The following is a 70,060-nucleotide window of genomic DNA, read 5'->3' as shown; positions in this document are numbered from 1 at the left end:
AAACCTATATGGCATTGGTATATCATTAACCTTGATAGTCAAACATATGGACTATTATTAACTTTTAATTCACAAGCAGCAATCAAGCCGCTGCACCACAATACTAGATGAGGCTTAAATCATATTCTAACCAAATGATAACTTTTCCAATGCAGACCACTGCAATTTATAAAGTGCGGACTGACCCCTTTACGACGATGTAAAATTGGCACTTGAAAACGACTCAATAAGCAAACTTAAAAAGCCAGAATTTGAACTTGAGCAATTTCTTCAAATGTCCTGATCTTCTGTTGTTTGAGTTTCTGACAACTGATCAGCAGCCATTCGAAACCCTTGTGTTAGGTCTGAGAGATTCGCTCTTCCCAGAGCCTTGAATGCTTCATCGGTCAGGGCTTTGACAAGAACATTTTCATATTTGGTGCCTGCAAACAGATACATATATTAAACCTATCCCCATCATCTGAAAGAAACTGTTTCACATTCAATAAAACTTTTACCGTCTTTGGCGGCCAGGTTTCTGCTCGAAGTACAACAAACCTGATACAGAGTTAATTAATTCAACGAATTTAATTAATTAATTTCCGTTGAATAAACATAAAACTCACCGGCTGAATACTGGTATTAACCAACTTACAAGATAATTGACAAAAACAAATGAGACAAAGTGGAAACAAATAAACAATGGGATATTGGGAAAGTATAAAGGAGAGGCTACTTGACACTGGAAGAGAGACTAGAGCCAAACCGCAACATGATGGCTTGGTTTGTGATTTTTTCTTGGGCAGAGGAATTGATCAGAACAGAGTCTTACTAAGAGCCATTTGTTTTGTTTCTGTTTTGATTTTATTTTTGTTTTTGTTTGGAGCTGTGTGGGGATGTAAATTACGTTAAACTAACTTAGCCGGAGCCTTTTTGTTTTTGTTCGTGGTACGGATGCCGTCAGGTGGTTAGGTCATTTAGAAAGTACAGTTAAAAGAGCTTTGGTTAGAAGAAGGTGCATGCGATCCTTCAGGGCTTTAACTCGAGTCGACTTGAAAAGTTGGTATAGAAATGTGCAAGGGTAAAATTATAATTTTAACAGCGACTGAAAGTACAGATCATCAAGAAGCAAACTCAAACCACATGAACGGTGCTAAAATTCAAGAGTATTGAAAAGGATTAAAAGTTTTTATTGACTTCCCTTCTTAAGGAACAAGATCGGGTATTTACACACGAGTAGAGGAACTATATATGGAAGAAATATTTTACAGAAATTATGGGATTAATTCTAAACTTAGTCGTTGACTAGCCGTTGGCTAAGATATGAAGAGAATATGGACTTGAATAATGGCTAGCCATCTTTCTTTGGTGAGTGTGCATGTCACGGGATTGTGTGAGATGATTGTTGCAAGCCTTTGGCAAGAGCAATATAGATTGCCATATTTGTTTCCAACGGTTTGCAACTTGCCTTGTTAATGTGGGATTGAGTTAGTGTGTTGATTTTTTCCATGTTGGTGCGTGACTCATGTGGCTGCATGTGGTTCATGTGTTGTGACTGTTCGAATTCCACATTTGGTGGGCAATGTATCTTAACAACCCCCCTCAAGGTCGATCGGGTCATAGAGTGAACGCCAAGCTTGTGTCGAAAGAGAAATAAAAGATCTTTGCCCAATGGTTTGGTAAGGATATCTGCAGCTTGCTGCAAGGAGGGAACATGTGTGGCTTTAAGGAGGCCTTGAGATACTTTTTCACGAACAAAATGGACGTCAATTTCGATATGCTTGCTGCGCGCATGAAACACGGGGTTGCGAGTCATGTAGATGGCGCTCGTGTTATCGCAAAGAAGGTGACGAATGTGTGATGGTGAGACTCCAATGTCCTGCAATAAAAAAAGAATCCAAGTTAGTTCAGCAGTAGTGGAAGATAAAGCCCGATATTCTGCTTCAGCAGTGGAGTGTGCAACAGTGCTTTGTTTCTTGCTACACCATGAGATTAAGTTTGCCCCAAGGTAAACACAAAAGCCAGTCGTGCTACGTCTTGTTTCAAGGCAACCAGCCCAATCGGAGTCCGAAAAGGCATACAGTTGATTGGAGCTTTGTTCAAGGAATCGAAGTCCAAAGTTGAGAGTGCCTTTAAGATAACGCAAAATTCTTGTAACAGCCTTGAGGTCTTGTTTAATAGGGCTCTGAAAGTGTTGACAAACTTTATTAACAGCATGAGTGATGTCTGGTCTGGTGAATGTGAGATATTGTAGACTGCCGACAAGGGAACGATAGTGAGTGGTGTGTATGGGTTCTTGATCGTCATCATATGGTTGGGTTTTGACAGCCATTGGGGTCTGATTAGGGGTGCAATCTAGTAAAGCAGCCTTGGTTAATAAGTCACGACTGTATTTGGCTTGTGACAAAAAAATGCCTCCTGGAAAGCGCTGAATCTCGATCCCTAAAAGATAGCTCAATAAGCCTAAGTCTTTTAATGCAAACCAAGTGCTGAGATGATTGATGATGGATTGAATTCTATCGGGATTATTTCCTGTAATAATTACATCATCTACATACATCAACAACAAAATAAGAATATCGTTAGCATGAAAAATAAAGAGGGAAGGATCGGCTTTGCAGCTTGTAAAACCAAGCTCTAGAAGTGCTAATGATAAACATTAAAACCAGGCACGTGGTGCTTGTTTGAGTCCATATAAGGACTTGTAAAGTAAGCAAACAGGGTCAGGAAGATTTTGATCCGTAAAGCCAGGTGGTTGCTCCATGTAGGCAATTTCTTTTAGTTGACCATGAAGGAAGGCATTTCGGACATCCAGCTGTTTGATAAGCCATTTAGAACTAGTTGCAAGTACTAAGACCAGCCTTATGGTAGTTGGCTTAATGACGGGGCTGAAAGTCTCATCGAAGTCAATGCCAGGAACTTGTGTGTACCCCTTCGCAACTAAACGGGCTTTTAACCGATCTATTGTACCATCTTCTCTATACTTGGTTTTATAAACCCACTTCGAACCAATTACATTGGCATCATGAGGTCGAGGAACTAAGGTCCATGTCTTATTTTGATGGAGGGCAGCAAGTTCTTCGGCCATTGCTTGTAGCCATAGAGGATGCTTAAGAGCAGATTTTAATATTTTTGGTTCGGTCATTGTGGTAGGATTTTGTTTGAGCTTGTTGCGTGTCAGCATAGGATGCGTATTTAGAGATTCTGTTGTTTTGACAGGAGAGATTTTTAGTTCAACGAACAACTTTCCTGAGAGATCGTTTAAGGCAGATAGAGCACGGTTATCACTATCTAAGGTTTGTTCGGGGGTCGTGTGGATATGTGTATTATCGGCAGAAGCAGCAGTCTTGTTATTGGATGAGGGGCTCTTTTGAGGTGAATTTGTAGAGGGACTTTCGGGTAAAAAAGTGGGTGGTTCATGAATGTCTTCAATTATCACAACTTTGTTTGGAGTGGGAGACAATGGTTCATTCGTATTTGGAGATGTGGCAATGTAGTTTGGATTAGCAACTTTAGTGTGCCCAAGAGAAGTGTTGTTGAAGGACTCTTTCCAAGTTGTTGGGAGCCATTGTGACACATTTGGAGTAGTGGGAATGCTACAAGCATCCTGCACAGGAGAAGAATCTTTTAGATTTTGATAAGGAAAACATAATTCATCAAATGTTACATGACGAGAAATATAAATTTGATTGTTTGTGGAAAAAGACAGCGGTATCCCTTGTGAGTGGGGCTGTAACCAACAAAAATACAAGGGAGAGTTTTTTTTGTCAAACTTCGTTTTATTGTAATCCCTCAGAGAGGGAAAACAACGGCAACCAAAAACTTTAATTTCATTGTAACTAGGAGTTTCCTTAAAAAGTAACTCATGAGGTGTGTGCATCTTAATAATTGTTTGTGGCAATCTATTAATGAGATATACAGCTGTTAAAACAGCCTCCACCCAATATTTTAATGGTAACGAAGATTCAAATAACATAGTAAGGGCAGTCTCCATTATATGTCTATGTTTCCTTTCGGCAACTCCATTTTGTTGAGGAGTATAAGGGCATGAAGTTTGTTTGATGATTCCAGACTGTTGAAGATGTTGTTGGAAAAAGATAGAGCTAAATTCTCCTCCGCCATCACTTTGAAAAATTTTGATCTTTCGTTCCATCTGATTTTCCACCTGTTTTTGGAATTTAAGAAAACACTCAAAAAAATCAGATTTTGATTTTAAGGGAAATAACCAACAATAACGTGTACAATCATCCACAAACAATACATAGTAACGAAAACCTTGATTAGAAGCAATTGGAGCAGGACCCCATAAATCACAATGAATTTTATCAAGAGGAAAATCAGAAATTTTATTTGATAAACTGAATGGGAGTTTACAGTTTTTGCCTAATTGGCATGAAACACAAATACTAGTGTTCTTAGTCCAATCAGTTATACTGATAGACCCATTAGCGCGCAAGACTTTTAATATTTTAGGACTTGGATGGCCAAGTCTCTTATGCCACAAGTCTTGGTTTTCTGAGTTTCTTCTTATTTTTTGAAAAGCTAAGTTTCCTTCTTCATTGAGCACGTACAATTCCCCTTGCCTAGTTCCCTGAGCCAGTGCCTGATTCTCCTTGCTCTTTACAACAAAACCAAGAGAGTTAAATTCCACAGAACAATTTATATCATCCACAAGTTTGCTTACTGACAGGAGGTTCTTTTTAAGTTTGGGAACAACCAAAATATCTTTCAAGTTTAATTTCCCATGTGTGGCATCACCGATATGAGAAATATGTAAGCTTTGGCCATTCCCTACAAAAATCTTATCAGAACCTCCATAGGGTATAAATTTCTTTAACTTACCAGTGCTATTTACCATGTGGGCAGTAGCACCTGAATCAACATAAAGTTGTGGGTCATTCTCGTCTTGCAGATTCATGGCTGCGAGGGCTTGCGGTGCTTCCTCTTCAGGGGTAAAGTAGTCATACCTGTGCCTACAAACTGCAGCACTGTGGTTAGTTTTACCACAAATTTGACAGATTATACCTGATTTGGAATTGTGTTTTCGCTGATCAACATGTTCTGTACTGTAGTGTTTTGGTGCAGGTGGCGGATTTAGGCCATTATTGTTGAACCTTGGTTGCGGTAGAGAGTTGTTAGAGGGTGATTGATTCATATTGAAAGATTGATTCATATTGTTGTGCCCATTGTTAGAGGGATAATTTCCTCTTCCACGAAAGTTGTTGTTAAAGCCGCTTCCTTGTCCTGGGAAAAGTGGAAGATTGTTGTTGAAGCCGCGTCCTTGTCCTTGAAAACTTTTCCCACATCCACGTTGCCCAAAGAAGGATTGCTGTGGATCCGCTTCTTTGCCATCATTCTTCTTTGCCATCATTCTTTTGAGCAATCACAGTCTGCTCATTATTCTGCAAGGCTGGCAGGAATAGTTTCAAACTTGGATAAGGTGGCTTGGTTAGCATAGCCGTTTTGAAGTCGGCATACTTGGGTTCTAGTGCCCGTGCCAATTGAAAGACTTTGTCATCGTCCGTCAAGGGCTTTCCAATGGCAGCTAGACTGTCACACAGTCCTCTAAATTTGTTCAAGAAGTCATCAAGCTTCAGGGAGCCTTTCTTTAAGGAGAAGAGATTGTCTTTAAGCCAAGACTCTCGCTCCTTGGTGGCTGGAAGCATATTTTCCTCAATGGAGAGCCAAACTTCTTTCACTGTTTGTCCTCCAACTACCAGTGTAAGGACGTCTTCCATCATCATTCCCCGTAACTAGGTAAGAAGCAACCCATCATTGTGTGCCCAAATTGAAAAGTCAGGGTTGGCAATAGACTTTCCATTACTGGAAATTGTTTGGGGTGGTGAGTCATCAGAGATGTGATTGTTGAGTCCTAGGTTACTGATCAGGGGAAGGACTTGGGACCTCCATAAGAGATAGTTGTTGCTGGAGAGTTTAATAGATATTAGATTGGCACATTGGTGGATAGTTTACAGGGAGAGTTTGGCCTTGGTTTGGATATTGGATGAATAAGCCATAAGCTCTCATACCATGCTCAAATTCAAGAGTATTGAAAAGGATTAAAAGTTTTTATTGACTTCCCTTCTTAAGGAACAAGATCGGATATTTACACACGAGTAGAGGAACTATATATGGAAGAAACATTTTACAGAAATTATGGGATTAATTCTAAACTTAGTCGTTGACTAGCCGTTGGCTAAGATATGAAGAGAATATGGACTTGAATAATGGCTGGCCATCTTTCTTTGGTGAGTGTGCATGTCATGGGATTGTGTGAGATGATTGTTGCAAGCCTTTGGCAAGAGCAATACAGGTTGCCATATTTGTTTCCAACGGTTTGCAACTTGCCTTGTTAATGTGGGATTGAGTTGGTGTGCTGATTTTTTCCATGTTGGTGCGTGACTCATGTGGCTGCATGTGGTTCATGTGTTGTGACTGTTCGAATTCCACATTTGGTGGGCAATGTATCTTAACAAACGGCTTCTATATGAAGCTATATTAAGGTAAGTGATAAGTTAAAAAAAATATACATATTCTCTAATAATATATTTTGTTCTAAAATATATTAAAAAATATATTTTTTTAATCTTTTAATTTATTTCTTATTTTAATATAGTTAGAGATTTCTAATTGCAAACTCACTTACTCAAACCAATTCTTTTCTCCTCGTAAAATTTGATTAAGAGGCCTACTACTTTAAGAAAAATAACTGCAACAAATGTCCATCATTCTTCAGTAGAAGAAACCTTCAAAATCAACCCCAAAAGCTAATAGAATATTCAAATAATTTTAGTATCTTTAATAAAACTATGTTAATTGTATGAGACCATTGAACAAGACCATAGATCCCTATATTAGATGATTTATAATTGAACAAAATTTACTTGGGGCATATGATTTATATACATGCTAAATGACTATGTCATCGTGATTTAACATTCATTTAAGCGGTAAGATTAATTATCACATTATTACAAGAGATGATAAAGTATACTAAGGGAGAAAGTCTATGGTACATCAAAAGCAATGCAATTAACTACTCTATGTATGACTTATATAATTGAATTTAATATAACTATCACTCGCATGTTGATTTTTTATTATAAATGAACACATGACATAATATTATTTGCTGATTGTATGGTTGACATAGTACCTTAATGTATTCTAAACTTTCTCCCAGTGAGGGTAATCATAATCCCATCCCATTTATCGATTTTTTTTGTTGCATTGACATTTCATCCTTGAGCAACTTTTTCATTCCTTTTATAATTTTAGTCTATAGTAAATTGGCATCCGCCAATGGCATTTATTTCATCCATAAAATCAATTACATATGGCACTTGAAACCTAAAGAACATTGAAAGTTTTGGTTGGCACTTGGTGACAATAAGTTTCTCCCAATGTACGGTGACCTACACAAAGAACACCATCGGGGGCTAAATTATTTCAAGTTTTCAACTCGATTAAAAATGTTGTCTAAATAACCAATCTTGTTCCTAAACTCAATTTCTCCAATTCCAATTTACTACAAATCTACCGTTTTTTCAAACTTTCTTTGCAGATCTCACTAATTAAATTATTCATATGATTTCTTGTGTTACAGTAGTTTCATGACATTCTCTCCTTCAGGCGTTAGAGTTCTAGGAACTTGGGAAGCTTTCTTGCATACTACGATTTTGACGATGTGGAAATGTAAAAGTTTGGTAAAAAAAAATAAATGAAGTTTCTGAATAATGAAAATTGTATTAAAAAAGTTAAAATTAACAAATTTAGGGTTTTGGAACCTTTTATATAATGACCTTAAAAATAGACAAATTTAAAATATTATTTTATAATAAAATTCTCCTATCCTAAATAAGGAGAACAAAATGAATGGCACCTAAATTCAATATCTAAAAAAGAGATAAAAATCAAGAAATAGGAAAAATAAGAAAATATCTTAAAACTAAAAATTGACCAAGAAAGAAACATAAATTTCTGCCTGACCACATGGCATAACGATTTAAGTGTTTTGAGTTTGGTTTGTCTAGTAACAAGTTTCGAAACAGTCTATTATACGCCCAAAACGACACATGCACCCAAGTTATGGCCCCTGGAAGATACCTTACTTGTCCCAAGCAACCATCCTACATTAGGCCCCTTCACTTGGAAGAGAATTTGTCCTCGAGTTAGGCTCATGCAACTCTTCATCATCTGGATGATATTCAAATAGACCAGCCACATTGAAAGTGTGAAAAATATTCTAATTTTCTGGTTGCTGGAGAACATAAGTATTACCATTAATCTTCCTTGCCACTTGAAAGGGACTATACTTCCACTTTTCCAATTTAGTTCATATGCCAGGAAAATGACTATATTGCAGATGCGCCATCACCAAATCACTTTCTTGAAACCCTTTCTTTCGTCGGTGCGTGCCTGCTAGCATTGGTATTCTCCAAGTTAGCTTGCACTTCGACCTGAATCTACAGAGCCTTTTCTACCACATTATCCATTACTTTGCTTCTTCTAACTATGGTTGTTATAACCGCCGAATCATAAACATGGCATAGGGAACAAGCGCGGAAAATCTCCAAAGGGGCCTTGCTCATAGATAGATTCACTATGTTGTTTTAAGTAAACTCGACCTGAGGCAAGACAACTTCCCAATTCTATTACTTGTGACCACAAACATAGTGCAACATGTTGCCCAAGTTTGATTAATCACCTTTATTTGACCATCTGTCTTCCGTGCTCTACTATTTAAATTTTTGACACCTAATCAGCAGCCATTCAAAACCCTTGTGGTAGTCCGAGAGATTTACTCTTCCCAGAGCCATGAATGTTTCATTAGTTAGGGCTTTGCGAAGAACATTTTCATATTTGGTACCTACAAATAGATACACATATTAAACCCATCCCCCATCTTCTAAAAGAAATTGTTTTACATTCAATAAATCTTTACTGTCTTTAGTGGCTAGGTTTTTACTCTAAGTACAACAAACCTAATACATAATTAATTAATTCAACGAATTTAAATAATTAACTTCCGTTGAATAAATACAAAAACATACAAACAAACAAACAAACAAATAACTTACTGATTGGATACTGGTATGAATCAGCCGACAAGATAATTGACAATAACAATTGAGACTAAATGGAAATAAATAATGGGATATTGAAGAAGTATAAAGGAAAAAGAACCTGACTTTGGAAGCGAGAGTATAGTTAAATCGCAACGTGATTTTTTGGTTTGTGATTTTTTCTTGGGCAAAGGAATTGGTCAGAGCAAAGACTTATTAAGAACCATTTGTTTTGTATTTGATTGTGGGACAGATGCCGTCAATTAGTTAGGTCATTTAGAAAGTACAGTTCAGAAGTTTCAATTAGAAAAAGGTACATACAATCTTTTTACTTGAGTTGACTTGAAGAGTTAGTGTAGAAAAGTGCAAGGGCAGAATCATAATTTTGACATCTAGTGAAAGTAGTGATCACCAAGTCGAGAAGCACGCTCAAAACCAATTATTTTCTCCCCATAAAATTTGAAGGACTACTACTTCAAGTAAACTAACCAATAACCACAGCAAATATCCGTCATTTTTTAATAGAAGAAACCTCCAAAGTCACTGCCAAAAGCCAATAAAATGTTAAGATAATTTTAGTATCTTTAATAAAACTATGTTAATTGTATGAAACCATTTAACAATACCATGGATCTATATATAAGATGATTTATAATTTAACAACATTACTTGGGATATATTATTTGTATATCTTAAATACGTGGTATTGTGATTTAATATTCATTTTTAGTGGTAAGAGTGATTATCACATTATAACAAGAGATGATAAAGTCTACCGAGGGTGATGATATTCCTGTCCATTTTTTGCGTACTAACACCCTACTTATGTTTTTTTTGCTGCATTTATAATTTTATCCTCAAACATTTGCTTCATTTAGTTTAAGGCAATTATCTACAGACTGCCTATTTGTTCGAGCTTTTTCAAAAATATACAAATACGTTTTTCAACGCACCACCTGAAGTAAACGTAAATTAAATTACTATTTTACCTTAAATAAATGTCAAAAAATTGTAATTGTAATTTCTAATGGGGTTGCAATTTTTTAATTAAAGATATTACAACTTTAGAAGACGAGGCATAATTTAAGGTAATTTATACAGATTTTAACCATTATTTATTTATTTATTTATTTTAAAAAGTCACAAACTAAGGAAAAATATTATAGGGAAAAAAAAGAGGCAATATCAGCAACGACACAATGGGAGCCTCACCAATAACTCCACAATGTTTCATTTCCTCTTCTCAATCTCAAAGGGTACACCACTCATCCTTGACTTCTCACTTTCACTCCCTTCTACTCTCTCTCCTTCAGTTCCCTATGTATATTGTGGCCGCAACGACAAGAAAACTGCCAAGGGAAAACACTTTGATCACTCTTTCGGCAACGCAAGGCCACGCAACAAGAAGAAAGGCAGAGGACCGCTCAAGTGATGGCACCTCCTGCCCCACCGAGGAAGGACTAGTTTGATGATGGTGAGAAATTGACTTAACTTTTATCCTATTTCATTGATGAAAATGAACAAAAATTGGAGATAAATTGGCTAGATTTAAGTGTCGCCAGTCAACAGAGTAAAACGCGAAGGCGGTTAATGGAAATTAGATAAAAATGACATTTGTTGCTTCCTAAAGTTATAAATAATATCGTGTTTGTTTTCTTTTTTCTTTTTAATCGAGGTAAACAACATCGATTTTTCTTTTTTTCACAAGTTGCGTTATATGACGTAGTTTTTGCTGTTCGAATGAAATGACCATTTTATCATTATGATGATAGCATTGTTCTAACAATGTTAAGATGGAAGTGGACGAGTGTAATAAAATGCTAACTTCAGGTGGCATGCTTAAAAAAAAATGTTTGTGTATTTTTAAATAAGCCTTAACAAAATTTTTTTTTAAAAAAGCCTGAACAAATAGATGGTCGATGGATAATTACCCTTCTTTTTATCATTTTAGTCTTAAATAAATTGGCATCCACCAATGTCATCTATTTCATCCATAAAATCAATTACATTTAGAATTTGAAACCGATAGAAAATTGAAAGTTATGACTTATGCCTAGTAGCAATATGTTTTTCCCAATGTACGGTGACCTACACAAAGAACACTATTGGAACCTAAATAATTTCAAGTTTTCAATTGGTTAATAAGTTTAAATGTTTGAGGAACCAATCTTACTCCTAAAGTCAATTTCTCCTATTCCACTTTGCTGTAAATCTATTTTTTTCTTAAATTTTCTTTGCAGATATCGTTAATTAAATTATTTATATTATTTCTTGTGTTGCAGTAATTTCATGACATTCTTTCATGTATTAGAGCTTTGGGAATCTTGAGAAGCTTGTTTGCCTATGATGCTTTTCTTTTTCATGAACTTTTTTTCTTTTAATGCATATTACTCTTTCATGAGCTGGGAATCAAGATGTAAGTGAATAATAAAATTGAAAAGAAATTGATGATGCGGAAACATTAAAGTTGATTGATAGAAGAAACTAAATTTTTGAATAATGACAGTTATATTGAAAAGTTTGAATTAACAAAGCTGGGGTTTTAGGCCTCCTTATATAATAACCTCAAATATCACGAATTTATCAAATTCGGCATATTCAAAATATTATTTGATAATAAAATTCTCTCTTAATCTAAATAAGACATCCGAAATAAATGGCACCTAAATCCTGCATCTAGAAAAAAGATAAAAATCCTTAAAGAAACATGAAAAATTGAAAAAAATCTTAAAAACTAAAAAACAATTAGGAAAAGAAGTGGAATTTCTAGCTTGATGTTGTGCAAATTTTATTGTACTCGCAAGCGCATGAATTTATTGTAGAATAGATTTTGTGGTGAAGAGTGTCAGTCCCACGAGAAGATAGATTTAATTATGCGTAGGGTTCATTTCTAGGTGTAAATGTGAGTTGGTTGGAAGTAAATTTTTTTTTATCTTGAGATTTAAAATAAAATGGCGGGAATGCATTAAAGATGAAACCAATACGAATGAAATGCTTGAGTCTTTGGATTCACACTCAACATTCCTGATGAGATTGAGGATAAAATTATCGCAAGCATGTGGGATGAGACATATTTAGATCCTATTCAAGTTTTTGTCGGACCCGTTACAAGAGCTCGAGCAAAGAAATTCAAAGAAGCACTTAATGGATTGATTCAAGCAACTTGGGCTCAATCAAATTCGTGGAGGCCCATTGAAGGAATCGCACATGATAAATGCATGATTCAGGCTCTTGAAGTTTCCAAATAATCACTTTTATAAAATAAGAAGTTAGCTTGCACATTATGGTGACAAAATATATTATTTTCCTTTTTCGGATACTTTCCCGTTTCTTGAGGAGGTTATTAGAGAAACAAATCAGTTATTACTATTTTAGCATAGTTTCCATTTTAATTCATATAAGGCATTTAAGCCAATTATGATTCTAATTTGGTTTAGATTCTTTCCTATCTACTTAGATTATTATTCTTATTTGATTTAGATTCTTTCATATTCGCTTAGATTATGATTCTTATTTGATTTAGATTCTTTCCTAATTGTTTTTCTGATTTGATTTTGGTTTAAGATTTATTTCCAAAAATTCTTGTAACCAACCATATATAATGTACTCGTATCCAATAAACAGAGATAAGTTTTTATGTAATTGTTGAGAGACTTAATTCTCTTTGGCTCTTATATAAACTCTTTGAACTTATCGGATTTCCATGACATTCAAACTCTTGACTTATCGATCAGACATTCCATAGCTGATTATGGCGTCCTCACATACTACGGTTCATGCTTTCATTAAGCATTGGGTCGTAGTTCGATTCAATTCCTAGTTGAGATTCGATTTTGGGAACTAAATTGATTACGATCGTGTTAGTTCTTGACGTATAAATTCCCCATGGGCTTAATATTTCATTTTTAGTTCTGATTAATTCATGATAGGTGTATTTTCTCTTTAATTAATAGGGTGCTAAGTGCTCATTATCTAGACAAGATACATTGTCAGTAAAAAATGAGTCAAAAAACCACATAAATCAGAGAGGGAAAGAAAATAAACTTACCTAATTAAGCCCATGGATCATGTTGAGGCTTACCTTTAACCCAAGTTTGAAACTAAATTATTAAAATACGTTGAAAATATAAGATGTAGATGAAATTACAGAAAATTAAGCTCAAAAATGGATTTAGGATCTTCAGTTAAGGGGAAAATCCCTCTATTTATAGATATAATGGGTAAATCATGGTCATCAGATGAAAACAATTTGGACGCTTAGGATTGTGTCACGTGACAAGCTTTGATTGGTTGGAACACATCATCAGTCAACGCCACATTAGTATTTCGGTCCATTAAGATGCTGCCACATCATCAGTCAACACCACATAATCAGTCAACACTACATAATCAGTCACTGCCACATCATTGCTCCAATAGGATGCGGCCACGTCATCGGTCAATGTCATGTCCTCAAAAGCAAACAGTAATAAGAAACAAATAATAATTAAATAGAAATCATACCACTAAAAGCAATAAAACAAATAGTAAATCAAAAGGATATATACTAGTAGTTATGATTGTGGCTCACATTTTATTCTGGTTTTACGTCCAGAAACAGCTTGAACACCCTCTATGGATCAAAGATATGCTTCCCATCCAATTTTCTTATAAATTGGCAAATAGGGTCATTTATAGTAAGATTCTCGAAACTGTATTGTGCACATTTTTTTTGGAATGATGGCCATAATTGGGAAATTGCATGTTGTACGCATCCACTAGGATGCATTTTAAGAGACAAAAGGATATCATCCAATGACTCCTTATTCAAGCCATCCATAATAAATTTAATCTTATCTTCCCTATTGTTAGACATCATTCCCAATGACGTACAAGGTTTTCTGTAGCATTACTAGGGAATATCAGTTATTGTGGGAAACTGAAGAAACCAACTTTAATAGTCATGGAGTCCCACTATTTGTCACTTAACCGGGGTGACAAATGATAAAATACCAAAGAAAAGAATAAATCTAGCAAAACCAAAACACATGTGAAAGCAATAATAAATTTAATTTTAAAAAATAGTAGTTAAATCACTGAAAAAATAGGAAAAAGTCTCAATCCAGATCTGTAAGGTCACCTAAATATATTGCGTTGTTTTCTCCATGTGGTTGGTACTCGTGATATGGCTTTACATCTCTGACAATTAACTTTAAAAATTGCACCATTCTTTAGATTCTCAAGTTTAATGACTTCATGTAGAAAAACAGTGAATAATAAATGGACCAGACCATCAAGAATATAATTTACTTGGGGAGATGTGCAAGTGAGAATTGAATAAAAGCACTTTTTGACTTGGTGTGAAAGATTGTCTCATAATTTACTTGTCATGAAAGGCTCTCATCTGCTTCTTGTAGTCTTTAGCATTTTTATCATTGCGAATCTCCTTAGGTTTTGCCAGTTGTAATCTCCTTTTTGAACCATAAATAAGGCAAATGATGTCTGCATTATTTTGTATGACGTCAAGAGAGGATGAGATGATTTTTAACAATATTTTTACTTCTCATAGGAATGTATACTTCAAATAGTCGGATAATGGATTGTGTTCGAGTTTTAGTGGTGATTCTGATGATGGAATAAGATTTTTCCCTTATTGCGCCAATTGCTCTATCCTTGACTTCCATTTGTCAATATCCATACATGATGATGAATGCAATAAGACATTGACCTCATCAATTGATCTGTTGATATCAAAATTCAAACTAAAGTGAGTTAAACATGTTTGTACAAGGTCATCACTAAGGATAGAATGAAAAGTATGATCAACTAGCTCGTCAATTAAATCCACATCTACAGTTCATTCATTTTTATTAGGTGGTTGCTTGGAAATGTTAAAGATATTCAATTCCATGGTCATGTTGCCAAAGGATAACTGCATATTTCCAATCCTGCATTGAATGTGAGAATCTGCAGTTGCGAAGAAAAGTTGGCCTAGGATAATGGGGATGTGCTTCTTTGAATCTTGCGCTAGTTGAGTGTCACTCACAATGGAATCAACAGAAAAATAAAACTTGTCTACCAGAATAAGCACATCCTCTACAATACTGCGAGGTATTTTCATGGATCAATCTATAAGTTGCAAGAGACAACTAGAGTTAGTTGTAATATTCCAAGTTGAAGTTTCACAAACACTTAATAAAATGATAGGGTGGTTCCCTATGCTACATAAAATGATAGGGCAGTCAAAGGCTTTGTATTTTGGAGGAATTTTATGTTGGAGTATGAAACTAATATTTTCTATTAAAAATGCCTTTTTCTGGACATGAATGCTTCTCTTTTTTGGTGCAAATGTCTTTGAAAAACTTGTTATAAGAAGACACTTATTTAATCGTATCAAGTAAAGGGATGTTAATACTTACCTATTTCAAAATCTCCATAATCTCACCTCTGGTACTTCTCTTATTTGCTTTAGCTAATCTCTGAGTAAAAAGAGCTTTGGGGATGTATTCTTGTGGTTGCTTCTTTTTTTCTTTTGGTAATGAATCCCCAGAGTCTAAGGGTATAATCTGAGTTGTCTTTGTTACCTGCATCTCCATTTTATTGCCTACTTCTTTGCCTTTTCGTAAGGTCATGACAGCTTTAACCCCTTCATGATGCTACGATGAACTTGTACTCACTTCATACACCCCTCTAGGATTGGGTATTGGCTGACTTGAAAATTTACCTTTCTTAACAGTCGTTGTCAAGGTTTAAACTGAAGAGACAAGTTGGCCTATCATCTTCTCAAGGTTTGAGATTAATTAGGCTTGTGAATTGAAGCCAGACCTCATCTCATTGTGTAACTCATCAATGGTGTGATGGATCGAGAATTTCTGGAATGCCTCTTTCTATAGTTTTAGCTGTGAATAGCTCTAATTCTGATTGTATGGTCTGAATGGTGGTTGAAAGACTTGAAGAGCTTGAAGAACTGGTTGCATTGGTGGAGCTGGAGCTATTGTTTTATTTTGTTGGGATCCTTAAGACTATGAAAAGTTGGGATGGTCTCTCCATCGAGGATTATAGGTATTGGAGTAAGGGTTTTAATTCGGTTGCTTTCCTATTACATTTATAACATTAGCTTGATCTAAGTATGAATCATGGTCAAATTAGTTGTATGCTTGTGGCTTTGTTGATTTAGCAGTCGTCAATGATGCTATTTGACAAGAAAGTACTTCAAGTATCTCTTTCACTTCCTTGATTTCTAATCTTGACTCGCTAACATAAATTTCATTGACTCCCTTCATTTTTTCTCACATTCATAAATGATCAACTCCATTGTTGGGAGTTCTCTACTTGTCGCTGGAAGAAATCTCAAATCTCTTATGCGCTTTTAGACATGAGCTCACCTCCACTTGTTGCCATTAGTCATTCTTGCATATGTGGCAATAGTCCCCCTAAGAAATATTGACATTAGTGTCATTTCTCGTACCCATGGTGTGGACACTTCGAAAGTAGTCTGTTGAATAGCTCCCATAATTTAAAGAATTGATCGTCTTCTCTATGAGTAAACTCTGAAATTTTCCTGCGAATAATATTGGTTTTATGTACTATGAAGTATTTATTTAAAAATTTAGTTACTATAAGTTCCCGTGTTGTAATACTATTAGTAGGCAACATATTGAATCATGAACTAACTCTATCTTTTAGAGAAAATAGTAATAGTCTAAGGTTAACATCTTCATCTAAAAAAAATTCATATTTAAAAGTTTGGCAAATGACATGAAAATCATTCAAATAATTGTATGGGTCTCCATTTTTCAAGCCATAGAATGATGGGAGACAGTTTAGCACGCTATGTTTTAACTCGAAACTCCTAATAAGTATATTTGGGTATCTTATGCATGATGTGCTTAAAGTAGCTAATATACTGAAATAATTGTTAAATGACATTTCTTGTGGTGCTTGTGCTTGTTGTCGCAGATCCATTTCAATTTATCCTCAATTTTAACATTTGTGCAACGTGTCTTAATGTGCGAATTGTTTTTTTCCAATTTAAGGTTTAGAGGTTATAGATTAAGTTACTGTGACCTTTGACCATTCATGAAAAGAACATATAAAAATTAAAAACAAAATAGATGACAATAAAGAGAGATGAGAGAAGATACGATACTAACCTTATCACGCTGCTGCACACTTACTATGAAAACACACTTAAAATCTGTTCACAAAATTATTTACAATGAAAATTAACTCTACAAATTAAAATAACTTACCTCCTCGGTAACGGCGCTAAAAACTTGTTGTGCAAATTTTATTGTACTCGTAAGCACACAAATCTATTTTGAATCTGTTGTAGAATAGATTTTATATTGACGAGTGTCGATCCCACGAGGAGGTAGATTTAACTATGCGTAAGGTTCATTTTCTAGGTGTAAATGTGAATTGGTTGGAAAGTGATTTTTTTTATCTTAAGATTTAAAATAAAATGGCATAAATGAATTAAAGATGAAACCAATGCAAATGAAATACTTGAGTCTCTAAATTCATACTCAACATTCCTCATGGGCTTAATATTTCCTTTTTAGTTTTGATTAATTCATGAGAGTGGTATTTCCACTCTTCATAATCTTCACTCTAATAAATATGGTATCAAACGCTCAGTGTGTCAGAGGTCATATTCTACCACTAAGTGTGGTATAAAGAACACGATGTGCCAGACGATAATAATTCTTCTTTTGACAACGTGGGAAAACCATCTACTAAATAACTTAAATACACTCTCTGTCGACATAGAGTCAAAACGACCCACAAATACTAGTGGAAAATTTTCTCTTTAATTAATATAGTGTTAAGTGCTCATTGTGCCAAACAACAACAATCCTTCACTAAGGAGTTGGTATACATTGTAAAATCTAAACAGGATACATTGTCAATCGATAATCAGTCAAAATAACCACATAAATCAGAGAGGAAAAGAAAATAAACTTACCTAATTAAGCTCATAGATCATGTCGAGACTTCACCTTCAACCCAAGTTTGAAACAAAATTAGCCACTCATAATTAAACTAGAGGTAAAATGATAATTTTATTAAAATGCATAGAAAATACAAGATAGAGATAAAATTACAAAAAATGGAGCTAAAAAATAAATTAAGGGATCTTAAATTAAGGGGAAACCCTCTATTTATAGATACAATGAGTAAATCATGACCATCAGATAAAAACAATTGGAGGCTCAGGATTGTGCCATGTGGCAAGCTTTGATTGGTTGGAAACACATCATCAGTCAACACCATATCAGCATTTCGGTCCAATAAGATGTTACCATGTCATCGGCCAATGCCACATCAATATTTTTGTTAAATAGGATGCTACTACATCATGGGTCAATGTCACATCATCAGTCAATGCCCCATAATCAGTCAATGTCACATCATTACTCTAATAAGATGTTGCCACGTCATCAGTCAATGCGACGTTATCGTACTGTATATATGAACAGTGCCGTACTTGTGAACAGTACCGAATATCCTTTTATACTCCTCTTAAGGTTTTCGACCATTCTGAGTTTAAAAATACCATTCGTTTCACTATTCACCTTCTCGTTAGTTGTGAAATGGGCAAAATATACTTGAAATATATAAAATACTTAAATTATAATAAAATACACATAATAAAAGCTTAATGGATTTAAACACGTAAAAGTGAAAATATTAGTGAGACTTGGAGAATAAAATGTCAATTTTACCCTATATAAATATATATTCTCCAGTACTCAACACTTGGCCCTAGGACGGATGGCACAAATATTTTTAGATTTGATTCGTCTTATTGAAAGTTTTGAAATAATATATTATACACCAAAAACGGATACGTATAGTCCAAATTATGCCCTTTATAATGCACCCTACTTGTCCTACACAAACATGCTACATCAGTCCTCCTCACTTGGAAGAGAACTCATCCTCGAGTTTAGCTCACACAACACCTCATCATCTGGATGATATTTAAACAGTTCAACCACATTGAATGTACGAGAGATATTCTAGATGAATGGCAGCTCGAGCACATAAGCATTGTCATTAATCTTCTGTGCAACACGAAACAGACCATACTTCTGCTTCTCCAATTGCATGAATACTAGGAAAACGACTTTGTCATAGATGAACTATCACCAAATCACCTTCCCGAAACACCTTATTGTGTCGATACTTGTCTACACCAGCCTTGTATTTAGCATTGGCAGTCTCCAGCATGAATCTGACGAACTTTCTCCGCCATATTATCTGCTGTTTTTCTTCTTTCTCCAGCTACGAGTGGTATAATAGCCATATCACAAATATGACGTAGGGAACAAGTGTAGAAAATCTCAAAAGGGGTCATACTAGTGGATTGATTCACCATGCTGTTGCAAACAAACTCGACCTGAAACCAATGCAGTTTCCAAGTTCCACCTAAAGATCTTCCTAGTTCCATCATATTCACAAAATTTTGGTCAGAAAATCGACCTGAAGCTACAGCGACTTATGGGGGTAATGTGGCATTTTGCTGTGGAGATTTCAACAATGATTGGTCACAATGATGGTTAGGTTTTTCCATGAAGAATGGAGATTCTTGTAGTGGTGGGATGGTGATAAGGTCCGACGATGGAGAATTTAAAGATAGAAGGTCGCTAGTTTTAGGTAGTTCACACAGTGGTTGGGTGTCTAATCTAGGACAAAGGCTGGGTAAGTTTTATGATGGTGTCGGTCGACGGTAAAAGGTGGTTGAATGGTGGTAGATTGAGTGGTGGAGCTTGCAGGATTGGGTGGCTATTGTGGCGATTTATGGCATTGGAAACTACGTGGGTTTAGCGAGGGATTATGGTTGGTTGATGATTGTGATTCTGGTAGTGGGTTGAACGGCGACAGTGGTTGAAAGGACGGCAGCAGCGAAGATTGCGACAGTGGCAGCTAGGGTTTGATTGGGAATTTTTTTTTTTAGTGTTGGATTTGGTAGGGATGGATATAGGGTATCTAAGAAAACTATACGATTAGCACAGAACCTCTCTGGTACCAACTGACGGGCGACGTAGTAGAAGCAGAATTGATAAGATAGATAACACTAGCTATCGTTCTAGTATTAGTCCAAGCTAATGCGATTGGCTCACGCTATCGAAGCAAGATTAGATCTAATTCTAATTCAAACGACTCAATGAGTATTTTTAATAGTGCAATAAGCGAAATTAGATAATACTCTAATCCAAACAACTTTACAAGAAAGATTTTGACAGATAATCCCAAAAGAAATTATAAAAAGGAGTTTTATTGAATATTTCAAATTGAAGCTATGAAAATAATAACAAAACCTCTCTATAAAAGAGGAAATCTACTTTTCTAAGTTACCTTAAAAAAAGAAATTAAATCACAGTTATAACATAAATAAAAAACTAATATACATATCATAATGAACTCTAATTAAAATAAAAAAAATTCTAAAATTTTAAAATAACGTCCTACTTCAGAAATAATGTGAATTTAGTATTAAGTACATGTATTTTAATTTTTGAGGCTTATTATTCAAATAGTGGGGGTGGAAATATTGCCATCCATCTACTAATACCATATTCGTGGTAACTAAATGATAAAGCGATACATACCTTGCAATAGAAATTATGTTGTAAGTTTAATGCTATTGATATAAAAAATCATTCTCATAAGCAAAATTCTGCATTTTATGAAGTACAGCTCGCGCTCTTAAAGGGCCATAAAGGGTCTTTTATCCGCGTTTACAATATTGTAAATGATCTTTAAATTTCCGTAAAATTTTATAATATTGTAAAACGTAGATAAAATTTTATAATATTGTAAAACGTAGATTTTCACTTTATAAAGTGCAAACATTCACGCATGAGAAACTCCTGATATAAAGATACACTCTTGAGTGTTTGTTAAATAAAGTTGCAACAACATAAAATTATTAATTACAGCTTGATATTGATCCACTTGGAATATTGTTGTAATTAGTTGCCTCTCTAATTATATGGGAAATATTCTTTCCCTTCATTCACTGCAAGAAAGCAGCAATCTAGCTTCAAGCCTCCTTTGCCAGTTGACCCTTGCAATGAAATCATCAGCTCTTTTGCTCAATTCCTCAGCTGGGAAACCAACCTCATCATCTTCTTCATTATTTCCATTCTCTGCCCCTACTTCTGCTTCTTCCTCATCAACCCATTTTCTCATAACAACATTCTCTCCAATATCTTCACCAGTCTTCTTTACATTTTCCGTCAAACATTTATCTGTAGATGGATTTTTAACACTTCTAGTACTCTTGCTAACATAATCATCATAGCACACATCGCTAGCGGGAGAGGATTCTGAAGCAAAGAACTTGGATTCTCCAATTAGAATAATAATGATAAGATTGCCCACAAAGAACAAAACCTTGGGGCTGAGTAAGACCACGCCAACTTTTGGGAGAGAAACAAAGAGAAAGGCCTTGATGGAAGCCAATAAATAGGGAAACCAGAAAGGGCTGAAACAGAACACACTACAAGTTAATGCTGTTAAAGAGTAAATGAAGAAATTGTCAACAATTTGATAGCTCTTGAACTTTTTCATGGCTTGAGTCATTTAGGCTGTATTGGAGAAGGCTAATCAGAGGCAAATCTCATCAAGGGGCATGTGAAGGAGAATCGCCATCTGACTGAACATAAAAGCAATGAAGAAACAAGGTTATATAGTAAAGAAAAGTGGGTGGTTTTGGTAAAATTATTCATCACATGCTACACTTTTTTTTTCCTTTTTAATTTTATGCGCGGGTGACTTTTGAAAAGCTACAGAGGAGATTGATTGGTGCTTATTGGATGCCTTTTTTTTTTTTTTTTTTTAATTTTCACTTCTGGTTTCCACTACTATTTGATGATTTTGATTTTTTTTTTCATAGCAATTAAATCTTATTACAATAACTATAGATGTGGTAACTTTGCCGACAATTTCCTTGAAGGGTGAAAATATTGTTCCAATTACACGAATCTCCTATATCCGAGAAGCTATAATGAAGTTAATTTTTCACATATATCGTCAAAAGTTGTTTCACCGAGAGTAGACATATCTCATTGCTTTATTGATTGTGCCAATGCATTTGTCTAAGGTAATAAAATTAAAGTGGGGTTATGGTTGGGAGGTTCGAAATTAATTTTGAGATGTTAAAAGTTAATTTAATGTTTAATATATTTTTTTAATAATATTTTGATAAAGTTATTTTAAATTTTTATTCTGAAAACTATCATAAATGATATGACATTCATTAATCAATTAGTGAGATTATTTAATCAATTCACTTAGATTTTATAATAAACTACCCACCGCTCAATTAATGATACATATTTAGGATAAAATTTAAGATAAAAATTTGAAATATCTATTTTTACTCTTTCTAACAGAGTAGGACTACATATCAGTTAAAATTTTAACTTAATATAATTCTACTTACAGTGGGGGGTGCCACTACCACCGTTGTTGGATCATATTTTCTTTATTGAAATTTATTTCTGAGGCTCGTAGCTTACGTGATAAAAGAGGACTCCACTTATATATAAAAAAGCATATGTGAGTTGTTTTTTTCTTTTTTCTTTTTCTTTTTTTTTTTTCATTTTGAGATGCTTACATTGAAAGAGAAATGGTAGTCTGCTGGTTAAAGAAGTTGCTTTGCCTTTACCTTTCGTCTATGGTTCTGCTGGCAAAACGGAACAAACATTATTGAGTGGAATAGTGAGGGGAAAGCTCAAAGCTAGTAATAATACATGGGAAGTGGGGTATTATAGTCAGAATAGAAGCATGTTTGGATCTTCAATATATCTGCCAAAAAAAAAAAAAAAAATTTGGTTTCAAGTTCAGCTCATGGTGTAAATTTCTGCCAACTTATAACATTTTGATTAAATTCAACAACATCGATAGAAGTAGTCATCTACTAACTGGCATAAATATGCTATGCCTTATCCAGCATATTGATGTATATCAAATAATTCAATTGAATAATCTTGAGCATGTTCTGTTATTTTGTGCTCTAATACGATTTATTTATTTTCCTTCATCCACAAAAAGTTTTAATGTACAGTGGGATCATTACTGCTTTTGCTAGTTCACTATGAGACTTGTATATTGTTATTTTGCCGCACGATGAACATACTTTCTGAATTCTGATAATAAGTGCGACTAATTAATGGATGCTTATTTGACGTTTAATTTCATAATAATATATGTCTGTCTGAATTCGAATCAAATATTGAGATGAGCTATACTGATGTTTTTATAATTTTTTTGTCATGGGTATATTTATTAATGCAAATTTGTGACTTATGTATATTTAACTTTCTCATTTGAGTCACTTTTGTATCATTATTAGGTAGTTAAAATGTCACTCACTTGTTAAGCCCGGTGAAGTAATCAAGCAATATTTCTAATTATTTTGATTGCGAATGCACTGCCTAAAAGTGGTCATGCAATTGCTTCAAGTTTTCGATCCCACTCTTATTCTAACTTTTTCTATGTGATTGCAAACCGAAAAACTGAACACACCTTCGCCGAAAATTTCTTGTTTTCTAGGAGATATTTCCTATTGCAATAATTCGAAACGCTAGCTCCTTTTTTTCTGTTGTCGTAAAAAATTGTAAATAAATTTGCAATATTAGTTGGCTACATGTCAATGAAGACTTTGCATTTGAGCTCTAAACTTTATATTTAATCACTTCTTCTTTTAAAATTTGTACAAAAGAAGCGATTTCTTTTAATTAATTATGAACCCCAAGTGGTCAAAAGAAACACATAGGGTGTGAAGTTGTAGCTTTAATATTTTCTTTTAATTAATTATGAACATCAAGCGGTCAAAAGAAATTAACAGATAATTTAAAATTTAATTATATTTATAATAAATGTTGAAATTTTAATATTAAATTTTATTTTAATTTCATATACAAATCAAATTAACAATGAAATCGATTCTACTTCTTTCTCTTTTTTTCCTCTCCTTTCCTTTCCTTCCAATTCTAATTCGTTCTTTGAACAACTATGCATCATGCGGCAAGGATATTTGAACATAAAATGAAACTTCTTAGCAGCATACCAAAAGAAAAAGCTTGATAAAGTAAATAGCAGATATTCTGATCCAGTGAACCTAATAAAATAATTGCGTTAATCGCTCATGCTTGAACAAAAAAAGGAGCCTAGCTAAGGAATAAATAGTGCGAACTTTAATTAATTTAATCGCGTGCTCTAAATTCTTTTGCTTCTCAAGAATTTGACCCAACTCTCTTTTTAAGAGCATAAAATATGTTTAGTATAAACAGGCAAACTGGATACGTTTTGTGTACTTGCATCTTTGAGAAAAGAGAGTTAAAGATAAAAGGATGCAAAGGAAGTGACCAAATTTACAGGCTGAAAGCCATTATTGTTGATTCAAAGGTACGTAAGAGATGCCAATCTCGTTAACTTTTTGCATATGAGAGTTTATATAACAGTGCATGTTGGGTCCATTGAGGGCCCAAAAGCCTAAAGTGTAAAAAGGCTTGCTTGATATTCAATTAACGTTAAGATTTGAATTTGGATGAAATTTGCTATGAAATTTAGCAATAAGAAGCAGGCAGAGTAGGGTTAGCAATTTAGGTTGTGTTTACTTGTTGGAGTGGGAGTGAGGAGTGTGGATTCCTCCCACTCCAGCGTTTACTTGCTTAAAATGGTCACGGATTGGGAATCCCACTCCGTAGGCCCCACTCATTTTTGGAGTGGGGAGTGGGGAGTGGGAGTGGGACTCCCATTGGGGGAGGTGGGAGTGGGAATCCACTCCCACCTCTCCCATTTTTACCATTTAATTTAATTTAATTTAATTTAATATTTTATAATTAATAAAATAAAATAAATAATATTTATTTGAATAATAATATTATATTTAACTAAATAATAATTTACATTGATTCTAAGTTAAAATTATTTTAAAATAATACTATTACATTAATAGAGAATTAATAAATATAATATTATTATATTTATTTTAAAAATAATAGTACTATATTTATTTAATATTAATAATAATAAATAGTTTATTCTAAGAAAATATTAATTTTGTACTAAATAATATTATATTATTATTTTATATAATAATAAATTTAATATAATTATATTAAATAAAATAAGGTTTCATTTTATATTAAAATTAATAATTTATTGTTCATAATTAAGAATATTAATAATTATAATAAATTTATAAATATAATAAAATAAATATTATTCATTAAATATATTTTTTATTAGTTTTGTAATTAAAAACTATAATTCTTTAAATAAGGATAAAATTGTAATTTGAAACTATTTACTCCCAATCCAAGACAAAGTAAACACATAAATTGGATTCTGATATCTATTCCATGCTTCCATTCTAGTGTAAGTAAACAACCTACTCCCACTCTCATTCCACACTCCTAATCCAAGGATTCCCACTCCTCAGGATTCCTACTCCAATCCAAAAAGTAAACGCAGCATTAAAGACTTGAGTTTTTTCAAGCTCAGGCTCAAGCCCATTAGAGTAAAAATGTAAAGACTAGACCTATTGTGGACCTGAGCTGAGCTTGGGCTAGGCCCACTACAGGCATGAGTCGGACTTGAGTTTTTACTTATTTTTAAAAAAATTTTAAAAAATTGTTATAAATTTAAAATGAGTTAATAATAATTAAGTTGTTATAATCAACAATGAATTAAAAATAAATAAATATTTCAAAAATAAAATAGTAACTAAAGAAAATGAAGCAAATAAAAGTTTATATATTTAGTTTTTTATACTAGATTCTCTAATTCATAGATTCTCTTAATTAATTAATACTTTAAAAAGAGTTTAGTATTATAATTTTAAGTATTTTGATTCATTATTGATATATAAATTAAGGATTCAAGCTTTCTTTTTTTATTTTTCCATTATTTTTCAAATTTGAATTTATTATTCTAATTTCTAAATTTATCTTTTTAAAAATAGAGCGCTTGGGCTTGGCCCGGGCTTTTTTTCCTAAGCCCTTTTCCAGGCCCTCATGCAGGAGGTCGGGGCTAAAGTCCATAGGAATGGACATAGTCGGCCTTGGTTTTTTTGTCATCCCTAGGCGGCAGCACTAGTTTCACTATTGCAAAAAGACGAGTGGGAAAATAGAAGAAGACAGTGGCTGGCTATTCTAACTTGGGGGCAAGATTTTCAATATTTGATTGGACGATCGGAAGGCGAAGGTGAAATTAATTATGTTTTCTCTTAAATTTTGAGGGTAAGTTCCTGGCATCACTCTCTACAATCCTACTGATCTTGATTTTTATTTTATCATCTTGCTGGCTATTATTTGAGATACCCACTTATTATATAGATAGTTATTAGGTTGTTATTGTAAGCCAAAAATATTGAGATTCTTAATGTTTGTGGCCTTTAGTATTATCTGAAGAAGAATTCATGTTGTAATCTCATTAATATATTAAAAGATTATATCAGACTACGGTCCCGTAGTTTTTCCCCCTTTCAATTTTCCACGTAAAAAACTGCCTCTTCTGTGGTTGGTTTTTGCTTTGGATTTTGTTGGTTTATTTTATTTTATTTTTTTTGCTTATTTATTTGTGGTACACATCTTATTTTAATCACACAAAGAGAGAAAAAGTTTGTTTCCGCTTAATTTGCAACTACTTGGTAATCCATTTCCAACAATACAGATCTTATATATATATATATATAGAAATATTTCAATCAGGAATTTTAAAGTGCGGGAAAGTACGGGAAACCTTTAAAACCGCATGGTTTTAAAGGCTTAAAACTGTAAGTCTTTTAAAGCCATGTGATTTTAAAGCTTTCCCGCACTTTAAAATCTCTGACTAAAAAACTACTATATATATATATATATATTATTCAACTGTGTGGTTTAATAGTATTATATCTAGATGGGTGAACAAATTCACCTTAAAAGAACAATGATTACTATCTCTATAAAACAAGTTTGTAGTATCTTTGTTACATTTTCTTAATAATGAGAAATAATTTGAAGGTTGACAACTACATCTCTCGGTCTTCAAACAAGACTGTGAAAGATATTAAATTACATGGTTTAATAATCTAATAGCATTATACTATTAAATCACATAATTTTATATTTTTTCAAACTTTAATAAAGTGGACGATCCTAAATTAGATCAACACTATACACATATATAGATATGTATCAATAAAAGGAGATTGTTATGTTACATTATGATGTAACATACATGATTATATAGTAGTTGTTTGATGAAAATCCAATGGTTATGAAAATATAAGATAATAAAATCATATTATTTCCACAACCGTTGGATGAAAATCCAACGGTTGCTACATAATAAAGTATGTTACATCTTTATGTAACGTAATAAAAGCCTCAACAAAAATATTTTGTTGCAAAACTCTTTCGTTAACATACATCTGTAGGGTCGAGAGTCGGATTTTGGTTCTAGAGAGCCAAAATGCTCATAAACTTAAGCGGGTAATAACATAAAATAGAGAAAGCTAGAAGACCAATAATCTTTAATATGAGGATTGTAATAAAGAATTCACAACCTTTAGTTGACTATAACAGAAAATGAGAAAGCGAAGTAATGAATTTTGGATTCGACAACTCTACTTAATCAATGTTGTAAAACTTATTTGAGTTGAAACTTGAACAAAGTAGTTGAATGGGATTTTTCTTTTTCGGAGGAACTTATGATGAACGTTATAATATATTTACATATAAGGTTTAGTGGACATAATTATTAATATGAGATTTGAGAATTCTCAAAAGAGTAAATGCTCGCTTAATTCATATATTTTGATATTAGTGCCCATTTAATCTTTATATTTTTAAAAATGCCTCAAAATATTCCTTCTGATTAAATTGTTGATATCTTTGTCATTACTTTTTATTCCTTTTAACTTGTTTTTATAAATTATTCTCTTACAATAATGTTTCTTTTATTGCGCAGCAACCCGTGCGGCACTTAGGCTACTTTTAGCACACAAGTCACTAAGTAAGCCTAGAACACTTCTCAAACTAGTCAAGAAAGAATGCTTTGCGGAAAATGCTAGAGAGAAGTAGAGCAATGTGGCCAAAATAGATTTTATTACACACAAAGAATAAATTACAAGAGAGTTTTACAAGAGAGCAAGAGAGCTTATGTGTGTGCTTGAGTGTTTGTGTGTGTGGTGTGATTGGTGAGCTTGGTGGGAAAATGAGGGGGCTGACCCATATTTATAGGTGTTGGAGTGCTAGGTCTAGAGAATTCCATGCAACTTGCACAAATATCTCCTAGGGGGCTAAGTGAAAAGTCCTAGAAAGTTCTAGTTATTTACAAATGGTAGAGAAGTCTAGATCTTGGGCCTTGGTGGGTGATTTACTAAGCGTACCACAGATGGCTAGTTATGTTGTCGGCTCATTTCTAAGTGTATCCCGCTTCTAAGTACATCCCGCCTTTTGTGCTAAGCGCATCCCATTTTCTATGTGCACTTCGGTTCAAGGCAGGCTTTTGCTAAACGTACCCGTGCACGTGAAATTAGCGTTCGTTGGTGGCAAAATTGATCGGCCCGTGACATTTGGGAGACTTGGGTCTGGAATGAGAGTTGGCTTATGAGTTGTTTTTAACCTGCAAAATAGAGAAGAGAGGATTAAGGTGGAGTCGCTAGTGGCCGGCGACCATACTCCGACGCTCAAGTCAGTTTATAAGCAATATTTTGGATGTTAAGAGGTTGCAAGCCCTTAACAATGGTGGCTGGAAGTTGAAGGAAGCCTCAACCCTTTTTTTTGTGTGTGTATTGTTGTGAGTATTCATGAATGAAAAAGATAGAACCTGAGTGCCTTCATATAGAGTGCCCTGGTTTCCTGCCACTTGGAGAAAATTTATTGTTCAATCCTTAAGAATATGTCATTCATTTGGCTTGTATATTCATTTAGAGAAATGGGAGCATACTTGGAGAACAAGTAATGCGTTATTTATTGGGTTTATTCTTTTTTACATGTGGCGCCATGGGCGGACCCAATTACGGCCCAGGAGGGGCTTCAGCCCCCCCTGGGCCATTAAGTTTTCTTTTAAATGTACCCCAAGTCCCATCTGAAAAAGTTAGATAAAAGATTTTGGACACATTTTTTATATATGAAAAGACTTTGTAGTTCAATGGTAAGAGTGTTATTTAATAGTTTCAAAACTTTGGTTCAAATCCCATTAGCCACATTATTTTATTTTTTTAAATATTTTGTGGAAACTACTTCAAAAAATGATATTTTCACACATTTAAAACACTACTTTGAAAAATGATATTTTCACGCATTTAAAAAAATAATTTATTACTATTATTATTTAGAATTTAAAAAAAAGTAATAAAATTTGAGTTTATAAGACTTAAAATGTATTCAAGTGAACATTAAAAAAAATCTAAGTTAAATAAATTTTTTTGAACTAAGCCCCCCCTCATTTTAGTTTCTGGATCCGCCACTGTGTGGCGCATTATGCATAGTGGTCCTAGATACCTCAGCAGAGGCTATCTAGAGGATCACTGTCCTTGCTGTGCTGTCTTTTACTTTTTGGTAGGCATGACAGCCAGTTGTCCCCTCTTTTCCAGTAAGATATTTCTTATTTGATTCTGCCAAATTAAACATTAACTTTTAAGCGATGGAGATATTGTATCCAGCAAATATTTCGAATGATTTTTCTACCCATTTCACTTCTAACATGGGGTACCTTGCGTACCAGCTTAACTATTAGGTGCATCTGATGCAGGTCGGGTACCCTGTGGTTAGTCATGCAATTTTTCATTGACACATAGCGTTCAATTATTGACCTTCCATTTCTTCCTCAAACAGATACTATTATCAATTGATTATTTTATATATTAAGACAATTAATTGATAAAATTATAATACTATACCTTGTGAAATTCTTAAAATACATATACTAAAAATTCTTAAAATACTCATGTGACATCAGTAATTTATTAATGGAATTAATGATTCAATAGTAAAATAATAGAAACTGAAATATTAGGTTAAAAATAATTTTCAGAAAATTTTGATAATGAAGTGAAATGCGAAAAAAAGTTAAAATGATAAGATAATAATATCACCTGAATGAGTTTGTGCCTTTGTGGATGTACCACTATCCAGCAAATTAATCACTTATTTTACTCCCCATTTTCTGTTTGAAGATCGATAATCGCTAATTTAATAATTGCTGGTGCGTTTGATCCAAAAGATAATCCAACTATGGTTAAACTAATTAGTCAAATCAAAACGTACATCGTTGCTGGAAACCGACTTTTGACCTCCAACAATGAATGGCTAAGATCTAGGATATGAAGAGACGCGAAGTTTCCTCCGTAAAATCTTGTCCTATTAATTTTTTTTTTCCAGTACAACGAAGTGAAGAACCATCGATCACACTAATTTTGAGTCAAATTAATAATCATTTACATAAATTTATGTGTCAAATTAATAATAATCATTCGAATACAAGTTGAGCGACAAACAACTCATATAAATGAATAACCTAATCATATGTGAATACAACATATTCTATTAAGTATTGATTAGATAAGTAAATTTCTAATGAAGGATTTTGATCACATTAAAATCAGAAGTAAGGTAAAAAAAAAAAAAATATATATATATATATATATATATATATAAATTTCAGTACATTATAAAATAAAATATGTTGTATTAAAATTTATATATTTTAACTTATTTTAACTTATTTTTTATTGTAATATGATTAAGAATCCCTAATTCAACTATTTATATTGATTTGATACTAGTCAAATGACTTATATGATTAATATTTTATACTTGTCAAATGACTTGTCAAATATTTTTCATATACTTTCATTGAATTTACAAGGGTTATAATCTCCACGGGATCAATTGCCGACTTATTGCAAAATTAATCATATGTGAATACAACAGATTCGGTTGTGTTCATAGCAAAACTATGCCTCCAAAAAGTTTGTTCAAACGTTGCTTCAGACAGATTACTTGCCCACTTGAAAGCATCACAGATATCTTTCGGTTGAAAACAAAAGCATTAGGATTAATTAATTTCAATTTCAACGATATCATAAACATCATGGCCCACAAAAAACTTAGACCAAAGAAAGAGTTAATTTCAAGACCATTAATTTCTTCATTAGACTCGTCATAAAAGCCTTAAATGCCGCAAACTTGCAAACTTGTTGTACACGGGTTAAAAGTTAAAATGATTCACTTATAATTTTATACAATCACCATTCACCAAGAAAGCAAACTAATCTAAAAGCAAAGCAAAAAGCGCGAAGCAGCAGAAGCCAGTGAAGATTCTTCTCTGCTCTTCTCTTCTTTTCTTGTAGTTGTTTAGTATGCCTCGTCCTCCCACTGTCCACACACAATCAATTAAATAATAACGTCCCTTGAGAAAAATTCCACACAAATCTTAGCTTATGTTGTGGTTGGAAGAAATGACGGAAGAGGAAGTGAATGAGAAAAAAAAAGAGGGTAAGAGAAAATAAGTGAAAAGGAGGATCAATAATATTTTTATTGTTTGGTTGGATATAAAATTAATTTTTCTCTCCTTATTTATTTTCTCTCTCCTTCTTTCCTCTCCTCTCTTCTTCTTATATTTTTTCAAACCGAACATACCATTAGTTGTGCTCTCTCACACTTTTTTGTATTCTTTCAACATAGAAAATAACATATATTTATGTTAAATGGTGCAATGGTTCTTAGATACAGATGTCTAAATTTTAAGATATCTCGATTCTAATTTAAATTTGATTTAATAAAATTGAGAAGTCCAAACTTCAACTTGACTCAAAATTCTAAAAACAAAAGTCAAAATACGAAATCTTCCTTAAGAATGGAATACGGAAGAAGTTTTCTTATCCACAACATCCTAGAATTTATCTTAGCGTTACCTGAAGAGATCAAAGAGAAGATCTTTAATAAGGTAATTGACTACCGTGAATATCCCGATAGTTCTGATGATCCATTTCCTAAAATTGACCAAATGAATGAACTAGCATACAGAGTATCCAGAGTATTTCACCATGTTATTGATGAAGACGCCAACTAGGGATATTATGTGATATGTGAGGCATCACCACTATCATATCATGTCTTCTAGTTATGGATAAATTTGTACCCTATTGCCATAGTCTTTTAACCACATCTTCTTTACAAAAGTCGCCGATATGCTAAAGGATGTTGGTTCAACAAGCTCTTTGCTCCTCTTTTCGAAGACATCCTCACACTCAAACTGATCAATGGATACCATATAACCCACAACACTATTGTCATCGTGCAGCTAAGAGATATATGGAGAAGAGACAAGCCACCACTACTCAAAGTGATAGAACATGATCGTATTCACGATGATACACAGAGTAAGTGTGGGGATGTCTACATGGTAGAAGAGCTTTAGCAAAAGTATATGGAATGGAAACCGGGTACAATACGCATAGCCCTCTTTCTCCAAATGTGCAGGCAACTCCAAACCTCTTTTATAAGGAAGAAATACGCAATGGAAATGAAAGACTTAACCTATAAGCATGGTTTGGCATTATCTCAATCCAAGATGAAGATTGGCCTTGAAGAAATTGATTTTTTGGGAGTTTCACATCAAAGATGGATACATCATTCCTCAGCCACATATTGCAGAAAAATTATCTCAATTTCCTAATGATCTGTCAAGCAGAAAGCAAATCCAATAATTTTTGGGAATCATCAATTATGCAGCAGATCACATCTAGAATCTATCAAAGATGATGAGTTAGATTTCCAAGCATTTAAAGAGATGGTCCTCTCCATGCTCTGAGAAACGACAAAAGCCCTAAAGTTATTAAAGCAGAAGTGTCAATCACTTCCATCTTTAATTCCTAACAAAGGACACATCATCCTGCAAACAGATGCAAGTAAGAATTATTGGGGAGCCATATTGCTTAAAGAGTCCGAGGGAACCAGGAGAATTTGTGGCTATAAATCAGGACAATTCAGTGAAGCTCAGCATTACTACCTATCATCAAAGAAAGAAGTTCTAGTAGTCCTCAAAGGCATCAAAAAATTCTAGTTCTTTCTTTCTCTCACTCCATTTGTAATTGCTTGCAGGCCTACGCAGGAGAAAATAAGGAGAGAAACTCCAGATCTACAATTGGCAAAGTCTAAATCCCCCTCAAGATTCAAATTCGAAGTGAAGCACATAAAAGGAGAATCCAACATTGTCTCAGATTTTCTCTCCAGACCTATAACAGCATTTTCAACAGCTTCACAACATAAAACCTAACGTATATTAGAGTTAAGTGGTGCTCAGGTCTAGACGTCTAAATTTTACGATAATTTTGATTCTAAATTAAATTTGATTTTAAAAAATCATCGGACCAAAACATGACTTAAAAAAAAAAGAGGCATAATAAAGTCTACAAACTTATTCTTGCCCTCGCAATTGCCATTAGTAGAGGATTTGTGATTATGAAGATGGAATCTTGGGTAAATATGAATGTCTGGATGATATATTTATTTATTTTCCTAATATCTGAATATGAATGACATCTTATTTGCTTTTATAAATAGAAAGATTGTTAATTTCCTCTTACTAAAATCAATATATGCTACTTTTCCCCTATAATTTTCGTAATAGCTAATAACCTCTCGGACCAAAAAATTTAAAGGAGAAGAGGGATAAATGGATCATTTGTGTGATAATTTAACTTAGAAATACAAAATATATATTTATTACAAAAAAAGTTTAAGAAATAACAAAATCTAAAAAAAATCATAATATTAATTTTTTATTCACTCCAAAATATATATGTTCTTATGTTTAGTACTTCAAATTTTTATTTTAATTAATATTAATATGATGCATTTTATTTATAATAAATATAAAAAAATTATTTAAAAAAGAATAATACTTTGAAATTATATTGTCAAAAACGTTATTTGCTATTATAAAAACTGTAGGACGGTAAGTGATAAATATTGATTTTAGTAAACAGAAAATTGGCAATTCCCCTTATAATAAAAAGCATCTTGAATATGATTATTCAGCATTTATATCCTTCCAAGTCAAAATAGAATAAGGGATGACACTTTATAGTTGAAGAAATGAGTATATATAATAGAAATATTCATTGGATATAATATTTACTTCTCATTCAGACATCTTCTCATTTAAATAAAAGTCACAAAAATTTATTTTCTCTATTTAAATATAAATGTCTAAAAAATCATACACAAGTTATAAAAAAAACAAACAAGTGAATTTTAAAAAAAGAAAATTAAAATTCTTTAAATTTTAGACTTTAGAGACGTTTAACAAACAAGCCCTATTAAATATAATTTTGTGATTTTTGTTTCTGCTAGTAGAGCTTGAGATTTAAGGGGAAATAACCAATTTTGAATTGGATGATTCTAATTTATCAATGTTAAGTTTTAATGATATTTTTCTGAGGAATTTAATTGGACTAGAAGTATGTTTATAGATGAATGTCTTACGCATATTTTAATATAGTCTACGAAATTCGTAGACTAGAGATTCCTTAGCTTGTTCATATGTAATGAGTTAAAAGAAAAGACTTGTATATTTATAGAAGCTAGATAGCCAACACAGTATCAGTAGATACATACGATGCAAGAATCTACGGCTCGTCTAGTTGTTAAGCCACAGAAACGGTTCAACCTTGGCAATTTAAGCGGTTCTCTACAGCCGCACTTATGCACTTAGACCCCATATTTGTAGTAAATTTATAATTTAATTTATATTTATGAAAATGTAAATCCTCAATCATAGCCAACTCAATTGTGATACTCTACTCAATAATTAAATCACTTGCCGGCGCTTTTGAAGTTTGATAACACCAAATTAATAATTGCTTCTGTATGGATCAAAACAGTTATTTGTTTATTTAAAAACCCACCACAATTATAAACATGCACTTAGAAACCAACATTTGCGGCTCCCAACAATGAATAGAGAGAGACATAATTAGAACCGACATTTCGAGCTCCAGCAATTAATGGTTGAGATATAGAAAATAAAGAGACACGACGTAGCCTCCCTACAATTTTACCCTTTAAATTACTTAAAGATCCATCACAATAATTTTCCTAAAGGACACAAAATTCTTTATATAAATTTCTCTGTCAAATCAATAAACCGCTAGAATAAAAATTCTTTATAGAAATATATGTGCCAAATTAACAAATAGCTCAAGAATCTTGATTTCTGTCAAATAAATTAGATGATCAACGAGTTTTATATATTTCATTCAATCGATCATACGTGAATACAACTGATCCAGTTTTTCTTAACAAAATATGAACCCAAAAAGTTTGTTCAAATGTTGCTTCACGCAAAAGAAATTACTTTCCAGCTTGACCGAAGCATCGCGCCCGCCTTCGGCTTAAAAACAAACGCATTAGAATGATTTTAGTTTTAATAATTTCAACATCATCGTGGCCCACAAAAACCTTACCTAAAACACTAATTTAAGAATTTCAGAATGCGTAAGAAATAATACACAATTAATCACTACATACATAATACATATAATTAAAATTAATATAACCACAATAATTTTTAAAAATCAATATTTACACATCATAATGCTATTGATTTATTATTATACGACTGACATGTGAGAAACTGCTAAGCCGAAAAAGAGTGAGCGGCCTCAAATGATCACTAATTTCTTCATTAAAGCGTCACAGAAGCTTTGAAAGTCGCAAACTTGTAAACTTGTACAGGGTTAAAAGTTAAAGCTTCCCTTTATACAACAATCACCAAGAGAGAAGATTAACCTAAAAGCAAAGCAAAGCACAAAGCAACAGAAGCTCGACACACGAACACAAGCCAACGGAGAATCGTCTCTTCTTTTCTTGTAGTTGGTTAGTATGCCTCGTGCTCCCCCTGTCCGCACACAACCAATTGAATAATACATCTCATTAGAAAATTCAACACAAATCTTAGTTCCTTCTGTTCACTCACACTTTACTTCATTCTTTCAATATAGAACAGTAACATCCATTAAGAGTTAAATCGTGCTCAGGTTCAGACGTCTAAATTTTACAACTCCAATTTTAATTTTAAATTCGATTTTTTAAAAAACAAATCCAATTAATTAGCTTACTTTCTTCGGCATAATAAAGTCCACAAACTTGTTCTTGCCCTTGCCAGTGCCAGTAGGAGAAGACTTGCGATGCTGATGCTGATGATGATCTTTACCTCCTCTGTACTGCCTAATTTGCTGTCTGACAAACCTTTCATATATAAAAGCCGCACCTCTGAACTGTGGCAGAACCAGCCATGCCGCTAGTACTAGCTTCACCGAGTACCAAATTGGTATCCTAAAATTTAATTATTCATAACATGACTTGTCACATATAAAAACTAATTAATCCCCAAAAAAAAATTAAATGATCTATTAGTTTCACTTACCACTCTAAAACCGGTTGGAGTACCATCTCAGTAAGAGTTAGAAATGAATACAAAATCCAATAAGCAAGCCACTGCTCATCATCCACTTTTGATGGGCTCTCAATTGCCACAACTGATGCATATCTGGCATATGTATCAGAAGTCAGAACCCCACTTTTATTATCAGATCACTCAATTAATTAGATAATTAATTAATTACTAATCAGGATTAATACAGAAAATGAAAAGAAATTAATCAATCACTTACAAGGGATACAGCAGCATCAGAACTGGCCTGCATACATATTTTATGATCAGATATTAGAGAAATTATATCAAAAAGATTTTTACTTGAGTAAAAATATGAAAAAAAACAAAAAAATACCCTGCAAGTGAATGAACACCATAGATCAAATTCCAGAAACGACTCATTTTTTATTTTTCTTTTTTTTGGATACTGTAGTAAATAAACACTGAGAAAAACTGACTGATGAATAAAGTGATGAATCGAAGAAGACTGTGATGGCCAAGTGAGAAAATGGTTTCTAGGATTAAGACAAAAGTTGTGTGGACCTGTTATATGGGTTAGCTATTTATATTGGAGAGATTAAGACACGTGGCAGGATGGGAGACAGTATCGGATTCTGCCTTCAACGTGTCCAACTAGATTTAGCCCCGTCCAGATTGTGATCAGCATTGTGATCAGAAGAAGAAAAGTACACTAAGAGCACGCTGGTCCTGCAAATTTTTTTTTCCTTCATATTTTTTAATCTTGGGATGTTTGCTTTGCTTAAATCAATGCGGTGACGGTGAGAACCTAGTGGCTTTTGTTCTTTCCCCCCGACAGAAGCCACGTATTCATGTGGTTCCAGGATAAAAGTCGGTGACACTTGTCATTAAATCAAACAATCCAAATATGCAACAGTGATGGGATGGATAAATCAAAGAGAAATTGACATTGTGAATACTTTAATTCAAAGCTTCTCTGGTTGGGCCAGTTGCGCATTTTTGGTCCATCTCTAGATTGAGCCGGCACACTTTTATGATTACGACTGAAATACTAATTCACATGGAGCCTTCAGAAGCTCGAAAGTGATTTAGGTGGTATTTTTCTGGGAAAATAAAGTTTTTACACCAAAATTATTTTAACATATCAAGTCAGTTCATGATTTGTTGAAAATTATATTTTACCATCAAATATTTATTTTTTATTATTTTACCACTATTCTGCTAAAAATGTGTTAATATTTAATTGAAAATGAGTTAAAAGTCAATTTTGCTCGTGGAGATAAAATCATAATATACTAAATTCAAGTATTAATCACAACTCAAAATAATTTAATTAAGGAAAAAATGTAATGGACAATAAGCCAAAAAAAAAAAAAAGAAGTCAATAGCCCATAGTGGAGAGAGCAGATGACAATGGAGACGGCAACGAGTCAGTGATGACATTGTGGTGGATAGAGCAACGAGTGAGAGAGAGACAGATCGGAGATGGAGCGAGAGAGAGAGAGAGAGAGAGAGAGAGAGAGGCCAAATTTTTAGGGTTGCAAATTTCTTATTTTTTTAAAATTATTTATCTAATAATTTGTTTATTATTTATTTTATCATTGCAAACGCAATGTTTTAACTTCAAAGGAAAATGCCTTAAATGGCCCTATGATATCAGCAAACCATCAGCAAATTTTTAACTGGTCTAACGAAATGGTGGTAAAACAATAAAAAAGCAAACATTTGGTGGTAAAATACATTTTCAATAAACTATGGTACTGATTTGATACGTGAAAATAACTTTGGTGGGAAAATGATAATTTCCTTTTTTTTTAATCGGAAACCTGAATGGGTCAAAATTGGTCTGAAATCTGAATAAACATGAAAGTTTGAATCTGAATAATATTTTTTTATCTCTAAAAATAAATATTAAGTTGTTTATTTTTTCAACTTACAAATGTAAAATATATACTTTCACATTTGTATCCTTATTAAATTTGAACGTCAAATAATGTGCGTGTGTGTATCTTAAAGAACATAAATGCTATAATATTTTATCATATACAAGTAAAACCACGTTCAAGTGAATACATAATAATTTTAGAATTAGAATATATAAAAAAATTTTAATAAAAACAAATTATATAGTTACAGAAAAAATATAAGAATAAATACCTTTGATGACCGATAATGGGAGATTCAAGAGCCTGATGAGAGAAGTAAAGTGAGAAGGGATTCCATGACTGTTGAAAAAAAGATGAGATTATTAGTGGGTAAACGTTTATGGGTAGGTTTTAGAATAGATATGAAAAATAAATAAATAAAGTAGAAATATGTTTTACATTAGAAATTAGTTAGCTAATCCATATTTCTTCATTCAGTAAAAAATGAAAAATGTTGATTTTATAATGTCAAAATTATTTAAAAAGTCTCGTTAAATTATAAAAACAAACACCTCTAATTAACTTAATTAATTAAGTTAAGTCATTTTAAGTTATTAAGTTAAAAAATAAACACTCTCTTAAAAAAATAAAAAATTAATTTTGATGTTTGATAAATTAAAAATTATTTTGTTCAGAATCATCCCATTTTATAGTAAATTTTGAAAAACAGGAAGGGGAAAGGAGTAACTTTAAAAAGAGTGATTTTGTGTTTTGTATTAATTGCTTTTCAAACACCATTTTTTTTTTTTAAAAAAAAAAGTGAGATGGTGGTTAGAAATTCAACTTTCCAAAAGTTGAATGAGATGGGAATGGGTTTAGCACTTAAGATTATGAACCTGTCATTTTATTATTATACGTTGATTTCATATAATTTGTTCGACCAAAATTAAATAACTTGTTAAAATATAACGTCCAACCTTTTGAATAAAGAGAAATTGACTTATGAATTATTAACTTGAAAGCGTGGTACCTTCTGATTTTTCACTTTCTCTACTTCGGCCAGTTGGGCTGAGTAAGCATCATGGGTCCATTCTGGATAAGGCTGGCCCATTTATAAACGAGATACATGGATATAATTTAGGTTTTCAGGTATCATTTGTCCGATCATAAACGAAATAAATGGGTATAATTAGCTCGGCAAATGACAGCGCTGCTAAATACACCCACCTAATGTCAATGACTCAATGTGTATAACATAAATGAATCAATGGCGTAGGGAAAGCAGATGACTTAACAAAGAAACATCTAGAGAACAAATCATCTTTTCTTCAAATTCTAAACCACTACTTACAAAATATCAGGCACAAAAGACTAAGTTAATGTATTTGTGGTTGTCGCATATTCCCTTAAAATGAAACTACAAAGAACCTTTCCAAATTCCTCCAATATTCGTGACGGTGCAAGCTATCATAGAGATGCCCCTCTAATAATTCTCCCCCACCCATCAAAGTTGTTGAACTGCAAATTATTTTTCAACCCCCACGTTATTAAAAGAGAAAAGTTTCCCTTTCTTCCACTCATTGTCTTATCATATTCTTTTGTGAAATATAAGTTGTTACACCAACTAATATACTTTAAAAGTTTTTCTATTCAACAAGGCAACATAATAAGTTTAGAAAAATACTGATACGTACGATGCACCAGCTTCATTATTGCAAACATAGTGAATGATCACTTAGCAAAAATGTCCATGGCAGCCACCAATGATGTAACATTGTGCTATGCTGCGAAGGCAGGGTGGTTTAATGCTTCATGGCCTTCAATCAAACCGAAACGATGTAGAAGCTTTTCAGTGATTGCAAGTGCAAGTAATCAAGGGAGCTTGGAGATGATAAGTGGAAAGAAAGTGAATGGAATTCGCCACGTTCATGAAGCACCGAATGTACGAACAAAGATTAATAGCCATGATGATGAGCTGGTTGTTAAACAAAGCCAGCAGCCTGATAATTCTCCTCTTCGCGCATGTTTGCTGGGAAGGTTTGTGGAGGATAGGTTTGTATATCGGCAGACTTTCAGTATCAGGTCATATGAAATTGGACCTGACAAAACTGCTACCATGGAGACCCTCATGAATCTCCTCCAGGTTGGTATCTTTCTTTTTTATTAATCTTTTTTTTTTATACTTTCACTAGTTAAATAAGCCTAACTCTCGCTACTAATATAAGCTCTTTGTAAAAATTTATGTGGCGTGAAAATATTGAATGAATTAAAAAAAATAAATATTATGAGTCATGCATGCATGTGATAACAATCATAGTACTATCTTAAGATATATGTCAGGAGATTTAGTCCTAAGCAATAGTATCATACGTATTTGTGAAAAAATATTGCATTTTAATATCATTATATAAAGCTACATAATAAGAATTTTGCTCTCCCGAGTTACAGGATCTTTGTGCACTTGATTCTATGGAAATCCTCATTGTGCGTGTTTCATATAGAAGTTTACACAAAATTTTATCCTTTTTCAAGAGTTTTAGGTATTCCATGAGCATTAATTATTTATTTATTTTTAATTCATTTTTTTTTCATATGGGTATGAACATTCTTATGATTGGTAGGAAAACATAGGCAACACACAAATGAAAAGAAAGCAATACTCATAAAGCACGCAAGATCTTTCCCTCCTTTTTTATTGGCTCATAATATTCATTCAGTAATAATAATAATTGTAATATTTATAATGATGGTGGTTATGTTAATTCACATTTTTTTAAATGTTAGATCACATTCTACTGATATTATAAGCAGAAATATACCAAAGATCTAAATCCATTTAATGTAGCATTGTCAAACGTTACAAGTAAATGTCTACTTTCGAACTATTAAATTCATATGATCATATAATTATGGATAAGTTAAGTTAACTAAAAATTCACACTTAATAAAATTCGATTTATATATTCTCAATAAAATAAAATAATTCTTATGTAAACTCGAACTTTGGCCATCTAAAGTCTAAACAATAGCCTAGGTGCCTTTGTTCACACTTTACAAAGTCTAGAAAAATATGATTTGAATCTCACTCTTATATTCCCCTAAAAAAGTTCCTCGGATTGTCAACTGAAAAACCACAAGTACAAAAGTTGCAAAATTAACGGCCTCATAACAACTCGATAGAGAGAGAAATTTAACAGAGATTTGCTGGACTATCTCGGAAATTCAGAGATTAAAGAAAGCCTTCAGTTCTTTTGAAACAAAATACGTGCCCAGAGCTTGTAATATTAGTGCTCATCTTTTAGCTAAAGTTGCTTTGGAAAAGTTGGAATCTTTTGTCTGGGTGGAAAATTTCCCACCAGAGATTAGCCATGTATTCACTAGTTGAAGTAATGAAAGTTTTACTTTCCCATAAAAAAAAAAAACAACTCGTAAGTGCGGAAAGCAAAAGAAAAAATAGATGTGTGCGCAGATGAAAAATCCATTTTACCAAAAATTAGATTTAGTCCATCAATATAAAAGTAATGATTGATGATTATAGGAGACTGCTTTGAATCATGTGACAAGCTCTGGACTTGCTGGAAATGGATTCGGTGCTACACGTGAAATGAGCCTCAGGAAACTCATTTGGGTTGTCACCCGCATCCACATTCAAGTACAGAGATATAGCAGCTGGTATGTTTTTCTCACATTCTCCTCAGAGAAATCTGACAAGTAATAATTGGATTTTTTGATAAATATTGAAGGATCATTTACTTATACATAACACTAGCATGAATATAGAGCTTGTCAGATGTGAGGATTTTGTGCGGATTCGCAATTACAACGTTATAATATTTTTGTTCAATTAACTATGACATATTATGCCATATGGTGTAATAATTAATTTGCGCACGAAATACGTATTTCAGCATTTGCATCAGCATGGATATCTAATAAATGACCCCACTATATCGATTTTGATTATGGTGAATGATTAAATTTGACAGGGGAGATGTTGTTGAGATCGATACATGGGTTGATGCTTCTGGAAAGAATGCAATGCGTAGAGACTGGATCATTCGAGACTACCGCACCCAAGACATAATAACAAGAGCAACAAGGTGCACTATCCCTATCAAAAATTCTAGTTCCAATAAAGTGCCGATTTTTTTAAAAATCGTTATTGATAGATATTGAATACGAATATATATATATTAAATTGAGCGGACTTTTTTATTAATCTTTTAAAAATATATAATTAGTAATTATTAAATTAAAATATAATTATTAAATCTTAATCATATATTATTATACATGTACATGTGGTAAAAAATTATATTATAAAGAGTTGAGCTCTTTACTCAATTAAAATTCATTAAATTATACCTCAGTCTCATTCTATTATAAATGCCCAAGTTACACAAGATCTTTGAAAAGATCAACAAAACTAGTTCAGTACTGGATTCAAATTTTAAAAATATATACATGTGTGTGTGTAATTGAGAAATGAAACTATGTATTCTTAGTTAGCTGTAAAGAGGCTTAACTAGTTTAACTCCTATTATCATCACTGTGTAGCACCTGGGTAATCATGAACAGAGAAACTAGAAGGTTATCCAAGATTCCTGAACAAGTGAGGCAAGAGGTGCTACCATTTTACCTAAACACTTTTGCAATTGACAAAGAGAAGACCGATGTTGGAAAAATCGACAAGCTAACTGATCAAACCGCTGGGAGAATTCGATCTGGTTTAGCTGTAAGTAATCTAATGCATCTGTTCTCGTGTCTTTGATTCGTTCTTGATACTGAATTTGTGTTCTTGCTTTGCTTACTACTGTCCAGCCAAGATGGAGTGACATGGATGCCAACCAGCATGTAAACAATGTCAAATACATAGGATGGATTTTGGAGGTAATTAACTACTCTTCAAAACACACATATCTGAACGATTGTTAATTTATTATTTACCAAAATGGTAAAGAGATAAGAGAGATAGTAATAAGTTAACTACTGTTGGTTTACCTTAATCGACTAAATCGGTACGGATTTTTCACTGTTTATGTCAGTGTTCTGTCAAAATTTTCCGTCTGAATATCATTATCCATCAATCCATTTATTTAACTTTTGGCATGCATTGCATCTGCAGAGTGTGCCAATACATGTATTGGAAGATTACAATATGACAAGCATGACACTAGAGTATCGACGAGAGTGTCGGCAATCAAATTTGCTGGAGTCCTTGACAAGTACAACAGCCAGCGTTACTGAGGACTCCAATAATAATAATAAGAATAAGAATAGTCATAATCATAATCATAATTCAAGTAATAATCGGAAAGCAGACTTGGAATATACTCATCTACTTCGCATGCAGGCAGATAAGGCTGAGATAATTCGAGCAAGATCAGAATGGCAATCCAAAGACGAGCACTAGTCATTTCATATTCGTGCATGTGCTTTCCTATATATATATATGTATGTATGTATATATTTTATTTTTATTTTTTTAAATAAAATTTATGTCTACTTCTTGTTTGCAAGTGAAATTTATGCCACTCCTATTACGACTACTACTTCACTTTTTTTTTTTAACTAATTAAGTATTAGGTTACTGTATTACACAGAGATATTTACAAATGACAACATATCATTGCAATGATATTTACAATCAGATATATATCTGGGACTTACATTATTACATTTTTATTCTATGAAGTACATACCCAGCCAAATACTCCTCCCGGGGAATGATGTTTTTACTCCACTCGTATTTCGCAAGGGAGAAATACGTTATAAATAATCTCCACACAATTATAATTAATTGAGAGAATTTGAGTCCGTGGGGACTCGAACCATTGCCCTCATAGTCATGCTTGACTTTAAGGGCAATAGTTCACCAAGTGGCCTACTACTTCACTTACATATTGTACAAAATGGATTACCTCCACTGAGAGATTCTTTCTTAAGATGGAATTAAAGAAGATTTTATTCAAAATTGACGGGGCATTAGTAAACCAAATAAATCTCTCTTTGATTTCTCAATAAGATCAAATAATTATGAAAAAAAACTAATCAAATGATTAATTATTTCTATCTTTATTAATCAATTCAAAAATTAATTGTTAATCAACTCAGAAGATTAATTTCAATCTTTGCCAATCAATCAAATTCATTAATTATAATTTCCTTTATTATGTTCTCAACCTTGTGTATGTTGAATTTTTGTACTCAGGGTGGGCACAACACTGTTTGTTTGAAAAAGCAAGTCTTATCGTCCTAAGCGTTTGATAGGGAAATGACCTAGCATGACATGCGTGGACTGGGAGTAGTGATAGGCCAGCTGATCAGTGGGCCTTGATCTTTGTTAAAAAGAAAAAGAAAAAGAAAAATAAGATGGTTGCTCAAAGTAATTTTTTTATATACACTCACGCACTCCTCAAATGAGGAGTGGAGCCACTGCTGGAGTCTCGATCATTATGGAAAGGATTTAAGCTATCTTCGACATTATTTGAAGCTTCATCATTTGAGCTTTGATGAGAAACAGCTCCTTGAGTTGCTTCAAATTGTTGTAGACGCTGTTGAAGTTATTGCACTTGCCTTCTTAAATCTTCTTTTTCAATATCACCAAGCCTCTCTCTCATGACGAGGAGTTTCTTCAACATTTGGACCACGTTGACGACGATTTGCCATGAATTACGAAGCCATGGATTACGAAACCTAAAGATCTGATACCAAAACTGATATCGGCATAATTTTAAAATAAACTTTTATTATTATCTAACAAAGCTCACCACTCAAGAGGGTTACAAAGGGATACAGAGATTCACCGCCCAATGATATCCTACAAGAGATACAAGGCTTCTCAACTCATGATATCCTACAAGAGATACAAGGCTTCTCAACTCAACACTCAAAGGAATTCACCCAAGAGATACAGAGTTTAAAGAAGGAACTCAAAAAAGAGAACTCTTCCAGGCTATATTCTCAAATCACTCACTCCTCTTTAAAAGTTACAACCTAATACATTTATATAGTTAACTTGGAACATCCCTCCAAGCTTAGGATAAGATTTCTATTATGTAAAATTTGATTTAAATATGAATTAAAAGTCTTAGCTGTCATGAGATGGAAGAGAACAAAGCAAATCTCAATTTGATTATTAGGTCGGTTTGATAAGCAAATGTGAGCAGTCAACACTCATTTAATTATATCTTGATGTAGAAAACTCTAAATCGAACACCGTAAAATTTATTAAACTCCTGACTCAAAGAGAATTTCAGAGATATAAAGCTTGTTGGATAGAACTTGATGTATTGATGCCAGTAAATTCAGAACTTACGGCCTTGTACAGAATTCTGACAACTGTGATCTTCACTGACTAAATCTTGAATTTCTTTAAGACGAGAAGTCCAAATTTGATTATGTAAAATTCCTTAAAAACTAGACAAAAGTATCTTTTCAACCATATATTATACATAATTTACCTATTTCTAGAACAGTACAGTTAATTCGAACAAATGGGCTGTTAATTTTGACTTTTGCTTCCCACTTTGACTATCCTTTCCAAATGTTCACATTCATTTTCATTACTAATCTCCAAACATGATAAATCTCTAAACACTCTTGTGTCAATAAGGCATATCAAAACGATAGGAAAGTGTAATTTTTAGAGATGGCAGAAAAAGTTCGTCAGACCTAAGTGTAGCTCGAGTCTGGGTGTTTCGAGCTGGGCTTACTCTAATCCGAGCATGTTTTATAAAAGCTCGGTTTAAGTTTGTGTTTCAGCTAAAAGGTCCAAGCTCAATCAAAAAGTCTGAGAAATCTTAAAAAATTAAAATATATATTATTTTAATTAAAATACACCTTTTTACCTATATTTAATAGGGATGACAAACATTGGGCTTGGGTTGGGCTTTTTCAAGCCTAGGCCCGAGCCCACTTCAAGTTTAGTGTGAGGGCCTGGGCTCATTGCGGGCCGGGCCGGGCCGGGCTCAGGCTTTATTTATTTTTAAAAATTTTTTTAAATTATTGTAAATTTGAAATAAATTAATGATCAACAAGTTATTATAATCATAAATAAATAAAAGAAAATAAATATTTCAAAGTAAAATAATAAATAAAGCAAATAAAAGCTCATAACTTTAAATTTCTTTAATACTGGATTCTTTAATTCAAACGCTATTTTATTTAATTAACACAAAAGAGAGAGTTTAGTATCATAAATTTAATTTTTTTTAATCATCATTGATTTATAAGTTAAGAATTTAAGTTTTCTTTAAATTACTTTTCAATTTTAATTATATTATTCTAATTTATAAATTTATTTTTAAAAAATAGTGGGCTTGGGCCTAGCCCGGGAGTCCCGGACTTTTTTTTCTTGGGCCCTTGTCCGTGAGGACCGGGGAAAAACCCGCGGACCTGGACTAGGCCGGGATGGGCTTGGGCCGACCCGGACTTTTTTTCCCACCCAAGACATATATTTACAGTTTTAAATTCTGTAAGCCCACCTTGAGTTGTCTAATTAGTAGTGACATTGTTAGCTTTTCATCTCTTTTTTATATAATTATTTAAATTAGTTAAATAAAATAAATTGAATTAATTCGTTTGCAATTAGCAGAATATTCTACTTTACTTTAATTAAAACCTAATGTTATTAGGAGGATAGCTTTGTAACTTTTTCTGTTATGATCAGTATGATTTGGTGATGAATCCAAATGCATCATTTTTCGTCATTTTTACAACCAACTTGTAGAGAAGAGCGGAAAAGATTTCAACCAAACATGCATGCCCTAAAAACATTAGAACTTCAATAGCCCTAAAATTCATCCTCATATGATACATACAAGTAACATGCATGATGCATATGTTCTTCGTCAATACAAGAACCACGTCTTGGTCCTCAGTCCTTACATGGAAAACATATAAAATACTAAAACAATTAATGTGTTTTTTGAATTGGTGGGCATTCTTGGATTTTACTGTCTGTCGGTTTTACTTTTGGACAAGAGAAAATACAGTTGCAAACTTGTGCACATGCAAATCTTTGGATGTAGCCTAGCTTTTATTGGACTCCACATGCATTAGTCACTATCATAAACAGAAAAAATTATGGCCCAAAGCAACCCCAATTTTTGAGCCCTAAAGTCTCATCACTTTTTGACTAATGAAGGTTACCCCACTACTTAGGGTTCTCGTTATGGGTAAAATTCTTTTGATTACTACTCATCTCCATTTGTGCAAGTTGCTTTAGACCTACTCTCGAAAGAAAGCAAATCTACAGCCATTTAGGAGTGAAGAGCCATCTTGAGCCATTGTTTTATGTCTTCTTGGTCCAACTTTAAGTGACCAAAACCTTATAATTGATAAAACTTTTTGTGCAATTGCCATTGCCGTTGATATGCACATCATTGAATCTTTTCTTCCTTTTTAAATAAATGAAGTTCGAATAGAATTTGACAATAATATACATATCCCGTCAAAGAGATTGATCAATTTCAGTGTTGAAAATTTATAAGAAAACAAGAATGCAGCAATCACAAGATAATGCTTTTATAAATTATATTCCATAATCATGATACCTAAACTCATCTCTGCCATTCCGATTTAACTATACTTTGAGATGACATGTGACCCGAAATGATTGAGATTTTGCATCTCCTCTTACCCTGAACCTCATATACTAGCTAGATATACTAAGCATTATTTTATAACACCTAACAATGCTGAATCAAAGCATTATTCCATTCCCTTTTTTAACTGATTCCACATTATTTTACCAAAATATTCTTCCTTTTACTTTAAAAAAATAAAAAAAGAACACCCATTTGAATATTATGCAACTGGCATACGTACTGCAACCCTTCTCGTCTATTACACTTGTTCCACTAGATCCCACTCAAAAGATCGACAAAGAGGCAATAACTCAGTACCATATAATACTGATTAATTTTGAACAGATGAAGTATATGACAAGTTAGGTCTAAAGTCACTTGCAACAACTTTCAAATTATTAAAGATGAGAAAATATTTGGGTCCTACTACAATGCAGCATCATTAAGTAAGATTGGTTACAATTTCTGTCACTAGTAAAAAAAAAAATGTCGTACATCAATAAAAAATGTTATAGGCAACAATAAAAAGTTATTATAATTAACGTACAACAATAGTTATTTACAGATATTATAATACGGCAACACTCTTAATTTAAGAGTTTTCATCCTCATATCTATATTTACAACGACATAAACAAAACTAGGCATAGACAAATTTTAAAAAGGTTGAGGTCAAAATAAAAACATAATGGTCTGAGCACTACAAGAATTATATTCTTTTGCGACCATATTTTCTATGACGATATAATTTTTGTCACAGAATGTCACTTTTTACGACCATAGGCAATCTCGTCGCTAAATGTCTTGTTTTTCTGTAACCAAAATTAAGTTCATCACAAAAACTCACTTTTTGCGACCAAACACAATTTTCGTCGCAAAAGCATTTGCCAATTATATTTACTTTTAATTTATTTGCGACCAAAAACATTGTCGTCACAAATTCTATACTTTCAGCGACCACTTCAAGATTTCGTCACAAAAAAGAAAGTGATAAAAATAATGTACGACTTCCTTTTTGTGACAAAACTAAATTTTCGTCTCAAAATATCTACTTTTTGCGACCCCTTTCAAGTTGTCACAAAAAGTCGAAAGATTTTGGCGGGTAATCTACCACCAACCAAATAATAAAAAGATATTTATAATACTTTTTGCGACAAATCATTATTTGGTCGCTAAAAATGAAATATTTTGGCGGAAATTGAACCGCCTTATACAATTAAACTCAATTTGAACAAGTTTTTGCGACCAAATTTAAACGTGGTCGCAAAAGACAAGCATGTTATATATATTTGTATTATTCTTCTCTCTTTCATTTTTATCTCTAAGTTCTCTCACTCTTATAATTCTCATTCCCTTGTTCTCACTCTATCTTCCTAGCTTATTTTCCTTACAAACTTTTTTTTTTGGTTACATAATTTAATTTAATTATCATGTGTAGAAGTTAACTAACCTTTGTGCTTTTTTTTTTTGTAGAAATTAAATATTGAAGATCATATACAAAGAGGTGAAGAAAATCAAGATGCAAGGAGGTGAAGAAAATCAAGAAATTTATGAATAAATATAGTTGTTCCAAATATTACAATGTTATTTGAAGATCATTATGTAATTGTTCCAAGTGTTACAATTATGTAATTGTTCTAAATAATGTAATTTCATTTGCAAAAATTTTTGTGTATTTTTTTTTATCAATAATAACTTTTAATTTAATTTTTCTACTTTCATGATGTTGGTTATAATTGTCTTAATTATTAAAGAAAAATTAAATAAATTATAATTTTATAAAATTATAATTAAAATATAATATTATATTTAAATTTTTTGCAACCAGTTTGAGTATGGTCGCAAAAAATTTTAAATCCGTGACGAAATAATTGGTTGCAAAAAAGTAACGGAGGCAAAGTGAAATTATATTTTGCGACCATTTTTTTCATCGCGAAAAGTTATTTTTTGTGACCAACTTATGAAGTGGTCGTGGATACTTTTCCTCGACAGACCTAATATGACCAACTTGCGACCATAATTTTTTTGTTGCAAATTAATTTTTGTGACGAATTTGATATTTTCTACGACGAATTTATTGGTCGCAGATGACCATAATTCTAGTAGTGGAGGGTCAAAATGAAAACATAACTATCCTTAGAGAGAGTCTAGATGATTGAGGGCTTGAGATCTAGTACTTGATTGTATCAAGGTCCCAGGTTTGATCCTTCTGATAAACTTAAAAATTCCATCATTTATTGTCTCATGGATCATAAAATAGGGTCGCCACTCGACTACTCCCCCAAATTAGGGCTTACTCAGGATAGACCTATGGTTCAAGTCAGTGTAGGAATCTAAATTATGAAAAAAAATGAAAATTTAATTTATTAGAAACAAAAAATAATGAAAATACTATATATATACCTAAATGTACGTACGTACGTATGTGTCTGTATATATATAAGCAAATTCTATAAGATTAAACCCATATGACGATGACATCAAAGAGCTGCTGCTTCAAGTAAATCGACATGAAAGCCGTTGTATAATTCCTTGACTAAGTTGAACTTATCTAGTTATCTCCTAGGGCAATCAAAGCTTTGTTTTGTACTGTCCTACACGGCTCTACAAAACCAAGCAGCACCTCCATGATTGTTAAAAAATATGTCGTAATATACAATCATTTAAGAAAGTGACGGTCCATTAATTTTTAATTGAATAATGCATGCACTTGAATAAGCTATAGACCATAGTGATGTAAGATGGTCCACAGAACGTCCGCAGAGCTGGCTAAATGGACAGGACAGAGAACCAATTACTGTCGTCACGTGATCACCACAACCCTTAACTTTAGTCACTGTCAATCACCACTACTATTTTCCCTATATGTACATACATACCTATATATATAATTGAATCTGACATGTAATTCTGAAAAAAAACTACGCCCCCACAATCGTATTTTGTTTTGGTCCCATTTTAACCTCACTGCATTATGCATAGCCTCAGCACGAGGTCCCCAATTTTCTTTGATCATCATCATTATGACTGTTCCAATCGTTGAAGACCTTACTGTCGGATAAGGATTCGATGGTCAATTGGGTTCGTACTGATCATTGAATCCAGAGTCTTAGATAATATAAATTACAATAAACCTAAATATAATTGCTTATAACTTTTATATATTACTATTCTCTCGTATCAAAGTGATTACTTTTAAGTTGTTATAAGCAACTGCCTTGAATCAATAATCCGAATGTATCTAACACCAATTTTATTCTCTGAATTTATTTAATATGACCTACTAAGTTTGTGATGGTTGATTCAGTTCAACATTTAATTCTTACTTTTTTAAGTCTTGAAATAAAGAAATTTTTAATACTTACATATATATATATATATATATATAGAGAGAGAGAGAGAGAGAGTAGCTCTTTTATGAGAATAGTTTTGTTTTGTTAAAATAAATATATCACTAAAATATAAAAAATATAAATTTTAATATGTTAAAAATTGTATTTTTTTATTTTTTACTGAATATATATATATAATAATAATAATTCTCTAAGAAGAATATTCTCATTTTAATAAAGTGAGAATGCCACTAATATATTTTAATATATTAAAAATTAATTTTTTTATTTATTAATATATTAAAAATAATTTTTTTTATTTATTAGTAATATTTTTATTTTGTTAAAATAAGAATATAAAATAAAGGTGGCAAAACTAATATATACTAGAAGCCTACAATCTCTCTCTAAAAGGAGCTGATTATAATAGACCACCCAAAAGTGCATAGGGCCACCTGTAAATTCTGTAGAGTGCTACGTGTAATCATGTGAATTGGAAAAACTAACATTTTTCTTTTCAGGATTGATGGGAAAGGCACTAATTAAAGTTAATCTGCTGGCATTCGGGCTGCACAGCAATTGTACGACTGCTGTTTTAATTTGTCCGTTCTGTAAGGTGTTGATTAAATTCTGTTAAGGGATGTTTTGATGGTACAGTTTGTAAGATTTTTAAAAAACCTCGTATAAATAATACATCGTAGAGGGGGTTTGATTTTTAATTTAATGAATTAAAGTGATTTAAATAAATAAATTAATTAAGTATATTGCAGGTGTTTATTTTTATAGTGTAATAAATTTTTTAGATAATTTTAATTTAATAAAATAAGATTTTTTTTTACTAAATAAAGAAATCTGAATGAATAATTAATTTTTAATTAAAAATATTTTTTTTATAATTTATTTTTTAAAATCATTATATATTCACTTGAATATGGTTTCGTTAATAGATGTTAAAATATTATGGTATTATATATATATATATATACACACAAATGTGAAAGAACACCATTTCAAGTTTTTAAATTAAAAAATATTTTAATACTTATTTCGAGATATTTAAATAAAAAAATAAATATATTATTCAAATTTATACATTTAAATCTATCCAGATTCGCCATTCAAAACAAAAAAATCTATCCAAATTCGGATCAATTAATAATTCAGAAAAAAACAAACGCCACCGTACGTAAACTGTGGAAAAAAAATTACAGTATGGAAATAACAGTAGTATGGACGAGGATCACGTGGGCTATAGCCCGGATATGGATCCATCACGTGGATAATGTTTCGCCGCTGCCCATTTTACTGGGGACACAGGAGAATGGGATGTGGTCGCCCGATAAATCAGAGAGTGGGAGTTGAAAATGAATATTCCATGGACCTTTGAATTAATGCAGTTTAAATTAATCAATAATTAAAATGAATTAGAATTAGAATTAGAATGCTTTGGAATCATAATAAGTTATTTATTTCAGTTACATAAATTGAAATTTTGAAATTAAAATGAGTTATATAGTTATTGATTTGTTTATTTTCTATTAAAATCGGGATAAACTAATATAAATTATAAGAATGAATTTAGTTTAATATTATTATTATTTTAAAAGGGGTAAAAAAATTAATTTTAATAGGGTATGAAAATTAATTAACTTCTTATTTTTGTTCTCCATTATCATTTTCACCTCTCCTATAGGGATGAGATTCTTGGTCGTCATTTCTAAATTTATGGGATTCACTCTAATTTAATTTATGTTCCTCCATATTTTTAGTAAGTAAATACTACTAATAATTTTTATTCCCCATTCTCATTTCTCAATCCCATAAGTAAATGCACCATGAGTCCAGAGAGTGGACTGTGGTTAGATTCGGAGGATTCAAGATCCTAAATATCCGATGCCATATAATTGTTTACTGGATTCAGGATTTTGAATGACTATTTTCGTTATGCAAGTCATCCTTTATGGGGAAATTTACAAAAATAGCCAAAAAAATTAAGTGTTTTTCAACTTTAACCCCTCAAAGTTTTTTCTATCATAAATAGCCAAACACCCTATTTTTGGACTACATTACCCTCATCACTTTCATCAAATTTACAAAGGCATGCCATTTTTCCCTTTTCAATCTAGCAATTCCAGCACTTCCACCACTTTTCTCTTTTCAACTTAACAAACTTCATCATTCAACAAACTCCACTACTCTCAATAAATTAACAAATTTCATCAAACAATCATTACATAATTGAAAATATAATTATCAATTGGAGAGCTTCTTAAGGTTAGTTTATACTCTTACCATAACCTAAACTTTTAATCTATTGATTTTATCATTTGATTTCGAAATTGAAGTGAGTTTTTATTGCAAACGTTGTGATTTTTCATAAACAAAACAATGTGACTTGTTAAAGTAGTTAGTTTGAGTTGAGAAATGAAAATTAATCATTGAAACCCTTGAAAAATCGAGCAAAATAGAAGCCCAAAACAAGTGAGACAGACGCCTGTCTCACATAAAACCAGTAGATTTATGTGAGACAGGCACCTGTTCCACTTGCCTGTCTGACTAAAATATGTGCGACATACAAGTGAGACAGGCGTCTGTCGTACATATAAACCCACTGGTTTTATGTGAGACATGCGCATGTCTCACTTGTTACCACTGGTTTTATGTGAGACAGGCAAGTGGGACAGACGCCTGTCTCACTTGTTCCCACTGGTTTTATGTGAGACAGGCGCTTGTCCCACTGTCTGTCTCACTAAATTTGAGCTATTTTCTAAAAGTAATAACTTGGGCTACATGTGTCCGTTTTAGGCGTATAATATATCGTTTCCAAGCTTACGATGAGACGAAGCAAAACCAAAATTGTATACTTCATTTCATCCACATAAATGTACTGCATATTCACTTTACTAGGTTTTGTAGCGTGGAATCTTATATCTTTTGTTTTTTTTATAATTTTTAAGTTTAATGGATTCCGTTGTACTTCAATTATGTTACGACGATTGGTGGGAGACGTTAGCAGATGGTCGTACGGAGTACGTGAATGCGAAGAATACGACATTTTTAGTTCGGAAAGATTGTACATTTGAGCAATTTCTGACAAGGGTGTATGAAGTTTTATAGATAAATCCTAATGAATATAGTTTGACGATGAAGACAACTTTGAGGTCTAGTAACACAATGTATCGTGCATGTTCACTACCTATGGACATATTTAATGATGAAATGGTTAATGTTGTGCTGCACATGGCCTCTGATGTGGTAAATTATGGATGCCACCCTATATTTGTCACCACATATCCTCAAGTTCCGGCCGAAAATCCTAAGCCACTTGTGGAAAGTGAAACTTCGTTTAGAGCAAACAAGTCTGTCCCCGATATTGAAGAAGAGGTGTTACCATAACAAATGTCGTTCCAGCAACGTTACTCACCAGTCAATGAAAACAATGACACTATTGATGATAATGGCATTACGTTAGCGGATGTTGAAGAAAATGTGTTACCATTAGGGACATCGTTAGAGCAACATTACTCTTCATTTCACAATAATGAGTTCCGCAGTTATGATGATCCTGGTTATGACACCAACAACACAGAAGATGACAATGCTTGTTTGGAACCGTTCAATAGTGTGCAAGGCATGAACTCCAATACTAAAGTTGATGATAGGAGCATTGGTAATTCCGATATTCCTATCAATGATGAGGATGATCATCGGTATGATATTTCTATTAACAATAGAGACAACCGACCTATTCCTCAGACGGCCCGTTCGAGGAGAAGGACAACAGTTAATCCCTTGGTAAGTCTTGCTCCAGTTTTTCCTTCAAACTTGGTAGCTCCAGACTTAGTTAGAAGCTGTAATTCTGTTGACATTGGTGTGGAAAAGTTGTTCGCTGAGAAGAATGAGTTAATACTGGAATTGCGCACAGTGGCCTTGCGGGAAAAATTTGATTTCAAGATTGCACGGTCCACAACGACACGCTCACTGTTCTTCGGAATCATGTAGTTGGCGTCTTCGCGCAACGAGAGGTTCGGATGAGCAGAATGTTCCTTGGGTAGTGAGAAGAGTTGACAATGGTCATACGTGCTCTAATGAGGTTTTGCCTAGTGGCTTCCGTCAAGTTAGGAGTCGGGTTGTTGGCCATCTTATCGCGGATAAATTTATTCAGGATAAATGGATATACACGCCGATTGACATTAGAGCAGACATGCAGCAAGAATACGGGGTCCAGTTAACATATCAACAAGCATATCGGACTAAAGAAGTCGGTCTTGAAATAATACAAGGGAACCCTGCTGAGTCATACAACTTACTTCCCAAATACTCTCACGTTTTGACCAAAGCGAATGAGGGCACAGTGACACACCTCTAGCGGGATGGAGATGATAATTTCTTATACTACTTTGTTGCGCTTGGATCTTCCATCAAGGGCTTCACTCAGTACATTAGGCATGTGATCGTTGTAGATGACACTCATTTAAAGGGGCTATATCGTAGAAGCATTTTTGTAGCAACATGTTTGGATGGTAATAATCAACTGTATCCGTTAGCTATTGGGGTCATGGATTCAGAAAACAATGATGCTTGGGAATGATTTATGACAAAGTTACATGGAGTGATTAGCGATAGGCCAGAGTTAGTGTTTATCTCTGATCGATGCACTGCCATCAAGAGAGCCGTTTTAAAAGCATTTCACACTGCTGCTCATGGAGTTTGTTTTTACCATGTCAAAGGCAATATTAAGTCTAAATTCAGGATGTCCAAAGCTATTTGGGATCAATTCGAGCGAGCCTTTATTAATGCAGTAAAGGCATATGGACACGAAGAATTTAAAAGACAACTTGAAGGGTTGTGGATGCTCCACTCGGGCGCGGCTGATTACTTAGAGAATAATGTGGGTACGTGTAATTGGCCAAGGTCTGAATTTGAAGGTAGGAGATACAGCATACTTACCACCAACATTGTGACAGGCACCAAGAGGCTTGCCAAGTGCACCCGAGTTGCGCGCAGGCTGGTACGCATCTCGCGCATAGCATGTGCATCTCATGCGTGTGAGGCCGCGACCTCGCGCACGAGATGCGCATCTCGCATACGACAGCCGCGACCTCGCCCGCGGGATGCTCCCCTTCACTTCCCCTTCACTTCCGTTTCCCTTCCCTTTCTCTTCCCTTCCCTTTCCCACATGCATCTCACCCACCACCACCACCAACAACAACAACGACAAAAACAACTCACCTAGGGTTTCCAATTTTGTCTTTGATTTTGGAGATCTCTGAAGATTTTCAATGTGATTTAGCTTGTTTCAGCCGCTGACGATGTATACGGGATTCCGGTGATGAAATTTTGGGTGAGAGGGGGAGGAATTTGCTTGAGGGAAACGTGAGAATGAGGAGGGTAATTTCGTCCACAATTTGGTGATTTGGCTAATGTTGATAGAAAAAATTTGGGGGGGTTAAAGTTGAAAAACGCTTAATTTTCTTGGTTATTTTTGTAAATTTCCCTCATTTGTGGGCAGGGACTAGAGAGTGTGTTTGGACCACTGGCAAAGCGTACTTATAAATATTTAATAAAATACTTGTAAATATTCAATAAATTGCTACTATTCTGTTTGAGGATCATGTTCAATAGTGCTTGTACAATAGTTTGTAGATGTAATATTACTATCTATTAAAAAAAATGAAAGAAAGAAAGAAAGAAAAAGATGTAATATTACTCATCTTAAAAACATTAGATTGGAAACTTCAATTTACGCAACTGTAAATCCTATTAGCTTTCATCCCCTGTTGGGTAACCAAAAAAAGATGCTAAACAAAACACATCAAGAATCTTCAAAATGTTGTCTGCGGAAACTGTACATGCTTAAATAAAAAGAGTTGAATTTTCTTTGATTTTTTGTTATCGATTTTCTAAAAGAAAGTTTTTAAACAGAGATTTATGTTAAACCAATATACAACAGTTAGAGCTACCAACCAAGATGTTGTTGCTACACTATTATTATAAAAAAAAAGGTACATATTATTGCTACACATAACCTGTCAGTCTGTCACCAAGAGTGGATTTACTTGTAGCTAAGAGTGAGCAATTGACCGCACTAAAAAAAAAATGAATCCCCTTCAATTTCATATTAATTTATGGGAAACTTATTTTTTAGTGGGGCTAATTTAAAAAAAAAAATCTGTAGAAGGGTTAATTTTATGAATTATCTTTGGTAGTGAGGAAGAGTTTTTTCCCCTTAATACAATTAAAATAATATTTTTTTACCATGATTCACTTTTCTATATTCGCCTTTTGTCTGTCATATTTTTGTTATTGAATCTTGTAACTTAAAATAAAATTCATTTAGTTAATAAAAGCTCAAAACTTATAAATAAAGTAAAATCCTCTCTTATTAGTGATGTGAAATGTTATAAAAAAGTGCCTTAACGAGAATTTTTTATGAGATTTGATAATATTATAAGAGAAATGCATCCCTTTTTTGTGGGAAGAAAGAGCAATGATATCATTGAAGTATCATTCCTTATTGGGGTATTTACCTAAATAAGGTTAAAGTGGTGTTTATTGATCGAGTGAATATCATATTTTTTGGAAAGAAAAATACCATTTCATACTTATGAACCAATGTAAAAGTTGAGAATAGAAAGGCACGCAACCTATGAATATTTCCTGACTCGACCTAGGACGGGCACTCCCTATTATGGGCGGGTTTGTTTGGTTGGGTGTAGTGGATGGGTACAGAAATTTATTTATTTTTTCCTAGGAGAAATTATTTGTTTTGTTTGATAATTTAAGATGGAAGAAACCCTAATTCTTCTACGGTAAGGAATCCTAATTCCAATTGCTCAAACTATTTGTTAACCTACAAAATTATCCTCGCAATAAGATTAGTTCTAATTTTATATTAATTTTATCAATAATATTATAGATTTTAAAATTTAAATCTCAATTTGTATCTTAACTACTATGATATTTATCTATAAATCATATAATAAAATTTTACTAATTATGAAATGTATCGTAACATATATAATTGAGATACAAATATTGAAATTCTTACTATACAAATTTTAATTATTAATTATTTTTTGTTATTTGGAGGCTGCTGGCCACTGACCGTATTCAAAATCCTATGGAGGTATCGATTTGGGATTCGTCCGTCATGTTTTTAAAAAGTAATGGGAAATTTTAATTTAAATTATTTTAACAATTTTTTTCAAACAATATTGATATGTGTTGACCGGTATTGACTACAATTGACCACCATTATTAATCAACGTTGACTAATATTGACTTCTATTACAAATGTTGACTGACATTGAGCAATTAGTGCGGGTCTTTACAATTGTTTTTTAACATTACTATTTTTATTTTAAATTTTCTATTAACAATCTATAACTTAAAATGAGACAAATTCTTAATTTCGTATTTCAGAGAAATACTTTTAAAAAAAATGGAATTAACTTTATAAACTGTGAAATTGTTATATATATTTGGAGAAGAAAAATAACTAATTAAAAGTCGTATTCCATTTGAGCTCAGATTCTTTTGAGTGACAAGAGCATTATGTAATGTATTTTTTATTTAATATAAAAATAAATAAAAGTTCCTGTTGATTAACCTCATATATATAGGTCATTAACCATAATGAGTTACAAGTTCTGTTAGTACCCTTCTAGTTCATTGAGCAATATTGCATACTCCAAATAATATCTCAATATTTTCGCTTAGAATCACTGCTGATCCAAGCTTTGCACTGAGGAATGTATAATATAGTAATTAGTGGTTTAAATTAGTAATAATATGTATATAATTAAATTTCACCGCACACTGCTATAAATGCATGCCTAGTAGACGTTTTTTAAAAAATTAATGTAAATTATATCAAGATTGGATTTGTGTAATTTTCAGTTATACAATTCTGAAAATTTATTATACTAATTTTTTTCTAAATTTTAAAAGATAACAGGGTAGGCAAAGCACAAATTTATATTTTAACCCTTTACTTCCCCCTTAATATTCAAACTCGGGCATTAATCAAGAATGTCAGGAATCCTATCTGTATTGTTCTGTATCATTTTCTTATGAAATAATGCATTTTATAATTGATAAAAATAAAATTAATCTCTATCATTTAATAAATTAATAACATATTAATTAAGACTCTACTTGAGAATAGATTATTTGGAACTGTGGATCCCATATTCCCATAGTACTCTAAAATGAAATTACTTGAAAATGAGTTCGCTAAACTTATAGTGAGCATGAATGAGACCGTAATTGAGAGGGAGAAATGAGAGAGAACTTAGAAATTAAAATTGAAAACACACAACAAATTTGACATCCATGCATTTCTCGGGCCACCGCTACAATACCCGCATGTATTAATAAAAAAATTAAAAAAAATATGGCGATTGTTTGGCTGCCAAGTACAAAAAAAAAAGAAAAAAGAAAAAAACTTGGACCAATCGGTAAAAAGCAATTGGTTGCTCCTTAAATGAATATTTGATTATGAAATAATGTAATAAATAAATATAATAAATAAAATAATAATTATTTTAATAATAAAGGCAACATAATAATAAAAAAATTAGTTTTATAATACTTAAAAATTAGTTTCAAGTTTAATGGTCACATAATTAAGTTAACGGTGGGTGTTTCATGTTTATTGGTCCATTAATTGCATGATTTTTGGGGTTACAAGTTAATGATTTCAAGTTCCATGTTCATTGCTCTAAGTTTCAAGTTCTTTGGGTTTCTATTTTAATGGTCTCAGTTTCAAGTTAATGGTAGGTGTTTCATGTTTATTGGTCTATTAATCGGGGTTGCAAGTTAATGATCCCAAGTTCCATGTTCATTGTTATCAGTTTCAAGTTCATTTGGTTTCAAGTTTAATAATCCTAATTTCAAGTTAATGGCATGTGTTTCATGTTTATTGGTCTATTAATTGCATAATTTTCGGGGTTGCAAATTAATGATCCCAACTTCCATGTTCATTGCTCTAAGTTTCAAGTTCTTTTGGTTTCTATTTTAATGGTTCAGTTTCAAGTTAATTGTAGGTGTTTCGTGTTTATTAGCCCATTAATCGGGGTTACAAGTTAATGATCTCAAGTTTCATGTTCATTGTCCTCAATTTCAAGTTCATTTAGTTTCAAGTTTAATGATCCCAGTTCAAGTTAATGGTAGGTGCACTACTAGAAAAATAGTCTTTACTGACACTTGCTTTGTGACACTTTATTAAAAAGTATCAGTAATTTCATGTATTTGGGGTATTTTCCGTGTTTAACAAACAAGTATCATAGATCACTGATATTATAGTGTCAGTATATTAAACATCAGAAATCATTGACGCTAAGGTATCAATAGCAAAAAAATTATCATTTTATTTTTGTTTTCGCCTCAACTCGAACCCAAGATCTCTAAAGTTCAAACTTTTACTTTCAATAGTAAAACCGCTGAGCCTAAAAATTTTTATTTGTTTAATTATTAAAGTCTTAAAAATATAAAATATATCCATTGCAATCTAAACCTAAACCTAAACTTCTCCAAACTTCTAACGCTGCCTCTCTCATAATGTCTCTGAAAATTAAAATTGAGAGAAAACAAAACTTCTCTAGTGTCATTTTGTAAGCTACCACGCCAGCTAATTTTTGATGAGATTGGATGAAGAGACAAAGAGAGATATCTTTGGTGGACTACGCTTCATCCTGAGACGACCACATATCACAGCAGAAAGATGAACAGTCACGAAACCCTAACGAACAACCACAAATTTCTACCCACCAGCCTTCTCCTCCTACTCCGTTGGCAAATCCGACCCGAAGCTTGAACTTCCCCTGCGGTGCGGTAAGGCACCACCCTGTTGTGCCAGCAGCCAACTCCGGCATGTCAGCACATTCAACATAGCGTTCGGACTCATGTGCCTTCCAAATTCAAGGGTCTTCGAGCCTGCTGCGTACGATTAGCCAGCCTTGCGGCTTATTGACGAAATCCAGTTCGGATTCCAGGGGTGGGCGTCTGGGTCCTAACCAGATCTTCCTTACTAAGAGGTTGATAAGACCTTACGGTAAGAAAGTGAAGGAGATGAAAAGGGGAACGTGGTACAGATCCTTAACTAAGAAGTACTCTTTAGCAGGTTCCAACAGAAAGTCAAGATCTATTGACGTTCGGTAATTTCTCTTTTCCTCTTTTAATTTTGATTAAAATTCAATATAATTATATTCAACTAATTTTAGGGTTTTTCATTTGTGGCAAGGAAAATCTAGATTGTCGACTTTAATCAATGGCTGAAAAATGTGGAGCCGCCTTCATTACACCACCAACTTTCAAAAAACATTTGATGCTTCTATTCTCTTGAACTTGGCCTCTATGCTTGTGGTTTCAAGAACGGACGGTGCCTCTTGAGTTGCGATTGTAATGGTGAACAAATTAAAGGGTACTATTGATGGGTAAGATAGTTACTACAGTATATCCTTTCGCCATTAATAAATAATTATTTTTTTATTACTTTATTGAATTGCATAAGCTTATGATCTTACTTACTCTAGACTTGATAAATATAAAATTATGGGTGAGTATTGTCCACACAATTGTTGATTTTTTGGGTGAGTACTATTTTTTCCCATTGTGGAAGAGCTGTGAATTTGTTAGTTGATCTCAAGATAATCATTATATATTTGGCTAAATTCTGATACTTAGCTACCATGTGAATATTGGGTGGTAGTACCCCTAACCTTTTCGTTCTCGGTTCTTACATCATTCTTCCACTCAATTCAGCACTTCATCTTGATTTCAGTTTTTTGATTAATCAGCACATTTGGCGGTAGAAGTTCAAATTATTATAGGGGTATTGATGATATTTGAGTTGCTGGACACTTGATTTTGAGGTGAAAGATTAATTAATAGTTTACGAAATTATGCTGAAAATTTGAGGATTGATAGACTGTTGTTGTGAACTTGGTTGTTTCCGAACTTGACTAAATGACTTTCAATTGATTTGAAAGTTTGATTAAACTAAGTTTAAATGAGAACATTTTAATTCTGGAAATTTTAGAATGAATTGGGTTTATATTTGATTTTGAATGGATTTCTCAATATGTTTGGTTGTTGTCCAATTTTATTAGAAATTACATATGTACCATGTTTGATATTGCAAACGTATAGCCTAACAGAGTTAGAATAAGCTGAAATTCGGATAAACTACACTTCTATTTGCATACTTCGAATTTGGAAAATTTTATTTTGATTGAACTTGTAATTTATTTTTAATGATTTTTCAAACTCTGCTGCCTCTGCAGCAACTTCTTTTGACAGAACTGTTCATTAATCTTTGATCCTATCAAACACTAGCCTAATGATATCGGAATAGCCTCAAATTTTAATATGTTGTTGACTTATATGTCCACTTAAAATCTGGAAAGTATCGTTCTGATATATTTAGTATTTTAAATTTAATAAATATTCAAACATCTGCTGCTACTTTTACAGTTTCATATGCAATTTTAACTTATATAGTTTTATCATGTGAGAAGCAAATGTAGAGTTGTCCAAATGACTTGGAAATTTTATTTGTCGTGCATTGACATGTCTAATTATGTTTTGTAAGTTTCATAGCATTCCAGATTGAATTAAAGAAAATCTTAAATTCAAGCTGTCAATGTTTCCTATTAAATCTGATTAGTGATAAATCTACTAACTTGCAGTACTTTTCAGGAAAAAAAATGTGTCAACACTGTGAATTGCAATGGGAGAAGAAAGTACCAAAGGCACAAATCTTTTTTCATTATATTTGGGACTATTCTTAAAGGTTAGTCTTTTCCTTTTTCCTTTTTCCTTTTTCCTTTTTTTCTTTTTTATTTAAGGTAATCATATTCATTTTAATTTTGCTTGATTTTGCGTGATAGTTGATACAAGCCCGTCCTAGCCATTGCAAAATTGACACTAAAAAGGTTCCAGTTTTTTATATTATAGTTTGAAAAGTCTGCAATGTTTGCTATGCTGATGCCCCATTTGAATGTTGGAGCCCAAAAATGAATGGTTTTAGGACCAGCCGGGTGGTTCTAGAAAGCTAGGAGCTTATTAGCTATTCTTTTTAATTAAACTAATTTAACTTAAATATTATCCCGATTATTGATTTCTATGGTTTGCGATTGATTTGAGTTTGACATTCTTGTTTTGTGTTGGTTTGAGTTTGACATCCTAGTTTAAGACTTTGAAGGCTTCCACGAAATGATTTTGGATGATGAGCATATGGGTAATAGTTTGAAAATTAATTTACTATATCAAATATATATTTAGTGTAGCATATTAATTTTAAGAACTATGGATTATTCCATGAATATTCTAGTAAATGGTTATGTTATATATGCATGTCTTAATATATAATAATTATATTTTGAAGTTTTTTTTCCCTTTCTAGGTTTAGGAAAAATGTTTAAAGTGATTTTGGGTTATGATGTCAATCAAGTTAAAGCAACATTACTTGTGAGTGGAAATATATAATGATTATATTTTTATTCTACTTTTTTTTATCTTCTTAAAGTTTTATAATTAGGCAAAATTAATGAATACGTAATTACAATTTAGGGTGATATTCTTTAAATGGTCCACATGAATAGATTTAAAGTATTATAATAAATCTCATACTCATTTTATAAAGGCTTAACTAAGTTTGCAAATATTATTTCTTTTAGTAGTAATAATTTTGGATCGAACTCTCAAATTATTGAAATATTTTATGTCCAAACTTTATTATGCCTAATATAAATATGGAGATTCATAGTTATTTTATACCCAGTTTAAGGAAACTGTAGTTTGAGGACTTATTTTTTGCCTTGTTAAATAAGCTTTTAGAATGAATAAATTGAGGAAATGAGTGGTGATTTATTTATAATAGAACATTTGTGATAGCTTTTAACTATGCACAAAAATCATTTGATAAATGTAGATAGAGTAACATGCTTGTGCTGAAAGTAGATATTACATTGAAAACTTCTTGTCTGCTATAGTTTGTTGTATATATAACTTTTACCAAAAGAGAATAATTGAGTTTATTTATAAATAGCTTATGAGTATTTTTTTTCTTTCGAACAAAATAATTTTATTTCTATTAATTGTTGTTTCTCTAATGGTTGGATATTGGCAGCTAATTTCTTTTTCTTTTTCATGTATTCATATGCAGATTTGATCAATGTGTTTGAAGTGTTTATTCCTCAACTTCACTTATATCCTAACCCATACAGTCTATTGAATGGAGAAGCTGCTGGTGTGATAACACAATTATACTACTCATATTCAAAGAGTGAAAGGCAGCCATCCTTCTCAATTTAGCTTCTAGATTTATTAAATTTAGCCACAAGTAGTAGGCATTTGATTGGATGGTCTAAATTGTTATGTATTGAATTTGGATTATTTAGTTATGAGAGTATGATATCTCATATTTTTGTTATTGAAGTTTTGGAATTTGTAATATATACTAATAATATTTAAATATGAAATGAAAGATTTTGTGATATAAATCAATTTCTTTTTGTTATTTTGTGGTGCCTTTTAATTTTACCAATAAATCAATAGGCAATGATCCAATTTAATTTTTTATTTTTTTAAAATAAATTAACTAATGATACCACGGTAACAGTAATCATAAACACTAATAAAATATCAATAACTAATAACACTATGGTGTTATAATATCGGTGATACTGTAGTAATAGTAATCACTGACACCACTTACAAGTGTCACTATTTTTCTGACTCCCAGATTACTGACACAATTAACAAGTGTCAATGAAAGTAATTTCTGACACTATTCTAAAATCAGTAAAGACCATTTTTCTAGTAGTGGTGTTTCATGTTTATTAGTTTATTAATTGCACGATTTTTGGGATTGTAAATTAGTGATCCTAAGTTTCATATTCATTGCTTCCAGTTTCAAGTTTAATGGTATATGTTCCATGTTTATTAATTTCATATTTCATATTTCATATTTCATGTTTATCAATTTTTCAAGTTTACATTTCTTTCATATTTAATAATAATAATAAATTATAGTAATTCGATCTACTCCAATTGAATTCGATGACTATTTTTCATGCATGTATGAGATACATGCATGTACTGTAGTAGCGCCCATTTCTCTGACTGTGAATTTGGCGTAGGGACATGATCCAAGAAAAACTGTTAAAGTTATGACGTAGTTGATGTGATAAGATTGTGAAGCCGGTGGCCGATAATGCAAAACAAAGTGGTAAAAGTAATCAAGGCAGGCGAGTGAAAATAATAGAAAATGATTCTGAAAAGCTTCGGCGTTATCTTGGAAATAGTAATTGGATTTGGATGTCATTCATCATCACGCATCAGCAGGTGAAGAAGAAAACAAAAGCACGAAAATGTACAAATGACATGAAAATGAGAGCCATTGCATCACAAATCCATCACTTGATTCCCCGAAAACAAGGGGCCAATTTGTTGTCAGGCGAATTTAGGATAGTATTTATCAGTCTTATCAAACTGCTGGGCTCCAGCTCCATTTTTTTTACTCCCAAGCCGTCGATGGACCCAAAACTTTAATTTTTAAATAATATCCAAACATATCGTTTGTTTGTGTTCCATATCAATCAATTAACACGTAATTAGAAACATGTTATTTGTTGGGAAATTTACAAAATTAGCCATAAAACTTTTACGTTTTTCAACTTTAACCCCTCAAAGTTTTTTCTATCATAACTAGCCAAACACCTTATGTTTGGACTACATTACCCTCATCACTTTCATCAAATTTACAAAGCCATGCCACTTTTTCAAATTTACAAAACCATGGCACCTGTTCCATTGCTTGTCGCGCATAAACCCACGGATTTTATGGAGTACATGATTTTAGATTTGATTTGTCTCGTCGTAAGCTTCGAAACGGTATATTATACGCCTAAAACGAACATATATAGCTCAAGTTATGACTTTCGAAACATATATGAAATTTAGTGAGACAGGCAAGTGGGACAGGTGCCTGTCGCACATAAACGCACTGCATTTATGTGCGATAGGCACCTGTCCCACTGCTTGTCGCACATAAACTCACGGCGTTTATGGAATACATGATTTTGGATTTGATTTGTCTCGTCGTAAGCTTCGAAACGGTATATTATACGCCTAAAACGGACATATATAGCTCAAGTTATGGCTTTCGAAACATATATGAAATTTAGTGAGACAGGCACCTGTCCCGCCTGCCTGTCTCACTAAATTTCATATATGTTTCGAAAGCCATAACTTGAGCTATATATGTCCGTTTTAGGCGTATAATATACCGTTTCGAAGCTTACGACGAGACAAATCAAATCCAAAATCATGTATTCCATAAACGCCGTGAATTTATGTGCGACAAGCAGTGGGACAGGTGCCTATCGCACATAAATGCAGTGCGTTTATGTGCGACAGGCACCTGTCCCACTTGCCTGTCTCACTAAATTTCATATATGTTTCGAAAGCCATAACTTGAGCTATATATGTTCGTTTTAGGCGTATAATATACCGTTTCGAAGCTTATGACGAGACAAATCAAATCCAAAATCATGTACTCCATAAAATCCATGGGTTTATGTGCGACAAGCAATGGAACATGTGCCATGGCTTTGTAAATATGAAAAAGTGGCATGGCTTTGTAAATTTGATGAAAGTGATGAGGGTAATGTAGTCCAAACATAAGGTGTTTGGCTAGTTATGATAGAAAAAACTTTGGGGGGTTAAAGTTGAAAAACGTAAAAATTTTATGGCTAATTTTGTAAATTTCCCTTATTTGTTTTATTTCTTAGTTATGAAAAATGTAATATGATTTTAATTATGTCAAAGATAACACATAAAACAACTAAAAGCCAGCTTAGGGATGATAAATTGCTCCGTTCAAGTTGGATATCTATATATCCAGTCTAATTAGAATAGATAATGTCCATCCAAAATTTTTTTGATACGAATACAAAAATATTTTTTTGAAATATCTAATTAGATATTGGACGGATACATATGTTAAATGAATATTCAATCCATTTATCCAATTATGTTAAAATTTTATATTTTATAAAATTAAAATGAAGTGAAAAATAATATTCAGCATAATATCCGTTTACCCCAATGTCATTTTTCCTTTCATATTTTCAGTTTAACAAACCCTAGATTATCTCTCTTCACACATACCAGTTGATCCTCGCTCACGGCTCATTGATATTTGTCTGTCGGTCGTCACTTGTCGACCATTGATATTGTCAATCGTTGCTTGTTCCGCTATTGATATTAGTGTATTTACGACCCTGCTCTCTCCTCTTTAGCATTGCAGCTTCTTCTTCTTCTTATTTAAGGTATCTTTCTTTTTATCTCTTATTGCATACATGTGATAGCTTTTACTTTATGTATGTGTTTTAATATCAATTGATGGTCCAAATGTTGTGTGAAATGTTGAAGTTGTCTTTTTTTTTCCCCTGAACTAAATGAACCCATTTGACATTTATTGGTAATTCGGTGGTCACATGTTAATTTATGGGTGGTTTAGTGTAATTCGCGTATAGAAATTCATTTTGAAATTTAGAGACTAAATAAATTTTATGTGCTAAAAAATTCATTCCAAACACTAGCCATTTCGTATAAATTAATATTTAGTGGGTAAAAATGGTTATTGATTCAATTGCTTTTATTTGTTAGCGCACAATTTGATGAATATTAGCTTTGAAATATTTCGTAAACATGACTTTGGTCAATAATTCTGAGTGCATGCTTTGATGTCAAGCTAACACATGCAGTCGACTTTTAGTGGGGACGGTTGATTTTTAAGCCCACATTGTAGTATACTTCATGCAAGTAAATTAGAGGCTTTAATGTATACTAGAATTGGATATAATCTTAATTAAAAGGTATTAAATTCATCTTACTTTTACGCTTTATTTAATTTTAATAATATTTATTGTCTTTCTATTTTATTACTATTTTTATTTTTGTAAAGAAATAGGTGGAATTCCTAAAGATGAGGTGATGAATGGAGAAGGTGACCGATATAAAAAAGGAAAGATTCAGGAAAGTTGATTAGCAACATTGAATAACATTAGACTATTCAGTGACAGCTTCTTATGAAGGATGAAGCGAAACGATAAAAGCCTATTTATTGATAGGTCAGGCCTTCAGAAAGACTTGTGCCATCTTAATCTTCTCGATGAAGAAGAGACACAACCTTGTTCTGAATAGTATTTATTTTTACTTTTTCTACTTTGTGTTTGATGCTCATTATAGTGCTCAATTATGAATGATCATGATTATAAATAATATAAATTATTTAGTTGTTTAATGCTTTAATTGTTTTAATTTGGGGATGTTTATTATATCTATTTTGCTATTAGAATCTGACATTGGTTTATTATTATTTATTTCATATTTTCTACATTATTTTTCATATAACAAAAATTAAATATCTATCGATATTCATAGCCATACTGGTAAAATCAAATCCACATCCATACCAGATATATCCCTCATAGATAATTATGGATTTGCAAAGAAGACATATATTAATAATAAAAAGAAAATAAGGCAAAGCTAGAGAAATTTGGGACATAATAAGCCTTACCCCTTGAAAGAACCATAGCACAAAAAGCTTACAAATAGAGCCACAAAAAATAAAAGATAGAGAAGCCACACAGCATATCTAACTGAATCTATATTGTAGAAAACTATTAGCATCTCAAAAAGGAAACATCTGGGTACTAATAGCAATAAGAAATCACATAGCTTGTTTAATTGATTGGGTATTCGAATCATACTAACGTTCGGTTAGAATGGGAGAGATTCAAATTATATTTGCGTAATATTAAGAAGGATTATATATAGGATATATGTTACTACAAATACGTTGTTTCGTAGACTTAGTAGTGGTTTTAAATTAACTTTATAATTGATTGGCCATCTAAGTGAAGTAGGGTCAAAATATTTATTTAAACTTTACTCATCTCATACCTTGTTTTTAAAGTATTACTAAAAATAAGGTTAGGACAACATCCATCCGATCAAACATTAAAAAGAAAGATTAAAAAAATCAATTGGGTATTTAATAAAAATTTTAGTTTCAAACAAAAAATAAATAAAGTTAAAAATCTTATTGATGAGAAGACAGGAAAAGGAGGGCATGCATGACCTCTCAGAGCCACTTGCATGCCACGGCCACTGAAAGATCATGGCAGGTAAATTATCTTTGTATGTTTTTAGCAGTTGCAGTGAATAATTGACAACTTTTTTAGTGGACCACCTTCCCTTGAATTGCATGGTTGGTAGGCAGGTAATGAGCAGTAATTGCTTTAAACATAGCAGTAATTGCTAAGCCCCCGGTTTAATTACAAGTACAAGGAATTAATTTAATATCCATTTTTTTAAAGAGTTTTAAGTACAGCTTCAGTTTATTTTTTTATTTTTTTAATTAAAGACCGTTCTCGACATTTCCGAGAATCCTTTGTATTATTAATATAATATTTGCAGAAGGTACAATATTATCAGTTCTTTGGAATGAGAGTTTTGGTAGTTCAAGAATCAAAGACCACATCGTCAACAAGTTTCTACATTCTTAAATCTTAATTTTAATCACTTTGATTTCAGTTCAAACAACCTAATCACGATCTAATCAGATTGATTATATAATAATCTTTTTTTTCATTGAAAACAAAAACTAGGGTTATATTATATATTTATAGACATTGCTGTCCAAGGCCCAAAACAAAATATTAAATTAAACAAAAATAACGTATGGTGTAAGAAACCATATTCACTGATGGAAAAATTAGAGGAAAATGGAAAAGTTTTTA

At 32.6% G+C, this 70,060-nt stretch overlaps 3 protein-coding genes and 1 pseudogene across 3 annotated transcripts; 2 read left to right on the top strand and 2 right to left on the bottom strand.

Annotated features, from left to right (window-relative positions):
• The first annotated feature begins 10,269 nt into the window (after positions 1-10,269).
• On the top strand, positions 10,270-10,535 carry LOC102608216 (30S ribosomal protein S31, chloroplastic-like; annotated as a pseudogene).
• Positions 10,536-20,903: 10,368 nt separating this feature from the next.
• Positions 20,904-21,764, bottom strand: LOC102623710 (uncharacterized). The gene has a single exon (XM_006493170.3). It carries the CDS (start codon positions 21,615-21,617, stop codon positions 21,045-21,047), a length of 573 nt encoding a protein of 190 aa, XP_006493233.1. The 5' UTR covers positions 21,618-21,764; the 3' UTR covers positions 20,904-21,044.
• Positions 21,765-35,555: 13,791 nt separating this feature from the next.
• Positions 35,556-37,113, bottom strand: LOC102623410 (HVA22-like protein e). Its single transcript, XM_006493169.4, has 5 exons — positions 36,829-37,113; positions 36,712-36,738; positions 36,465-36,587; positions 36,157-36,373; positions 35,556-35,936 (listed from the first exon to the last, which is right to left on the bottom strand). The coding sequence occupies exons 1-5, from the start codon at positions 36,873-36,875 to the stop codon at positions 35,916-35,918; spliced, it is 435 nt and encodes a 144-aa protein (XP_006493232.1). The 5' UTR covers positions 36,876-37,113; the 3' UTR covers positions 35,556-35,915.
• Positions 37,114-39,976: 2,863 nt separating this feature from the next.
• On the top strand, positions 39,977-43,912 carry LOC102623135 (palmitoyl-acyl carrier protein thioesterase, chloroplastic-like). The gene is made up of 6 exons (XM_006493168.4): positions 39,977-40,460; positions 41,856-41,989; positions 42,304-42,417; positions 42,875-43,052; positions 43,139-43,207; positions 43,443-43,912. The coding sequence occupies exons 1-6, from the start codon at positions 40,062-40,064 to the stop codon at positions 43,728-43,730; spliced, it is 1,182 nt and encodes a 393-aa protein (XP_006493231.1). The 5' UTR covers positions 39,977-40,061; the 3' UTR covers positions 43,731-43,912.
• Positions 43,913-70,060: the final 26,148 nt, after the last annotated feature.

This window comes from Citrus sinensis, chromosome 4, assembly GCF_022201045.2.
Source record: "Citrus sinensis cultivar Valencia sweet orange chromosome 4, DVS_A1.0, whole genome shotgun sequence".
Taxonomy (NCBI): Eukaryota; Viridiplantae; Streptophyta; class Magnoliopsida; order Sapindales; family Rutaceae; genus Citrus; species Citrus sinensis.
The sequence above is the reverse complement of the archived record's forward strand: the minus strand, read 5'-3'. Positions and strand labels throughout refer to the sequence as shown.

Bases quoted from the DNA above. Each gene is read 5' to 3' on its own strand.
- LOC102623410 (XM_006493169.4), bottom strand. From the start codon at position 36,875: ATGAGTCGTTTCTGGAATTTGATCTATGGTGTTCATTCACTTGCAGG. The intron at 36,739-36,828 runs GTATTTTTTTGT...ATATGTATGCAG, and splicing joins GGTGTTCATTCACTTGCAGG to GCCAGTTCTGATGCTGCTGT. The intron at 35,937-36,156 runs GTAAGCTAATTA...GTGTGCGGACAG, and splicing joins ACTTTATTATGCCGAAGAAA to GGGGAGCACGAGGCATACTA.
- LOC102623710 (XM_006493170.3), bottom strand. From the start codon at position 21,617: ATGACTCAAGCCATGAAAAAGTTCAAGAGCTATCAAATTGTTGACAAT.
- LOC102623135 (XM_006493168.4), top strand. From the start codon at position 40,062: ATGTCCATGGCAGCCACCAATGATGTAACATTGTGCTATGCTGCGAAG. The intron at 40,461-41,855 runs GTTGGTATCTTT...TGATGATTATAG, and splicing joins CCCTCATGAATCTCCTCCAG to GAGACTGCTTTGAATCATGT. The intron at 42,418-42,874 runs GTGCACTATCCC...ATCACTGTGTAG, and splicing joins ATAATAACAAGAGCAACAAG to CACCTGGGTAATCATGAACA.